At 40.6% G+C, this 55,158-nt stretch overlaps 1 protein-coding gene across 1 annotated transcript; it reads right to left on the bottom strand.

Annotated features, from left to right (window-relative positions):
- Positions 1-12,393: 12,393 nt before the first annotated feature.
- CLCN1 (chloride voltage-gated channel 1) lies at positions 12,394-54,923 on the bottom strand. Its single transcript, XM_062571969.1, has 24 exons — positions 54,823-54,923; positions 51,510-51,702; positions 43,482-43,635; positions 42,816-42,947; positions 41,925-42,053; positions 41,687-41,820; positions 41,247-41,324; positions 37,522-37,600; positions 36,991-37,116; positions 31,338-31,422; positions 27,979-28,080; positions 26,069-26,153; positions 25,509-25,658; positions 22,766-22,835; positions 21,161-21,271; positions 20,814-21,027; positions 20,002-20,135; positions 19,245-19,471; positions 19,020-19,125; positions 17,164-17,246; positions 16,377-16,415; positions 15,636-15,740; positions 13,290-13,376; positions 12,394-12,822 (listed from the first exon to the last, which is right to left on the bottom strand). Exons 1-24 carry the CDS (start codon positions 54,921-54,923, stop codon positions 12,430-12,432), a joined length of 3,117 nt encoding a protein of 1,038 aa, XP_062427953.1. The 3' UTR covers positions 12,394-12,429.
- Between the last annotated feature and the right edge of the window lie 235 nt (positions 54,924-55,158).

The raw sequence follows: 55,158 nt of genomic DNA, 5'->3' as shown, positions 1-55,158 counted from the left end.
ACAGGTGCCCTGTGAGCAAAATTTGGCCTGTAGTTCCTTTATTCTGGTGAGGATAGATGAGTTGGAGGGAGTCCAGCCAAGTACGCAGAGCCCAGACTGAATTTGTGAGGCTGGCAATAAGCAGGAAAGGTAAGCTGAATACGCTTGATCTGGAGTTATTAAGAAACTGAGCCCTGCTGTTCTTTTGTACATACCCTTTGTAGAACACAGTTATACTACATAAAAATTTGGGAAATTACTTCAGAGGTAGAAGATTCCCTTTTTGTTTTCTTCACAACTTAAAGCCTTTGTCTTCAACGGGAGCTGCTGCTGCTGTTACTGTGTTGAATATGAATGAGTGCTTGAACACAAGTGATCCTATTTGAAAAAGATTGCAGATTACACTGTAAGAAAATTCTCTCATATTCCTTTCCACTGGTTGCTTGTATCTGATCAGTTACACTACTGCATTTAAACCTGGAAAGTGAATTGAGGGAGGAATAGGAACACAGGTTTGGAAAAGTCTCAGCAGGATTATTATATTAAGAATTGGAGCCAGCACTTTCAATATATCCTAATAAAGCATGGGAAGTGACTACCTCAGAGCAAACAAAGCATAGGAGATAGGGTTCTTTCATTTCTAAGCTATGGCTTCCATGTTTTCCATATGTTGAGGAAAACTGAAAAAGTTAAGGAAGTGCTCAATGGTACATGGAGGATTTTATCCTAAAGACCTTGATAAAAGGTGGCTTGGGAACTGAGGCTCCCTCCTAGGTCGCTGGTTTAGGCCTCCACCTATGTAGTGGTAGCTGTAACACTTTCCTACATGACTGTAAATGTGATTTGATGAATCTGAAATTGATTAACTGACCCCCTCCCGCCCCTTTTTCCAGTGGTGGTGTGGGGAAGGAAGTAGAGTTAATGCTTTTATTCTTGTGGTTGTATAACTCAGGAGGAGGTCAAATCTCACTTTCTTTATCCAAATCTAGTGGAGTCTTCCATGTTCAAGCACCCCACATGAGGTCTACAGGCCCTGCTCCCTGCTCTCTTCAGGAGTCTGGGATTAAAATGACTTGTATAATCTTTGAAACTATCGAGCATTTTGCTTATTCATTCTAAAACTCAAAGTCAAGGGTTGTACAAGGGAAGCTTACATAAGCTTTTATTTATATAAATATAAAGCTTTCTTTACAAGCCTTGTGAGTTCTCTTCAACCCCATTACCTCAGGCTCTAGGATGGAGAAGTCAATCTGCTTCTTTCAGTTTCTGTGTCTCTAAATCAGCATCTTCTTCTAGGAGGCTGCTGACAAGCCTATCCCTTCATCTTTTTTTTCTTTACCACACCAAGACTTCAACATGATCTTTCATGGTACGCTTGCAGCGAAGAGAAGTGTTCAACTATACCTCTCAGCTGATCAGATGGCAAGCTGTTGTGAAAGAGGCAGCCTGCCCTGACTGTGCTCACTTCTCACAGTCCTTGTGCAGATGCTGATGCACAACTCACTTCATAGCAAGCCAATGCAGAAAGTCACAATGGTAGAAGTGAACCCTGCTGTAAAAGTGAAGAGGGAAGAGCTCTGATGCAGAGAGCGAGAGAGCGCGAGTGAGCAGTATTTTCAGCAGCAGGTGGCCTTTATATCAATTAGATAAATTGTGAAACTGCACTTTGAAATATCATCTTCATGATAAGTTTAAGCTGCTGAAAGGAGCTGTCCTTTCTCATCCCCTCCCTCACTATCAGCTGGATATTTCTGCTGCCTAAGTAGCACCAGTACTAACATTCATTTAACTATCCAGGAACTGGTCCCATTGAAAACTAACGCAGTCCTCTACCAAAAACAGAGATTTCAGTAGAATCAGCTCCTTGTGTTGGTTCACTTGGCTAGGCAAGCATCACTGAGGACAGGTGAAACATCATGTCAAAGGATACTTCTTCGATTGCAGATGCAACTTAAAATGGCTTAAACTAATCATGAAATTGGCTGAGAATAATAAACCCACGTGAGCTACCATGGAGAATGTATCCATTCCCTAGTACCTTCTTGTTTTCTTTATAATTTCTAGTATTCCCTTATTTGAATTACTTCTTGCTGTTACTTAACACCTGGTAATTTCCCTCATTGTTTCTTCCCCTTCCACAGGCTCCTCTGAGTTAACCCCTTGCAATCAGGCAGGAGGAGATGGGTAACTTGACATGCATTTGGAATTCATAAAATTAACATGCACAAGTCTGTCACGCACCCAGTGATTACACTCCACAGCAGATGAAGATACTGATGGATCTTTTTCTGCAATTACAAGAGGCAAAGCCTTATGAAGGAGTGGGAGACACAATGAGATTTTGGAGGAGGACAGCTCTTGGAGGTGAGGCTTATTCATATCTTTAAGCCAGTTCCGAGCTAGCATGAGATTCAGAATCTTCACACCTAGGCAGAGTCCAAGTGATCAACTGTGTCCAAAAAATAAAATTTAGTTGCAGGCTGATAAAAGATGACTGGAGAGAATAAAACTGCTCTCTTCATTTAACAGAAGTATGCTAATGGGGCAAGGCAGGGTGCAACAGGACAGACTTGTGGACAGCTATGTATGCTCCATGCAATAGTGAGGGGAAGTGAAGCCAGAGAGGGAGACATACTGAGGGAAAAGACCAAGAAAAGCTTGAAGCTGTATATTTGCACAGAAGTAGAAGGCTTCCTGGAAGAATCTAGGAAGAATGAGATCAGGCAGATAATTGCTATACAAGCTACAGCTCCATGAATGGCACAGCTCTTGGTACTCCTTAGTCCAAGACATACTTGTTTGTATAAGACAGAGTGATAGGACGGAGATCCATCTGAATTTGGGCAGCTATTGGCTTTAAAAAACAACTCACAGCTGTTTTGGGGGGATATTTCTTATATGAATCCCCTGAAGAAATATCCCCCTGAAATAACTCAGTCCTAGTCCAAATGAAGTTAATGTGAATTTTGTCTTCACTGGGAACCCCAGCTCTCTAAATTTAGCTCAGTTTGCCTTAACTATTACATTGGTAATTGCCTAGGAAGGGAAAGAAAAGGATAAGTAAAATAAAGCACCTCTAAACTCACAGAGTCAGAGCAAGGCTAGCATTAGTTGTTTGTAGCCTTGATCAGTGTCACATCAATCTATTCAGTTTGCCAAAGCTCCTGTTCTCTTGCAGTCTAAAACTCTTCCTCTTAATTACCCCCAGATTGAATTTCCCTTATTTCTTGTTCAGATGATTCAAAACAATCTGGCATTTCCCTTAAACTAACTTGTTAACCAAAAGAAAGGAAAAGAAAGGAAAGAAAAAAGAAAACCATTCCAATATAGAGATTATCGCCAGCTAGTGCCCTTACATCTAAAAAAGTATAAATAAGCAATAGTTTAGACTAGTGAATAGAAAAAGGGAATCCCCAGTCCTCTTTCGCAATCTGACAGGGAAAGACTGCTATACTGCGGCTCAGGGAAAGGAAAAATAAAGTGGGAAAATGTGAGGAAAACAGTGCCTATTAAAACTAAATGTATGTGGAACGTAGCCTACGGTCATTAAAACACAATCTCAAAAAAGAATGCAAGCTGCAAAGTCAACATCAGTTGCCTCTTTTATATCACAGGCTTTTCCCAGACTAAAAAGTAGTGAATCTGCATAGGAGCAGAAGAGACCAGTTCGACATCTGTGCCAGATCAGTGTCTCTCTTCATCTCAGAACATGTCACGGAGCCTGGACAAGAGTGTTGGGGACACTGTGCTCTCAGCAGCACAACCAACTTTATGAATTTACTAGATAGGGATAAAGACCAAATGGCTATTATTTTAGCAAATGGATATGGAAGAGCTGCACTTAGAACATTACAATCTATTTATGCCTTTGCACTGACATTTTTCCCAGCATAGGCATAACAAAGTGTAGTCCTTTTCTTGGAAATCAGAATCAGAAGAGGACCTATGATCCTCAGCATTGGTCTGTGCATGTGTAATATGGACCAGAAGAGACTATGCAATGTATTTTGCCAAAGCAGATACACGTTTTTGGAACAGTAAACATTACTGTCAGTCCAAGGCTTTCTGAGAAATAGTTTTTTTGCTAAAACTTGTAGGGACTCTTTTTTTAAAATTACGAAATCTATTTCAAGCAAGAACTTTTTTTTTGGTGCAGTCATAAAGGTACTTGCCTGATGATGAATGATAGCTGCTGTCTTCTAGGAAAAGAGGGATTGCTGTGTTCAATGAAAAAAAATATTAGTAAGCATCCTTCTGTCCTCTTTTGATCAGACCCATTTTAAATGCTCTCTGAAACCTAGTCCTGTTTCTGTTTTCCCCTAAGGAAACAAATGTCCATGCTAGTCAGAAAAAACTTCTAAAAACATTTTTCTCCATCATGAAGATCAGATCATGTGCCAAATATTACTTCTAGGGAGATAAAAGCATTTAGTCCAGGTTCACTTGCCTGCTGGAATGATTTTCGTTGAGCATGGAAATCCAGTTATGAATTGGAGGTCAAAAGCTCAAAACTCCTGTTCTAGGGTATGCTGAACTTTAATGAGGCAACTACAGATGGACTTCCCTTCTTTACAGGTACTGTATGTGTGAGCAATGTGGCAAGCCAAAAGCTCTTTTGAAAGTACATATTCTTGTTTGGCTTCAGTTTTTCTTCTCCAGTTTGTAGGTATTGTGCATGATTAGAGGTCTTCAAAAATCCCTAGTCTGTAGAGTTGAGACTCCAAAGTAATTTTACAGGGAACAGGATTTCTCTGTTTTAGCTCTTTCCACAGATGTGAGGGTACAAACTGAGAGCTTGGGAGGTACAATGGTGGTGGATGAGGGTTTCATGGGTGGAATAGGGAATGAATTCCTGAAGCATGTTGAAAAGTAACTAAAGCTTGGGGGCTTCAAATGCTTGAAACTACTTTAGCATTAGGGTATGGGACAATGGAGTTTGCAGCTGTGCAGTTTAAAGAGCTCTCTCATCTGTACACATTTTCTGTAGGGGGAGGCTCAGTGGTGATTCTTTCAAGCTAGTGTTTACAGAGGTGAATTAATGCTCGGGGAAAAAGTACTGAATGGAAGTAAAATACAAAGAGAAAGGAGCTCACTGTTGTAAGCTTTCATCCCTACCTTGTCCCATATGAGCCCTTAATAACTAAAATGAGTCTGATTTGCCTTTGGTCTTCCAGCTCCAAAACGTGTTTGCCTGAAAATTTTTTGTTGGATATTCTTCGCATGTTTTGATAATGTGACTTATGAAATAACACTTCTACGAAGATATATATAAATACACACACATACAAACACATACATACATGTACACACACTACATATAGACTTAGGAAACTATATGACACTATACACCTCCATGCCTGTATGTTGCAGCAACCACAGTAAAGAAGGGGAGGTAGTTCAAAATAGCATGTACAGTCCTTTATGGAGTTGTTATTAAACAGAATGTGGTCTTGCCATCCTGGCTGGTGGAAGTGTTTTATTTCTGTGGGACTGGTTCCAGGGGAGTTGCGTCTGAGGAATGAGGATCCTAAAAAGAGGGGTGGTTCTCAATGAGATAGGATCAAAGCCTGATGGAGGACCTTGAAAAGAATCTGTGATGGTCTGGAGAATCATCTCAGAGTAGGAAATATATGATGCAGTATTTCTCATTGAGAAGTTCGTGTTCATACATGGATAAAATCTTGTGAGTGCCTGGGACTACCATGCCACAGATCCCATGCCATTGTGATAGATTTGATGATAGGCAGTATCACATCAGTGGGATCTTCCATCTTAGGACAGAATGAGTTTTCCTGTTATGCTGGAACAGCATTTTGCAGATGATATATATAAGAGTTGTTCAGGTATTAGTGACATGCAGACACCTTTGATACAGGGTCTAACAGAAGTTTCACAACAGCAGGTTTGGACAGGACACCAGCAAGAAGCTAATGCTGTGGTGCCACAGGCACTGACCATAAGTAACAAGACTTTCACTTCACATTTCATTTTTAAATCAGCGCTTCTCAGCCTTCTATCCTCATAATAGGTTGGGAAGTTGGTTGATCCAGAGGAAAAGAGGTACTTCTGGCACTTCGAACATTTTTGTATCATCTGCTTGTTCCTAAAAGAACTGAGGACATTAGGCCAGATCCAGCAATGCTTTGTGTATCCTATGAGAATTTTAAACTCTAGGCATTAAAGATACCTATTTCCTTGTGAAGGTACTTACTTGCACTTTTCCATGCTAGTTCATACTACATGGGGCTAAGCTGTGTCACTTGTCCTGCTTAAGACATATTTCACAGTCAGGGATACTTAGCTGATCTGTACTCTCCATGTTGTATTGGAAGTTGATCTGATTCCTCCCAGTTTACATTCCTTTGCTACTGAATAGCCATCCCTTTCCCAGCCATCCCTTGATATGTATGTCTGCATAATTATGTTCATATAATTCAGTTGTGACTTACTTATTTAACTCCTTCAGGTATTTTTTTGTTTTTTCTTCAGTCCGACAAGTCCCCTAATAGTTACTCCTCTTTTTTCTCTGAACAGCTTCTAGTTTGTCACTGTTTTTCTTGAAATGTAGTGTCCTGAATGGAGCAAGTTTTTCCACATATATTTAAGACTTGAGCCTCTGGGAAAAGACCATGTCTCTGAGCCCTGAAGTAATAACTCAATATAGTAGAAAATGTCTTTTTTTCCTCACTTCACATTATGCTACAAAGATGCTGCTCAGCTGCTGAATGCTTCACCTACAGATCTCTTTTAATTTCATACTAGTTTAGATTTATCGCTTTGTTAAGTATGTCTCCTCTGGATATTTTTCCCTAGATTAATTAGCTGCACAGCTCCAATATGAACCTCATTCTGTGGTAACTTCCCCAGTCTCTGATCTACACTGCTTTCTTATTTTTCTGTTTAGACTGGATGGCAAGTCTACCAGATATTTCTCTTGTGTTGCTTTCCTATAAGCTCTCCTATGTTACCTTCTTTTTCAAATGATTAATGAAAACAGTAAATAGAAAGGGCTAAAGACAATTCTTGCTGACATCTCACTGGCTCCATACTTTTCTAGTTGCCAGGGTATTTTTTATACAATCCTTTAGGCAGCCTCTGTACCAGAGAAACTGCAAATCCAATTTGAGCATAAGATTCTCTGACAGGTTTGGTCATAATCCAACCATCTCACAACTCCCATTTTGTTCACAGCCCATTTTGATTTAGTGCACTGTAGAAGTTTGAGGGGGAAAAAACAGATTTTTTTTTTTTTTTTGCAAGTATATGAGTATATGCCTCATAAAGCTTCCATTACTGTATTTTGCACTTGTTTATGTGTGTGGGGGGGAAACCCTTCTAACCTGAGCTTGTATGACTTCAATTCTGAACAGCATCTTAGTAAGTCTTGTTTTTTGCCATTTGATCTTCAGACTAAATAAGTAGCTATTTAGTGATTAGCTAGATATTAGCAGCTTTTAGATGGCATCATATAAAATAGACAATTCTCTCTATATTCCACTTCCTTTATAAGTTTGTTATTGGAATTTGCTCGTGATATTTTGTCCTCCAAATCAGATGCAATCATCCAAGTTGGCTGGATATGTTTCAATAATTGGTTTTACTACAGTGCTCAGGATGTTGTACAACCAGCACACCAAAACTGCTGTGATATGAGCAAATGCTCACCTGAAAGCCCAGTCCTCAAACCAGTAGAAGATTTGGCTGCGGCTGGCTCCATGAGCTAGTGTACTTCCAGCAGTGTCTGCTATATTGTCTTTAGCACTGTGAGACTAGATCAGAGTTTACTGACTACTGAAAAGCTGAGATGGGAGATGTGGCTTAATCCAATTACAGAGCTATGTACTAAACACTTGATCTGTGATTTAACAAGGGTCCTGAGTTGTGTGTGTATTTGCATGTGTGTTTGTGTGTATGTGAGTGCACATGCCCGGGTTTATCTATCTGCCCTATTTGGGAGTGGGGCACAATGACAACCTGTGGTTTATGGTCAGGATCAGTTGCCTCCCACAAATAAAGCCACAAAAAGTTTTGCATGACATGGATTAAGATTAAAAATGTTTTTCTCTACTTGAGAATATTAATGCTCAGGTGTTGTTTTTAATCCAGAAATATTATTTATTGGTCTCCAGTTGGTCTCCAAAAATTGACAAAATAAGTTTTGAGAGCTGTGCCCAAATTTATGTGGCCATGGATGACTTAGTACATGTTGTGACAGTATTTTTAATAATATGTTCTTAATTATACCCATATTAATATTGGACTAATTTAACAAAGAGAGATCTTTACTAGCTCAGCTAATTATTGCCATGGCTTGTACTGTTTGGCCACAAAACACACAGTCCTATGTAATGTTTGTATATTTGGGCCAGTGGAGAGAAGGAAGATAATTTTTGTGAATGCTTGATCCAGTGTGTTTTTGTACTTCAAATCACTTGTATTAATTTGTTTTGTCCATAGGGTTGGCAGTCTGCAAATTTTTAGTCTGAAAGAATGTGCCAGCCAAAGAAAGTTACATTGTTTTTTTCAGGCATTCTTTTGTGGTTTTCCAGCAGTCTATCTCCAAATGTTTTATCCTCCCAGCCAAATCATGACTAAGCCTCTGAGCTGTATCATAGCCGGCCAAAAATCTATCCATAGTCTTGTCAATCTCAACTCTTCCTTATTTTTTTCCCTTTTTTAATTCACTAGTCTAAAAATGAGACTTCTGCTTTCACATTTAAATATCAAGTAAGAGGGAAAACTCATCATTTAGCTAGAGTAGAATTTTATACATAACTTCCTGCCTCCATTAACTAAATATCAGTAAACTGACAATTAGATGAGATTAAGATCAAGTTTCACTTGAAGATACAAGGTAAACGACTTTATTTTATTTTATTTTGTATCTTTTTGTGATGTGGTAATGGTGGTGGTGAGTCCCCAAAATTTTGTACCCTGATGGAGATTTTTAACTCCAGTGTCAAGTACCAAATGTTATTCAGCAGGTACTCAGAGTTGAGAATGCTGAGTAAAATGAGCTCTATATTACTGCTTTGAGTGGTAGCTGACAAGCCTGGTGTAACATGAATCTCTGCCCAAAACAAGTGATTCCAACCAGTGCAAAAGATAATTAGGAGGAAAGCAAGCCTCTGTGGTTCAAAACATCCTCAGAGCTTATTTTTCAAAGATATGTATTTGGGTTTTTGCAGGCAGATCTGATATTTGACTTTCTAGATGAATAAGAAGGTTTTAGTGATGATATAAATTCTGGGAAGTTTTTAGTTTGAGAAAAAAACATTTTTTTTGCCTATAAGGTGCAGTCTGTGCTACTTGGATAGTATGAGAGATGCACATTTTTAGAGCGGCAGTTCAACGTTGCCTTGTTTGCAGGACAAAGATTTCAAGTTTAAACTCTGAGAAGGCACCTTGAGATTGCCTGACAGGGTGCAGGCTTAGAGTTTTCTTGACAAAGGTTCAGTATCTTCATTATTGTACAATTCTCACCTACTAAAGTATGTGGGCATCAGCTCAATGCAGATTTTATTAATAAAAATGGAAGCAGAAACATCATTAGCCATCCCAAACCATCTTTGCAGTATATTTGTTGTCTCCTTCTGGCTTCCAACACACATTTATGTATGCATGCTTTTTTACAGGTGAGAAACTGATGCAGATGAATGCCGTTTCTACTCCAAGGGTGGGGCACACATGGAATGGATCTGGAGTAACCCTTCCAAAGAGCAGGGGGTTTACTCAACATCCCAATTTTCTGCTTCACCACAGAGAGCAGTCCAGTTCTTTATGATAACTCTGGGGCAGATACAGGCACATGTGTGTGCATGTGTGTGGGCTTGCATATGTGTGCCCTGCAGGTGACCAACCTCATGAAATTTTCTGGTGTATCTTGTATCTTACTCTGAGCTTCCCCAGTCCCTCTGTGGGCCTCATATAATTTCCCTCAGCTCACAATCTGTCTGTCATGATTCACATGCTCTCTGGCTTTGATTTAGACTCCATCTGCTTTCTCATCTAATTTTTCTGTAACACACCGTAGGAGAGATACAGTACTTGAGCAGAGCATGCTTCCATATTCAGGTAGAGATGGCGGATGTGTATTGACTCCAGCCTCAGAGTTTCTCCCTGTCTCAGTGTAACCATTTGGCTAAGCTGAAAAATGTGGTGAAATTAAATCTATACATGCTAAGGTAGGAGCAGAGACACTTGGAAAAACCTGGCCCTCTATGAAGCTGTGTGGCCAGATCAGTTTGGTTGCCACTGACTGGAATACACTACGCATTAATGTATGTTTAAAAAGAACATGCTTTCTCCCCGTCTTACACAAAGGCATATCATAGTTAACTTGAGAAAAAATAGCAGTGCTTCTATCTCTTTTCCACGAGCAGAGGGGAGGCAACACAAAAGTAACAGAGCCTGTTTGTGTCCTACTACCTGGCAGGCAGAAATGTAACATAGCCCTCTGGTAGCAGGAGGCACCTGGTATGAATGAGGAGATACTTGCCTCCAGACTGCTGCTATCTTCTCACAAGGACAGGGTGACCCTCAAATGAGTGAAGGTCACTTTGAAAAACAGGGAAATATTGTCCCCTGTTAGCTTAAACAGAGGGATCATGTGTCAAAGAGAACATAGAATAAGTCAATGCAATTCAGGAAACAAAAGTAAATATCATCCTCTCCAAGAAAATAGCTGGGGAGATTTCCCCCTACCACCCGCTTATCACAGACCCCCCCCCCCCATCAATAAAAATCACCAAAGAGGATTTGGTACAAAGTCAATCATTGGAATTAAAGTCTGGACAGAATTTTCCTAGCAAACCAGGTTAGAGGCAAACATATTTTCAACTTGATTCTAAGAGAGCTTATGGAAAAACACCTGTAAAGATGAAACTGGCCAATCTAATTAAGATAATGTTTTACAAGTACCAGCAAAGGCATGTGGTCCAACAGCCAGGGGAATATTAAGAAGATAGTCTTTGTCCCTGAATTGCTTTCCTGATGCTTATAAGTAGAAGCACACCCAACAAACTGCTTGGGATTGCACTTAAGCATCTAGACACACAAAAACTATGATAGAAAGAGATGTAGAATAGTGGAAAGCTGCAGAATACACAGAATTTGATTTTGCCTATTTACTGAAAAACCCACAAGGACAATGTTTTTAACAAAACAACATCTTATCTTTGGATGCCAAGGTTTCATATACATGACATGAACTGATGAGACATATTCTGTCAAGATAATGATCAAGATACTCTCCAGATCTGGAACTGGAATAGAGATGCTACAGTCAAGAGTGGAGGTTTCTGCTCTTAGTTACAACTGAAACAAGCTGGCAAAAATCAGAGCTGGATTTCTCAGATCAGAGGCACACAAAAACGTGGAAAGTAGGCAGTATAGAATTATCGGGAAAGAGAGCAGGAGTTTTAGAGAGAAACCTGTTACAAAAGTGTGGAGAATGTGGCTTCTCTGCTGTATTATTTGGTGGCTTGTTAACACTCCCTAATTCATTTTTTGTAGTTATTTTAAGACTGTAAGTTTGTAAAAATTACGAACAGTGATTCAGAGAGACAAACATAGATATCTGAAATATAGATACATACATGCAGTTTTACTCCTCTCCTTTAAACACTGAGGATCTCCCTGCTTAAGCTTTTCCCATTCTGTTTAAAAATACCATAGATAATGGGAAAACAAAAAGGCTTTCCTCACTTCCAGTGCTTTTCTTAAAGCCCTGGCTGTATTCAAGACATAAGACATGGACCAAATACTTTTTCTTCTACCTATTTTTAAGGGACAGGTCAGCTAAAGCATAGAGGACAAGCTTCTAATTGCCCCCCTCTACCCAAGAAAATCCCAGAGTAAAACTGAGAAAGAGTCAAAATATTCCACATGGGAATGTTTCTGGGGGTGCAAGATAAGAGCTAGTCAAAAGGATCTGCAGCGACAAGGGTGGGATTGCCAGCAGAAGCAGCAATATGCTTCTAGGCTGAAGGTCTAGCTGTGCTTGTACAAGTGTGTGTAGGTCAGGAGAGTCTGGAAGGATGATAGCAATGCAGAATGAGAAGAGCTGCTCTCCTACTTTCTATGTGGCAGATAGACCCAGAGCGTCCTGCTTGTGTCCAGTAGCATCCACGTCTTGGTACAGTTCCTTCTGCCACATTATGTATACATTGGCTCACTACAAATGAAAACAGAGGCCTTAATCATTATGAACTTGCTCTTAGGCACTTTACAGTCCACATCTCACTCCTGCACATACTCATATAGTCCACACAGCCCAACAGTCTTGGCACAGAAAGCAGCAGAAAGAAGGGTCAATGTTATGCCCCTTCTCTCAGCTGAATCAATCCTCTATGGGATTTAAAGACAGAATCCACACACTTCTCTTTGAAGAGTGTGCTCAACAAGACTGGCTCAGCTGAAGAGTCCAGGAGACTGGTCCCCTCACACCAGCTATAAGGGGACATCCTCATCCTCATCCTCATCTAGGTCAGTGGAGCGTAGGCTTAGGTCCTTGAGGATGTCTGTGATGTTTTCAGCAACTGGCCCTGTCAACTCCATCTCTTCCAGGTCAGTATCAGTGGCAGAGGTAGAGCACAGGCCTTCCTCCTCATCGCACATATGTGAGGGCTGGGGGGAATGGGAATAGGGAGGCAGTGGGCTCTCTGCCCCCAAGTCTGCTGCTTGCTGTGATGCCACCATGCAGTTGTTCTGCTGGTTCCACACCTGAGTGGCCTGGCTGATCTTCTCATTGCTGACTGAAGATCGGTTAGTATCACGGAAACTGGCAAGGGGTGGGCGGAGGCGAACACCAGAGCGTGTGGAGCCCTCTATTGCCTTCTGGAGCTATTGGAAGAGAAAAAGAGAGAAAAAAAATGGATAAAAGGGAAGCTGACCCAGCCATACCCAGCAGCAGCTCAGCTACAGTTCAGGGTAAAGGGCTCACAGAGAGAATCACAGCTCTACCTCCCAGGCCTAAGGAGTTCATATTTTACACTGGTAATTTTTCTTTCCACAGTAAATGACAAATGCCATGGCACTTCCAGAGACTTAGTTAAGAGTCCTACTTTCACTAAAAGGACCAACCATCTAACATCTATGTAAACAACATCTGCTGCCCCTTCTAAAATACATTGATCTAGTTCTTCTACATGGATCCCAAAGGGTTGACTCAGAATTCAAGACTGGATTGAAAATACAGCAATCACAATCGTTTATATTCCAAGCTGGATCCCCAGCAGGTGTAAATTTTTTGCAGTGATTCACAGAATGTTTGCAGCTGAGTAGGAGGTAATGGAAGGATCGTTACTTACCTCTTCCAAAGCCAACACTCCCCTCAGCTTCCCCATACTGGTTATATAGGCATGGCTGAGGCCCAGTAATGAGAACAATGTATGTGTCTATGAGCAAAAATACAAAAGACTGTTTCAGGAATTGGGGGCTCATAGTGTGATACTTTGCAGTAGACCTAGGACACAGGGTTTAGGAACAGGATTCCCAAAGGCATACAGCTCTGCAGTCATTCTAGTAAAAAACTACTTCCATTCCTTCTTCATGACTAGCAAATACTTGTCCTTCTGTTTTATAACCACAGTTGTGAGTGTGTTGATGATATAGGGAACATTCTCAAGGTCATTCCCATCCTCCATGTAGCAACCGAGATTAACATACAACTAGCTGTGCATTTGGGGACTTGTATAGATCCTATTTCATTTTGGTGCTGGAAATAGTAAGTAATAATATATATATCAATATACATATCTATTTTCTAGATATAATGATCACAGAATCAGAAAAAAAGGAGTCTGAAGGAAACTTCTGGAGGTCTTCCCACTCATCCCAGGAACTTCCATCCATCTGCTCAGCCAAGGTAATATTAATAATGCCTACATTATTCTTGGCATTTTTGGACTATTGCACTGTCTACTGGACTATTTTGGACAATCTGTTCTTGATGCCAGAACCTTCTTAAGCTATTTATTCTAATGCTTTCCTTACCACTAGAAGACTTTTTTTTCTGTTCCAGAATGTTTCCTATTAAAATTTAAGCCTATTACTCCTTATCCAGTGCAGTGGGAACACTGAGGACAAGTTATTCCCTTTCTCTTAGAAAACCTTCTTAAAAAGACAGATTATTATGCTGCTCATCAGTCTTTGTTTCTTCAGCCTAAATATACCCTATTCTTTTACTCTTTCTTCATAGATCAGGCTTTCAAAAACTTTCAGCATTCTCAGTGCTCACCTGTGGATCATTTCCAGCTGGTTTTTATCTTTGAAGCTGCAGAGAAGCTGGACTCTACCTGTGGCCTTACATGAAATAATTCTTTCAGAGCTAATGCTTGCCATTCTTTTTAACCTCACATGAGATGTTAAATCTCATGTTCAAATGTAAACCAGGGACAATCTCAGTACTCAGGCACAAGACATTTTACCCTTACATAGAAGAAAATCAGACTGGTTAGATACAATTTGATCTTGATAAGCTGGGCTACTCTTACCATTGTCAGTACTATCACACTTAGCTCAAGCTATGTAAGGCTCAAATAGTTTGATTATTTATTTATTTATTTATTCCAGTATTTTTGTACATACAAGTTAGGCTGATTTGTCTGTTGTTTCAGAGCTTCTAATATTCTCTTTTTAGAGAGAAGTATGAACTTTCCCGACTTGTGATCTTCACATATCATTTCTTATCACCCTATATTCTCAAAGATAACTGTTAGCTCATTTTCAGATTACAGCCAGTCCTTTAGAAAACTCCAAACTCATCTTACTTAAATACTAACTTGTTCTTTTCTTGCCAATGCTAAGATGTGACACTCTTGGTAACAGTAATTAATTTATCTGTGGAAGGCCTGTTGATGGAAAAAAAAAAAAAAAAAAAAAAAGCACTGGACTGTTTTGCTTCAGTGGGCAGCTTTCCCTCTCCATTGAGTAAATGCCCAATCATTTCTTATTTCTGATGTACTTAAATATTCCTGATGTACTTTTTCCAGGTACATCCTTCTGATGTACAGGTTGTCCCCTCCTATCTGCAAGTTATTTTGTACTCTGGTTCTTCCAATTTTGTTCCTGCCTGCTGTGCTTGTCTTTTAGAGTCATCGTGAGTGGACTCTAAGAGTCATATGACCTAGCTTTCTCTTTGCCTATGCTTCATATCAATGAAGAGCCTATGATTCAGGCTAGTTTCATGCAACTCTTTTCACAGACTGAAGCAGACTAAACCCTGACAGAAACACTCTGAAAAATTGAGGAGTATACTCATTCCAGTGCTGCACACTGACAAACCAGAGTGTAAATCACAGTGTAATGCCCCAGAAGCAGGGCATATAACTCTTCTGAAAAAACCTATGTGTTGTCCAAAAACTACTTTAATAAAAGAACTCAAGCTTCTCGTCAACAATCCTTTTATTTTCCAGGAGACTGGAGGTATATGCGGAAGGTTACAGGCACAAAATGATTTCTGTAGCTGGATGTTGAAGTTGCTGATGAAAAATATATCTGGATATGGACAAGGTGAGCCAGTGGAAGGTGAAGAAAAGAAGAAGAAATAATTTATAGGCTAGACTTGCCTATAAATTGACAGGCATCATGTGTCTGTGATCACATGACAGACAATGAAAAAAAAACCTGTGGCTGAGAGGGATTTCTACACCCACCTTGTGCAGGGAAGTTCTCTCCACCAGTTGGAAAGGGGAAGGATCTATGTGGCAGCTGTCAAAGCATACATCCTTGTCCAGCTCCTCCTGTTCCCAAGCATCTATCTGACACAGAAAAGAGAGGAATCACTCTTAGAGTAATCAGCAGTCTTCCTAGCTTGTACACCCAAACCAGATACCTAGCATTCTCTTGTTAATGCTGCTTCTCTCCTAGGTAGTTCATCCATCTACCCTGCCTGTTATATCAGCCTCCTCAGATTTCACATTCTTTCTTTGCCAGATACCAAATTCCTATGAGAACACAGCAATTCCAGTACCTCAGCAGCAAGAAAATCATCTGGGAAGGTGAAGCTTTGCTCTTTCCTGCTTAAAGGGGGAGTGAACATCTTAACTTTCCTTTCTGAGTGCACCTTTTCCTTGTGACTGCAGGATAATAGTCCCCTTATGCAAAGAATGAAGGCACAACATTGACCTATTGAAAGATTCAAGTGAGGAAGGACCTGTGGAGGTCTCTAGCCCGACATCCTGCTCACAGCCAGCCTAACTTCAAAGCTAGATCAGGTTACTCATAGCCTTGCTCAGCCCATCCAGCAGAAAAATCTCTTCTCTTGCCTGGTGAAGCTTGCCCACACTTTCTAAACATAAAATTGTCTGATGTGTGACAGGAAGAATTACAAATGATAGGGAATGAGCAAAGGAAGCAGCCACTTGCCCTCACTCCTTTTATGCAACCAGTCTTACCTCTTCTGGACTCATTGTATCAACGGCTTCTGCGAGCTCCTGCAGGAGAAAATGCTGTTCAGGACAGAGACAGAGCCCACAATTTCACAGAGTACAGAAAGGAAAGATGCACACTGTCTCCTCAATCCTTCTGGTCCACTTGTTGTTCCAAACAGTGTATTAGTGAATGATTAGATTTTGTTTATATTTAAATGTTATATGGTGTACTTTATACTTGCAGTCTTTTCCTTGTCAAAGATGGACTATGGAACACTTGTGGAGCCATTCAGGTATCTAAATATAGGCATCTAGTGTTGCTCTAGATTCTCTGGACCAACCCACATGGGGATTCAAGCACTGTTCTAGACTGGATGAGTCTCCCATAGGCTTGGTATGATATCCACCAACCCTGTGCAGATAACTCAGATACACAAGGGCATCTAACATGGCACAAGGCAAAGGTATCTTTCCATTTTTAATCTGTCCAAAACTATTTGCCAAATGGGCAAGAACTTCACTTTTTTCAGGTTAGCCAAAATGACATTAAAATTTCTGCTGGGAAAGAGATTCCCAAACTCAGTCATGATGGCAGCCTTGACACTTGAGAACAGATGGTTTTCTTAAGGAGGTTACATACTTCATGTTAATCACACCCTTTTTCCTTGGAGGGAGTTCTCCACTAAACTTGACAGAGTTTAGGACTATAAGCATGTCCACCCTTTGGCCAGATGTTGAGTGGCTATGTGTACAGGTTCTATTTCCATCCCTTCCCTCTTCAAGGAACTGCTAGGCTTTCTGGATCACTGACCTGGACAGTCCTCTCCATTTCAGGTGGACGGCTGTAATAGCACAAGAGTTGCTGGATCACTTTTCTCAAACTCCAGAAATTACCTGAAGGATGAAACCAAACAAATAGATCGGAACAAGTAGGAGACAGAAATACAAAGCCACATGTCCATCTCCTTGCCTACGGCAGTCTGACAAATTATATGAAGGATATATTAGATGGTATATGACAGGGTTCAGCCAGTCAAAATACATCATTTGATTTGTGAAATGGTGGCTGGGATATACCAGAATATTCCCATGCAAGATATGATCCTCAAGAAGAGGAAATAAAACATTACAAAATAGCCCTTGTAGATGGTATTTGGAGATCAGGGACCCTGGGGAAAACAACAACAACAACTACAACTACAACGAAAACAGAAATAAGGCTACTGGCAAAACAAAAGATTAAACACAAAGGAGGGGAATTAATATTTGAAAGGAGGTAACAAAGTCAAAATAATGGATGAGAAAAATTATTTTGCTTATACACAGATTAAGTGACAGGAAAACAGACAGAAACTGCTGTGACTAGAGGGTTCTGCAGTCCACAAATGGATTGTGGTTTGGGAAATGAGGATGGAGAGGATTTGGAAATGATTTCAAAGACTAAACATATCAACAGTGAGAATATGAGAGGTACAAAAGGGTGATGAGTCCACGGGTTGTGCCAACAGCACAATGCTAGGAATGAAAAGGACTGCAGAATTATTGTCTCGGACAGTGCAGACAGGACTTCACAAAAGGGAGGAAATAGGGTTTGATGCTTTTGTGAAGTGAATAAGGCTGTAGAGAAAGATAGGTCAGAAACAATGACAGCTGTGAATCCAATTAAGGCAGGGAAAGCCCTGTGAAGTCCTCTCTGCTCCATCTGCTCTTGTACTTCTGGATCACTCAGTGCTAGCTTTGCTCAAAATATCTCACACAATGTCCTTGTTTTGATGTGATTATTTGTCGGATTTTGTGAGGAAAGTAGATGGCTGTCCCACCTACTGCTATGACTAGCACTGAGTGAGTTTTCCTATGCCTTAAAAGCTTAGTGAAACATGAGTGGTGTTAAGGAACAAAACTGTGTTACATGCTATAGTACATGTCCTCTTTATCTTAGGGTGGCTAAAAGCACTAGCCAGAGCCCTGTTTTCCATACTCACACTCAAAATCGTGCTACACCATTGTGCCCACTTCCTCTCTGCATAGTTCAAGACACATCAAGGAAAAAAGTCCTCCATGAAATGTACATGATACAGGAATCAGAAATGAGATATGAGTACAGTCTTGGAAGCAAAACTCATATAGGCTGTGGTAGCACACGGAGAACAGCAGAATCCAATATTTGTTCATCCTATTTATGCAGCTGAGTCAGACAAATGTGTGTCCAAGGGAGGAGTTGTTTAGGTTTGGAAGATAGCTGAGAAACAGCCTAAGTTACTCATAGAAAAATATGGCTGGTTGGCTATCAGGTTACTTTTCCTAGGGAAATTCATTCAGCAGGTAAGAGAGGCAAGAGATAGGATGCAGAATCTCTAGAACATGTCTGAGGCAATATTATTGCAAAGGATGGAGTGAGGAGTACTGGCAGAGGGAGGGCAGCTTGGATGAGCCTATTTTTGCTATGCTGTTCAAGGGATCACAATCTGAAAATAATTCCAGATTGATGTTGAGGTACATTAATACCTTTAATACCAGAACAGCAGAGAAAGCTGACAGTGACCAATCTCTTTTTTTCAGTCTCTGGGATATCAGTGCCTCACACAGGCATGTATGCACAGTAAGAGTTAAAAGCTTCTACAAGCTGGCTAGTGTGACAAGGCTGGTGCATGCCAGAGGTCATCATACCTGGGGGTTGCTCTGGCCCCAGTTGTTCTGGAACTTGTTTAAGAGGACTCGTTGGGCCATTGGGTTCCTCTGGGTGACTGGGAGTGGGACTGGGGGGTTGAGGTAACTGTTATGGAAAGGAAACAAAATAAGGTTTATCCTGAGTTGTTTCTTTTTCAACCTTTCCCAATGTCTTACTGCTTTTTGAGCAATCTCTGTGTTGCAGTCTATTCTGTTCTCCCTCACCTCTGCCTTCTCATTGTCATCCTCATCCTCATCAACATAAGCAAAAGATTCGTGTTTCAGCTTAGGCAGGGCTGACCATGGTCCCTTGCTGTGTCCATCGTAGGGTGCCTCAGCCAGCTTCTGCTGCATCTCTCTGTGGAGGTGTCGTCGCCGTTCTGGGCTGATATGTCTCTGAAGGAGAGCCTGCAGTTCAGATCGCTCCACAGACCCCAGAAGGATCATGGACTCTGGAAGGCATATAGCAGAGAAGCCATTAAGCACCCTGTCGATAATATCAGCCCTCAAGGTTTTGAAAATCCCCTTTAACACTCTGTCCCTTTCGCCCTCCAACCCCTTCAATGGTGCTCACTCATACTGTCTCAAGCTATGCAAGAGGCATTGACTAGCCCTGCTAACTACTGGTAGTATACTGTGGGGCTGTGGATAGCTAACCATTCCTGAGCTCCACCACTCCTCAGCACCACATCAAAAGCAAGCTCTTTACTTACACAAGACTCCTCCCTGTTGCCAAAGTTAGGACTACAAACTTCTCACATACCTCTCTTACCATCTGTATCTGCTTCATTCTCTATGCACTATCCTACCTGTCTGAGCATCTGAAACACCCTTTTGTTATACATGACCATAGGTGAGATTTTTAGGATGATTTTTTTTTAACTTGTAGTCACACTGCCTCCTTCAAAGTAAGCAATTAGAGAACTAGTTTCTTTGTCTCTTTAAGTCTTCAGGAATGACTGTCTCTCTACACACAGCTTACCTGGTGAGTCCACCAAAGGCAAAGTCTTAACAGTGGTGCTTTGGAGTAGCGTTTGCAAGTCTCGGTATTTACAGTTGGAGGAGATGAATTTCACATCTTGGACCATAATATCCTCAACAAAGATATTATACTTGCTGTGAATTTATGGAGAAGAGTTAGCATATTAAAAGTGTCCAGTAGATAAATTCCCTAAAGAAACATATAAAATGACCATTTATTTAAAAAATATTTTCTATAGGGTTGATAAAAAATCTTCTGTGAGAGTATGCAAAAAAGACTACTCAATGTGATCAACACAGAATAACTGGATTTTCATTACAGTTACATTCCATTCCACTGACCCTCACAAAAAAATTGCACATGCATAGATTTACATTTTATATATATATATATATATATATATATATATGTATATGAATGACTGAAATTTCTTCTAAGCCAACTATCCAAATAATAAAATACTTAAACATTTTTTTGGAAAAAAAATCCACAAAACAAATTCAGAAAACAATGGAAATGAGACATTTGATTTTTTTAACTGGAGCAGTTTGATAATTACACAAAGTCAATAAAGTTGCAGATGGTTCAGACCTGTCCTTTCAGTGAAAAAAGAAAAAGAATTTTCTCCATTTCTGTGTCTGAAACCTTGTTCTACTCCACCTCTTGTTTTTTTTCTCATTTTAGTCCTATTCTGCCTTTTTATTTTATTTTTAGTCCTAGTCCTTTTTTATGACCTTTCATTCTCCCATGGTATAATCCTCTTCTGTTTTATTTCTCCTCCACTCCCCACCTCTACCTTTGTTGTACTGCACCTTATGTGAGTCCAGCCCAGGTCTGGCAGGTAGGGCAATTTCTTCACCTGGATGATGCTGTCATAGAGGCTGGGCTGCAAACTCTGGGCCACCATGTTGGCAAGAATGACAGCCACCATCATGGGGAGGATGTGAGAGATCTGACCTGTCAGCTCAAAGCAGATTACAGCAGTGGAGACGGTGTGGCTTACTGCTCCTGTCAGAGCTGCTGCACCTTTCCCAGGTATAGTGGAGGAGGAATGAGGAGAGAAGAGGAAAGAGTGTCATATAGAAACAGAATGTCATGTCAACCAGGAAAGTCACAGGAGCAAAAACAGATGAAGAAGGAGAAAGATGCAGAGACTCACCAATTACAGCATACCCTCCAGGTAAGATTCTATAAACAATACCATCAAAGAGAATCCCATTGGGAAAGAGTGATGCCATGATCTCCCCAATAAGACGGCCAAATGCAGCACCTGGAAAGCATCATGAGTGATTATGGAATTAGCATCTAAGGAATATGGTGTCTGTGCTGAGCATCTATGCTGGACAATCACTAGCATATTTTCTAACACAAACAAAACCAAACTTATGTTAAAATGACACTGGAGGCTAAAGAGTAGTGCTCAGTTACTAGAGAAGCTACACTCTAAAAGGACAAAAAGAGGTAAAAATATATTTGTAAACTCCTTTTTCCTCCACTTAGGCTCAGAAATATTTGTAATCCCAGGGAGGAGGAAGTATCTTTTAAAGACATTAGCATTTTTGGAATATTGTGTGTAATGTCAATCCATATCACAGTTAAGGCTCTTCATACACTCAGTCTCTGAATGTCCAGACATTAAAATCACTGACTCAAAGAATGCATTAGGTGGAAAGGGACCTCTGGAGGTCTCTGGTCTGACCCCCTGAGATCAGGCCACTCCAATCTTTATCAGGCAAGCTTTGAAAGTCTCCAAGGATGGAGATGCCCCAACATTTCTGGACACCTTAGCCAGAGAAAGAATTTTTTTTCTTATGTCCCATCAGAATTTCCCACCTTGCAACTTATGCCTGCTTCCTCTTGTCTATTTACTGTGCACCTCTGAGAGAAATCTGTATATCTTCCCTATTTGCCCCCATATTAGGTGGTGAAAGACTGCAGCTAGATCCCCTCTTGAAGTGGCACTTCACTATTCCTGCACTTGATCAGCACCTCTTGTATTGAAGGAACCGGGATGGCACAGTATTCCAGAATGATATCCCAAGGGCTGAACAGAGGGGTGTAACCACTTCCTTTGCCTTGCTGGCTATGCTTTTTGTAATACAGCCTACTTCATAGTTAGCTTTCCAGCAAGGACAAACTACTGACTCATGTTCAGTAGTGCCTAGCAGAATCCACAGGTCATTAACACACTTGATTTCATTTGAGTTATGGATACTTAATAATGAATTTAATTAGCTTATACTTTAATCTAAAGTAGCCTTTTTTTCTTAACTGCAGCATCAGTATCTTTTTTTGATCTTGAAATTAAAAATAATTAAAAATCAATAAGCTGCTGTATATCTAGATATTACAGTTAGAAGTAATGAATAAGTGGTGGGTTACATTGCTGATACTAGTTTTGAGCTTCTAGCTCCTATCCTTCTCGCTGGTCTTCAGGGGGGAAAGGAACAACTCTTACTAATCATAGTTATGAGAATTCCTTTGCAGGTGAGGAGGCAGGGAGATGAGAAGGCCATGATTCAGCATGCTTCCCACAGCTTGGATTTCAGTATGTAAAAGGATAGGGATTTCCTCCTCAGCATTTGAACCTGGGAGGCCAAGAAAAGGACAGAAGCAGAGGCTCAGAGACTAGCATCTGGGCTTTTAAGAGAGATTGGCATAGACATCTCATCCTTTTGAAGAGTCCTATTGTGTACATAGGCACTGCCTCTCTAAACCGCTCCATCTGTTAGACACATACCCTGTAACATAAATTCAAACTCACCCAGAACAAAAACGGGCATGAAACCTCCACAGGGGATTGGCATGGTGGTGGCAATGACAGACATCCAGAACTAGAACAGAGGTAGAGGGTGTGATTGTTAGTGAGCAGCAATAGTATTTCCTGCAGTCCCACTCTACTGTCCAGCCTGTGAACCTATAAAGAGATACATTCTAAGGGATCTGGCAGCCTAAGAAGAAAATGAAGGGCAAAAGGACCGTGGGGATTGAAGGGGAGCTAGAAGAACTCCAGCAACACACCAGCACAGTGGCGAAGGACTTCTGGGTAACTACTATGATGGTAGTAAGGCTGAGTCACAAAGGAGATAAATCAACATGGAGAATTCCTTTGCCTAAGAATTTGGAAGATGGGATTTCCCACTGCTCCCAATAGCTATGTTTTTTTTTTAAAACAATGTTGTCAAAATTTCATAGACTTACAGAAAGATTTAGTTGGCAAGGGACCTCTGGAGGTCCTCTCCTCCACCTCCCTGCTCCCAGCAGGGCTAATTCAAAACTTATATCAAGTTGCTCGGGGCCTTGTCCAAGTGACTTATGAATATCTCTAAGGGTGGGGATTCCCCAGCCTTTTTGGCACTTAAGCCACAACTGAACCACCTTCAGGGGAGAATCTTTTTCCTGATGTCCAACTGTGATAACTCTCATTTACTACAGCTTGTATACATTGCCTCTTGTCCTCTTACTATGTTGTGGACAATGATAAAAATCTGGCCTGACAGCACTGAGGCCCTGCTAAATCCTGCCTTAGCCCAGCATAAGTAGTTTTCTTCTGGAGGCAACAGCCTAACCTCACATGCACTGCAAAGGCAATAAGCTCAGCCATTTCAGACAATATAGCAAGCAGTTTCCACAGTCAAGGAATCGAGAGGGAATGTTGTTATTTCAATAGCTTGTACAAGGGAGTGTACTGGTAAGATCTCCCTTGCTATAGCAGTATTGTCGGTAGGAAAGGCAACCATGGCCCAGCACATCAAGAACAATATTCTCAGGTTTCCCTTATGGAACTAGAAAGCTATATTCTCTTCAGAAAGATGTGTTTTCTTCAGATGGGGCAATGCCTTCCTGCTGTTCAAGGTCCACTTTTGAAGAGGTGATTCCTCTGCAGACACTTCTGTAGCTGTAGACAGATGAGATGCTTATCTCATTAGATAGTCACTTTGGTGACAGGAAATACAGCCAAGAGAGCTTTTCCGGTGTAATTCTAATAGAATAGTTGACATAAATGGGAAAAGGAAGCCAGGAGATAGCTTGCCCTTTAGGAAAGCTCGCTGTACAAAGGTAACAAAGAGCAAGGAGAACATCTCTCACAGCACCTGATCAAGGGACATGCTGGGACAATGGGCTAGACCATCTACTTGATATTGGCTGTTGCTCTTCTATCCAAAAGCCATCTGAATTTTCTAGTGGATAAGCTCCTGGCTGGCTACAAAGTCCAGGAAACTGTAAAAGGGGAGTACTGCTAATTCAGTTCCCTCCTCTTGTGCCAAACCTAGGCCAGATGAAGCTGAGGACTGGGACTATAGTGCAGTGGAGAATCATGCGAAATCTTTGCCCAGAGTCAAAACAGCTGGTTCTTTTTTTGTATGATCTATCCCAGCTCAAATATATTCAGGAAAAAAAAAAAAGGCTTGAAGCAGTTATCTGGTCATTTGACTGACAAGGCCAACAAACCTAGATTTTCAGAATACAGATCTTCTAATGGAGAACGGATGGACTCAGGATAGATAGAGCTTGTAGTGCATTCTCCTTTCATTTAAACAAATATGACCATGTCTACGTGGTACACTATAATCAGAGTTATCATAGAAGCAGAACTCTGAACTACCTGTCAGAAATCTGATACAGTGTTTTACTTTAGGTAGAATCATCTGTGTCAATAAAACATTAATTTCTGATCTACCAAAATATTGGATTGATATTGCCAGGCTGTCTCTACTCTTTCACTTCTTCATAAAAAAAAAATCATCAATTCTATGATATTCTCCCCCTTTTCTCTTTATTTTTTTACTCTTAGGAAAACCTTTCCTGCTACTTGTATTTTGAACACTGGAATATATTTTCTTCTTTCAAATCTCTTATTTTTCTCTGTCATGCATTTATTACACAGCTGATCCTTTCGAAGCCTGAACAGTTGCAGTTTTCTAAAACTATGTCAGCTCAGAACATTTAATTTGTTGTTGCTTTCCCACAAGTGAGCAAAACTGGTCTCAGCTGAATTTCTCCTTCTAGTTTCAGTGTGATTAGCAAATCCTGCAGCCTAATGCACATATAAAATGTGCTTGCATGGGCTTATTAGTCTCCTGTCTGTAGCCGGGAATATGAAGCACGCAGTGCAGACTTAGACCAAATATAAATTATTGGAAAACTTTTTACTTGGTAACTTATTTTCCTGGACCTTAAGAAATCTCTCCTGCCCTCTGCATCCTCACTGTCAGCTACTACACAGTGAACCATGAAAGTCATTCAGAAGGAGGCATGAGGAACTAGGGAGGAGGGAAAGAGGTCAGTAAATTAAGGCCAGGAAACTGTTCCCTAATAATGTTGATCATTTTGCATTCATAGTGGGCAAACATCCCATCAAAAGATGTGAGATCCCGCTCCAGTTGTAGCGCTTCCTTCAATACCCAACAGCTCATCACTGGCAGTGCACAAACTATTCTAAAAAGGATTGAGAATTTTCACCCTGAGTGCAGAAAGGTTATGGTATGGTGGTCTGTGTTTCCTACCTTCATGAGAAAGAAAAGGAGGATGATGACAAAGACACTGACTTTGGGATGGATCCAGGCAGCAGATTTCCCTAGAATCTGGGAGTCCCCTGTGTATTTTGCCCAGGTATAGTTATCAAAGAGAGAGCTGATGGCTTCCCGTGGCATCAACTAAACAGCAAGAAAACAGTGATGAGACATGACATTAGATGGAGTAATGTTCTATCTCTGTTCCTACAAAGTGGAGGAGATTTTTACTTCTAGGCTTATCATGATTATGAGACTTCACTGACATTTTTAATCTTCAGGAAGAGAGATAGGACTTTACCGGAACTCTTGAAAGAGTATATCACCTTTAATATACATGAGGTAACATCTTCTTTATTAATTTGCTTAGGAGAACACACATTTTACAAAATTTATATGAAGGGGATAGCAGAGATCACAAGTCTCAGAAAACAGTATCTTTCCAGTCTTAACTGCTCTCAAATCTTCCCTCCCCTTTCCATTTTGGGGCTTAGGAGAAGGGGAAACTGTTCCCCAGAATTACATGGAATTGCAAATGCACTTCCCGCTCTCACCTCTCCTGCCATGAACTGCCCAAATCCTGGAGGAAACGTCACTGTTGCTATAAGGAAGGTTATAACCCCTGGATATATGAGGCGGCTGAAAAGAAAGAAGAGAAGTTTATTAAAACATAACCTCACATCCTTATAGCACTATCACTTCAGGACTATTACTGCTATTTCTATGAATGATATCTGCAACATCTGCTCTGGAGTTCTTTTGCTGACAATTTAATGCCCTGCTCCACTGATCATCATCAGTCATGAAGAGTTTAACTGCCAGCAAAGCAATTTTTTTCAAGTCACAAATAGTGTAATGGGAAGGAGGGAGAGATGGATACATGCAGGGATGTATGAAATGCACAGAAATTAAATATACAAGGATAATGTGCATTTACAATGGTATGCTGACCCATTCCTAAAAGCCAGCTCTTCCTCCAATTGTCTTGCTTATTCCATTTTTGTCTCTTCATCCCCCATGCTATCTATCATGTTTTACTGGGTAAACATAGTTACTAAATGTGGATGTTTAAACATGAGTATTTGATAGCCTTCTTCATGCATTCCCATTGCATTAATTCTTATGGGAAAAATTTGCTTTACTTTCTCTTGAATTGCTGACTACCACGACTTCGGGTGTCTGGTAGTACTGGGCCATGCGGGACATGGCTGGACAGCAGGCTGAAGCCATCCACATTTTGCCACCAGTGTGTCCAATCCCAGGCTGCATTTCTGCAAGGGTATGCTGCGAGCCCTCAGAACCTAGGCTGCCTCCACATGCTCGGTTGTCATTGCTAGGCCTCCCTCAATAAATCACTGAGTCCATTACAGGGGTTTCTGGCTGAAAAGCCATGTTATTCAAGAAGACATATCATATAATCTTTAACTCATTGCAGTCTAAGAACCTATAATTATTAAAATTTTAGAGCAAATTCCTTGCTTCTCAGGCTTCACTCCACTTCTGTATTTCCTCTGTTACAATTTTGATGGCTCTACAGATAATCCTATAAAATAACAAAAGACATTTTTTCTTCCACATCATAAATGAAGCTATTTTGAACTTTCTTTTAACTACAGATTTTTTTCTGCTCAAATGTGCAAGTTTCTAACAAATGTAGGTCCTTCACACCTCTCAACTACAAAAATTCTCATAGCATCACATTTCTTTTGTAAAGAGACTCAAAATATTTAAAATTAGATACATTTTCTTCTTCAAATTATTAACAGTAACTTTGGATTTATTAGAGAGGACAAAAATATTTAAGTGCTTTGTAAAACCTTTATTGCTAAGCTCTTTATTTTGGTTCACATTTTTCTTCCATGCAGCAATTCATATCATTTGGTTACTCTCAGTTACAGGTTTTGGTTCTTAAGTATGCAGTAATCGGAATGCTGCAGCAGGTTTTTTACATTTTTTTATACATTTTGATTTAAAAAATAACTTTTCTTTTAGATTTTTAAGATGCAGCTGCATTTCAGTTGTATTGAATTTTCTTAAAATATAAACAATGTTGAACTCCTAGGTCAAAATTTGGATATAAAGTATATATCTTTAATATATACTAAAAATTAAGCAGTGCCTCTTAAAAAACATTATAATTGATTTTCTAATTAAGAACATTTGCTGTTCAGTCAACTGTCTGCCCTGTCCTCTTAATATATATTGCGGTAGACTCTCCTTCTGAATTTAAGAAGCTATTTGAAACTATTGGAGCTGGTCAAGAGGAAAATCCAGTTTACAACAGATTTATGTTTGCAGATGAGGGTAACAGATATGTTACCCTCAAATAAACTTGGATTCTCATACTTTTACTGTCTCACACCTCAGATAGTTCTACCAGTTTCCAGAAAGCATTTGTTACTATCCGGTATGAGTAGGGTATCAAAGCTGGTCCCTAAAAGAGAGTATCCTCGAATGTACTCACTATTTGGTGAGAAACTGACTTAGAGCTGTATGACGCCGGATGCATAGGACCACTTGGCGATTGAGATAAACGAAAAGTGCTCCAAGGAATCCAGAGCATATCCTAAAGTGAAGGAAATGAAATAAAATAGTACAAAACAGAACACAACATGCAAATTATCAACCAAAAAAATGAGTTGTAGTATATTTCCTCTTCAGCTGTTCGTGAAGCCTTTCAAATGTTACCTACAGGGGTGTTCCTATAGCAACTCTCTTGAAGACACTAGCTTCCTGATGAAAAGGGAGAGACCACTTTGGACTTCCTTGATGCACACAATCCCATTTTACTGCTTAAACTTTTGCTTGTTTAAATGGGGAAAATCCCATGTCAGGAGCTGATGACCAGTTCCAGGACACAATAAGGCTGCTTCTGAATTCTACCTGTTCCTCTCCTTTTCTTTGCAATGCTCTGTCTTACAAATGCCTCCTATAAATGCACCCCCCCACCCCCACCCCAACAACCACGTGCAATCAGTGGAGAAATAAAGTACGATTTTGTTGGCAAGACAGATATCATATGATGACTTTTCTATCTCAGCTACACCTTGGTTGAATATAGGGTTTGTCAATAGTTCCGCTCAGAATTAATGTACTGAAAATTAGCTAGAGCATGCTTTTCTGTGGCTATTTTTAATTTGAACTGGTCAAATGCTTGGATGATGTGAACAGTATCAGAACCTATAAATAAAGACTGATAGATCGCAGAGGAGACTGGAGAAGGGCAACTGGACAAAGATCTGTCCCATCAGAACTTAGACATCAAATTAGAGGAGGGGATAGTAAAAAAAGAAGGAAGGAATCTGGTTCTGATTCAGCAAAATTATTTTTCTATATTGTGTATAAAAAGTGATAGTAACTTTTCTTATACTTAAACCCAATTATGTCAGGTATTTGTTCCTAACTACTCTATGTTTTTAATCCTAATCAGTCCAAGAAAGTATAGCTGGCTGTAAGAAATGTCCTTCATTCTTATATTCTCTGTCTTAACAAGACCTGGATAAATAGGGGCTAATACTCAAACATGAAATTAAAAAAAGAGTTCCCTTTAAAATTGTTAAGAGGAATTATTATTTTATGCAGCATATAATTAAGCCACAGAACACTGAGGATAAATAAACAATTTATTCATTCTATTATTTTAAAAAATAATATATTTTTTCCTTTTTTCGTATGTTTTGCAGGTTTTTGCTTTTAAAAATCTCATTCAAAGACAATTTTACCTTACTGAAAAAGAAAGCCAAATCCATATTTTGAAAAATTCTTGCCATGGGCTTGGCTGTTTGAAAGTGACATAGAAACAAATTACATCTAATATAATACTATTCATAGAAAGCAAAATGTGTCTGATGAACTTCTCTTAAATAATTTAAACTAGCACTATTCAGTAGTACTGCTGAACTAGACCAGTCCCTTGGGCAATATAAGCATTCGATAGCTGCACAGTGAACTGAATCTCTTTTATAATACTTTGCATCAGTAAAGCAGATCCCTCCATTCCTGCTTATCAATTTGCCAAGAAAATAGAAGTGCTTCTCCTATACAAGTTTTGCAAATTATCAACTTTTGCTGGCACAGGAGGACAAGATCTACCTGTCTGTACCACTTGGACTGGCTCAGCTTTTCATACTACGTGAAAGTAAAGAAGTAAGCTAGATAGAAAGAGAGTTCAGCTTTGAGAAGAGACTAAACTTTAAGAGAATTTGTAGCATTCTAAATCTCTAACTCTCCCCCCCCCCACCGCACTGGTCCTCCTGGCCTTTGAAAGTATTTCACATCCATCATACGCTACACACTTTCCCTAGCCTATGTGCAACACCACAGAAAAACACATCTGCCAATTCAGTTCGAAAACCAATGACAACAAGTTTTGCATTTTATCAGTTGTAAATCAGAAGGATTGTCTTTTTTCTTACCTATCTAAACAAACAGATTCCCTCATGTTCAGCAAGCAAGTGAAAGCATGCAATTTATTTAAGGGCAAGGAGAACAAAGTGGATAAATATGATTAGCAAAAGCTCCTTGATATTGATAGATTTTAAATGTATTTGAGGTCTTTAAAAATCCCCCTTGAGTTTTACAAGTCAAGTAAATGAATATGTGAGCAGCCTCCCAAAAGGAGCTGGAAAACCTGAGCTATATTTCTCATCTTGGACCCAGGCCCCCACAGAATACATTCATCATGCCAGCACAAGTATTTTTTCCTACAATGTATTGCCCTCACTACTGTTCTGCAGTGATTTCCCTGGAGCCTTTTCACTCTAACCCAAGACTTTCCCTAGCAGCAATTCCAAACTCAGATTTTTCTCCAGTATTTCCCAATTCTGTTCCCATTTTTTCTCAAATTTACTCTTTCACTTCCTAAAATTTTCTACACAATTGAAACTAACTCAGATATCTCAATAAACACTGACTGGCACAGAACTTAACAATCCAACCATTGTCCCTACTGGCTCCAATTATTATTCAGCTATTTTTACTAGTGCTTCTATGGAACATACCTCTTTTGGAAAGGATAATCATTCTGTCCTTGTAAAAGTCAAACTTCATGGTTAACTCTTTTGTCCCACCCCCCTAGATCCTCTGAAGTTTGTTTTCTCTAATTTTCATTTCTTACTATGGGAGCATCAGGTTGGAATGTACTGATTGCCCAGATCTTAATAAATTGTGTATAACTTCCTAGATATCCAAGCTAGAAAAGACTTGGCCTTAGTTTCTAATGCAGAACTGCTCCAAAATGGTAGAAAATAAACATGCAAATCAGTCTTAACTTATTCTAACCCATTCCTCCCATTCTCCAACCCAGGATGACAGAGCATTTTTGCCTGGAGATGGCCTTGCAGAAGATAGCAGAAGTCTCAGAAATACCACTTTCTCTTCACCAATAGCCCTCATGTCCTCAAGATCTGGGCAAATAAACTCATGATAAAGAAAAGGAACTACTGCCAAGCAAAAAGGCCTTACTGGCTTATTCAGGTCATCTGAGAATGTCATCAAGATGGTTAAAGGACTGTTGAGTAAATCTATACCTAGAACATAGCCTGAGCTAGTTTTTTCTCTCCATAACTTAATATCTGAAAAAGATATAGGGAAAGGAAATGACATACGCCTACGTACTGCCCTTGTTTCCTTCTTTACCTATTTGTTTACATGAGGTAAACAAATGGTTTACCATTTGTTAAGGCAGAATCCCAACAAGCAGAGGACTTACTGGTGATGATCAAAATGCCGCAAGGAGCTGTAACTCTGTTTTGCAAAGGAAATCCTAACAGTGCTCACTGGATATCCTTCATAGTGCAAGGAGTTGAGTCCCTGTGGACTTACCCTATTACAGCAAATGCTGGTAGCTCTTGCAGATCAAAGGGGAAATCCATGCGAAAGTTAGTTCTGAACAGGGCTGTGATGGTGACTGTGTAAGAGAGGAAAAAGGTAGAAAAGGAAAGGGAAGAATGAGGTGAGATGCTAAATGCCATAAAGCTGGGGGTAGGGAGAGGGGAAATAGTTATACACGTGTGTGGTTGTATGATATTATATACAATGTTACAGATGTGCAAACCGCTCTGATTTTAGTATTGACTATTTTTGAGCACTTGTGATCCCAATAGTCTAGATGATACAGGTTTGTGTTCAGAGAATGTATGTATTTTTAGCTGCAATCCCAGATTTTTACAGGATTTTCTTTTTTTTTTTTTTCTTTTAGCTTTTCTTTATAATATAAAAGGTCTTCCCATTTTGCTCACTGACTCTACAAAAACCCTTTTTGCAGAGGCAGGCAGTGCTCACATCCCTGGAGAACCCTTGTCACATACAGTTGTGATTACCATCTGGAAACACAGCTCAGATCCTCTCTGAAGTTACATCTATGCAATTTTTATGAGTGGTACCAAAAGAATAAAATAGTGTTAGAAACCAGAGATGGAAAAGATCAGCTAAGACTCATCTTCTCCAGCTCACCTCTCCTGGTAGTATTGCACAGCAAAAATGACTCAGATGGTGAAACCTCCCCTGCTTTTACATGTAGGTGCCTAATTATGTGGAAATGGTAAAAACCTGTATGCCAGCTGGTGAAGTCAAAAACACCGAGCCAATACAAGGTGGAAACGTAACAGAATGGGTATAGATATAAATTCCAACCAAATTTTACAGACTTCTGGATCAAGGAATTATATACATAATGAGAAAAGAAAAGAAGCAGTGAAGATCAAGCATAATATGATAGCGATGGGAGACTTTAATTACTTATTAACTGGTCACACAGGACCAGGTTAAGAACAATGATTTAATCAGTTTGCTATGCTCTACGTTACCTAAGATAGACGATCCTGTATAACAGCATGTTACTCTCCAAAATGGGAATCTCTTATTCCCTCTCTCTTCGTCCTCCTCTTCTCCTTCTGCTCCTTCCCTCCTTTGACACATTACAGAGTGTTCATGGAGTTCTTTCACCTCATTAATACATCAGAAAACCTATCTTCTTACTTCCTGAATTAGTCTTTTTCCAGGATAATGAGTTGAATGGAAGGGTCAACTGAACAGTAGAAATGGCACAAGTGAGGGCAGAAAACTGAGTCAGGACAAGGGAGGGTAGAAGATGGTGAAAAGAAGGACATCCTCTTTTCTGTAGAAGAGCCCAAGAAAGGGATAATTTTAATTTAGTTGTAGGAAACAGACAGTCTAAGTCACCAATTGACAGTGACGAAAGTATAATAACCTCAATTTCCAACGGTCTGACAAGGTGGCAAAAGTGACCAGAGTGAAGGTAAACAGGTCACAGCACTTAGTCTAGGTTCCCTCTATGTTCCAAAGAGATAGCAAGAGACATCCATAGAAGGATTTAGTGCATCTACCCTCAGCTTATGTCCTGAAGCTGAATGATTAAGCTGATTTCTAGAGGCACTCCACTTGCTACAGATGTAGCCAGTTAAGTAGTTTAGAGTAGCCGCCAAACTCTAATGTGGTGAATGTTAAGAGAAAAATGTTCCATCACAAAAAAAGACTGTTGTGAAATGGGAAGTTCTACTTAAAAAATCTGTGGATATTAAAATAACAATAAGACATGTGTAGAAGTGACCAGAAAGGGTAGAAGGAAGGCAAGGCATAAAGCACTGTGACACATAAGACAAAGGCTCAAGATGTGGCCAAGTAGAAATCCTGACAATTGCAGAACTTTATTCTTCCATGATTAACTAACAGGGGCAGAAGTTGCAGCAGCCAAGCAGAATGGGCCAGATGTTTTGGAGGATGTGACACAAAGCCAGCTAACAAAGACAACAGTATCCAGAAGCCTGGAGTTTGTGGGTATAAGAAAAAAAAGAACTTTCTTCAGAAACTACACAACTTATTTGCAGCTGCCTCCTCTAAAGATATTGCTTCCTTACTTTCTACTTCTTGGGAGCAATGATGCAGCTTGGAGGTTAAAAAAATAACAATTAAAGAGGCATTAGAACAAGGTGATGACTTAGAAGGCAATAAAATTCTGGAGATTATGCTTTTGAGAAGTGTTTGGAGGCAGATGATGAAATACAAATGTGCGTTGTTTAACAAAAGAGTCACCTTGTGGGATGAGCACTACAGGTTGCTGTGACTGAGGGAAGCATCTGTTTTTAAGAAGATTCTAGAACAATGTGGTGAAATGCTAACAGAATCTTGTGTTAGTATCTGGCAAACTGGTAAAATATATATAGATTTTAAAAAACAAGTAAAAGCCTGGAAATTTTTCTCTTGAACCTCAAAGCCAAGTCAAAAAAAAAAAAAAAAAAAAAAAAAAAAAAAAAAAAAAAAAAAGAAAAAGAAAAAAGAAAAGTTCAAATGAATAGGAAGTTTGTTTGTCATCTGCAGTCTTTTGAATAAGGCTGTAAAACAAGATTAAAGGGAATGTTATCTACTTAGATTATTGAAAGTTCCCACATGAGGCTGTGGAGCTATATGCTGAGGTCCACTGATCAAATGGAAAAAAGGAAAATGTTACTAGGGATCAGAAGCTAATCCAAAGAGAGAAAAAAGTGGGTTTGTCACAACAGACATATAATAGGAGCTGCAAATTATTTTCTTGGGACTCTGGTGTTGAATGAATTTTCTCAAGGGTCAGTATTGGAGCCGATTCTGTTTAACATTTTCATCAATGTCCTGGATGATAAGGTAGAAAGTATGATTAGTGAATTTACTGATAAAACCAAATGGGAGGAGAGAGGTGGCATGGTGAATAAGTTGGAGGGCTGGGCAGCCATCAATATAGAGCAGCCTCAGTAAACTCAGGACTGGACTGGTAGGAACCTCTAAGTTCAACAAAGACAAATGTTTGGGCCTGCTCTGGAATGGCAGGTGCATTGTACAATCTAGGGAACTAGTGAATGGAAAGAGTTCTTCAGAAAAGGCTGGGAGGCCTGGTTCAGTTTTCACCCTTGTGGCCACATTAGCAAGAGCACAATTAGCAGGCTGAGGAAGGAATTATTTCCCTCCATACGGCAGTGATAAGGCCATATCTAGCATACCGCAACCATTTTGGATTCCCCAGTATAAAAGAAATATAACAAAATTGGTGAGAGCCTAGGGAAGGGTCTCAAGATGGTCAGGGCATGCAGTACATGATGTACATGAAAAGGATAACTAGCTCTATTCAGCTTGAAAGTGAGAAGGCCAAGGAGAGTTCCTGTACCTAACAGGAAAGTTATAGAAACACACCGACAGGACAAGAGTCAAAGTGCACAGCTTGCAGCAAGGAAATTTTAACAATATATAATGAAAAACTGCTTCTTTTGAGAGTGGTTCAGCACTGAAACAGATGACCAGAGAAGCAGTGGAAAGTTGGCCCGGCTGTAAGCAGCAGTTTGAACTAAAGACCTCCAGGGGTCTCTTTCAGCCTAAATCTTTCTATGAGTCTATGATTAATAATTTTCTGTGGAAGGTAGTAGAATGTGTACTTGTTACTAAATTGGTTTAGCCTGACTGGGAGCAGAGAAGAGCGTGTAAGAAAGGCAATGTTCCGTGCTGATGAATGCAAAGTGATGCATTCAGTGGGGAAGATTATTGATACATGATAAAGAAATCTAATGATATCATCTCAAGAAAGAGATTTGATCAGTGTAGACAGCTCTAATAGAAATGTCTTTTTTCCTTTTTTTTAACTGCAGCTGCTAGAAATGTGTAAATGTTGCAAAAGGAATGGGTTCATAATGCAAAAAATATTGTAATACCTTCAAATAAATCAGTACTCATCTCATCTGCTTGCAGTTCTGATCGTTTTATCCCAAAATTTTTTTGGGAAGAAGATGAAAAATGCTTGTCTAAGCAGAAAAATTACTTCACGAATTATGTAAGAATTTGCAGTAGTTTAGATATTCTGCATGAACATTACAAGCAGATGTGCATTGCGCACACTAAGGTAAGCAATTTCTTCCATGTTCAAGTACATTTACTTATCTCATACAAAGGTATTCTTACTAACTGATAACAGTGTTCACACAGGAAACTAGCATAAAATCATCAGCTTATCTACAGAGTGCTTAATTTCTGAGAGTAGACAAGACTTAAGAAATTGTGAAGGCATCAGAGAGTGGGCTTAAGAAAAATCCTTGCATGAACAAAGACTGAATAGACTGGGCTTGTAACTTTTGAAGGAAAGTGAGCAAGGAAAGACAGGAGAGATAGAACAGGCATGATAAAAGATCATAAGATAATAAATGATTAGTCTAGGCAAAAGTTTCTAGTTCCTTAATACAAGGACAAGGAGACTGGTGACACAGACAAAGCAAATTCATAACTATGAAAAGGAAGTATTTTTTATAGACAGTGGGATCATGGAACTTGTTAACCCAGAGAGTCACTGAGGCAGAATGTAAGGAGCCATTAATATGGATATTAAGGCCATCCAGATGATTTTGAAGAAGTGATAGTAGGTCTGATGTTTCAAGATTAAGCTAATTTCTAATGATTTGAGAGATCAGAGAAGGAACTAGAGTAGATAAAATGAAGGAAGGAGATTATCTCTTATCATTTGTCTTAAAATTCCTTTTATCTATCTCTGGAAAGAACAGAACACATATTTTTGTGCTTGGTATGATGGCTGAATATCCCTCAATAGAAGGCAGTGTTTCCACAGGCAAAGATGTAGTCATTTTCTATATCTGGATTTAAAAGCACATTCAAGTAAAATAGAGATATTTTTGCATAGAGAAATCCAACCCTGTGAAGTCAATACAGACATAAATTATAGTAGTTTTTAAGTAAAAGAAGGGCCACCTTTAGTTCAGATCAATAAAACAGATAAAAGTAGAAGAATAAATGATAAAGGCATAGTAAACAAGAAGTTTGCAAAGAAATGGCAGCCTCTTGCATCAGCTGGAACTCCATTCCTACAGTATTTGAAATGCTTTCCTGAACAGGTTTGCTCTGCTATTTCTGTCTGCACAGAAGTTGAACTTACCTTTTTCAGTTACTTGAGGACAGTTATTTTTTTTTCCTTCAGAGCTGCCATGGAGTACCATGGAGTACATTTGGACCTTTCAGTCTTCTTTTTCTTCAGATCCCACTAATCTTGTGGCCTCCTAATCATCTTACCACCTCAATTCCCTAAACTATTTCTTATTTTTTATGCTTCTGGTCAAGAGATGACCAAACCTAACCATGGCAATTGTAGTGCTCTAGAGCAACATACACTGTAGTATCTTCTCTATGATGGGATACCTCTAGGTTGGCAGCCTTGACATTTTGTTGACTAGAGACAAAAATCTCACCTTAAGGGCCCTCTTAATTGATGAGGAGTCATATTCAGTCATTTTTTTGGTCATTTGCCCCATATACCTAGGAATAGATAAGCTAGACAAGTGGTGATATAAGATGCTTCTCTTTCTGTTTCCTTCCCTACTGCTGGAAGTCATATGGGATGGCAGAAGTTTCAAGCTTTGGCTTTGAGAAAGACGGAAAATAATAAATTAACAGAGCAACTTTGGCACAGAGTGAAAAATGGTTCTTAGCTTACCTGCATCCTTGTTCCAGACAGCAAGGACTCGGAAAATGAAGGCACTAAATGTAGCTGCAAAGAAACCTCTCCAATAATTGCGCACAGCAAAGTAAGTGGAAGTAACCTCAATGCTGAAAAGGACCCCTGGAAAAAACAAAGATGTAGTCACTTGTAAGTAAACCCAGAACTCTTCACACTCTCTTGACACTGCTGTCATCTTCCTGCTATGGTCATAGTGTCTGCACCATAGAGTTTGCAAAGGGGGCAAAGTAAAATCCTATCAGAAGTGTAATGTCAGAAACATGAGAAAGGCTCCTAGATAGGCTTCTAAAGAGCCTTCTGCCCTTGCTTGCAGAAGGCTGACAATACATGGAGAAAAGACTGTGTCAGAGAAGCTGAGGATACTGGAAATATTAAAGGCAAATTTTCTTGTTTAAGGTATGTGACAGACCAAGAACAGAGTGCAGGAAAGGGGAAAAGGAAAACAAGACTAGAAGAAGAGGATTTAAGTACCTGAGAAAAACAAAAGCAAAATGAACAGCCACTTGCCTCCAAGTGGTGTCCCAAAGCAGCAGCCGACCCCAACAGCACAACCCACAGTCAGGACATCTGTATAATAATATGGCTGCTACTGGTGGAAGAGGCAAAGAGAGACAAACAAACAGAAGAAAAAAGGAAAGAAACAAAAGAGTGAGTAACAGAATAAAAGGTACAGCCAATGGTGTCCTCTAGCTCTGTCACCAATCTTAGAGTTATATCTATGCTTATCTTGCTTCTCCCTCCTGGATGGCTTCAAAATATTCAAAAGACTTGGCTCAAGATAGGTATACGCCTGGAACCACATCTTCAAGACACATGGAGAAGGCAGCATCCTATCATTGAAACATTTACGTTTCTGTCACTATCGAAGAAATGTCTCATGGAAAATCCTTGGGAAGCTGGAGGCCCACATGTTTGTTTTACTCCATCTCTTTTACTTTAGCAGGGAATCTCAGGATGCACATGCACCAGAGAGCGCCTCGAAGAAAATAACTCTGAGTCTGGATGCACAAGGCACATGCATATCCAGAACTGAACTCAGACAGCTGCTGTATGTTCTGTCATCCTGAGTAGGTAAGTGGGTAACCAATCATGCAGTAAAATTTCTTACTCTCTTTGTGAAAGCAATCAAGATACTAAAGTGAAATAGATGTTATAAAAGATAGAGTCTCTCTTGAGACTGTTCTGGAGGACATAGAGCTGCTGAAAGGGAGAAAATCCCCTTTTACTCTTTCTCCAAGATTTGGAAGAGCACCTGAGGACCCCAAAGTGCCTGAGAATGGTGAAGAGCCTTAGGAAAGGGGAGAAGACAGGTTTTATTTTGTGTTGTCTATATCTCAGGTGGTTTCTAATATAAAGAACACTAGGGTTAAAGTCTATGTGTTTGGTACTTCCTGCTATCACACATCCCTAAAGCAGTGTATTAAATCTCCCACAGGAGTGGAGTTTTGAGAAAGAGCGGTTTTGTGTTACTGTGGGAATAGAAATGACCAAGGTGACTTCTAAAGGCAAAGGCTATGAAGTCCCACTTACCTGAGCAAGTGCTTGATGGAGCTTCAGCTAAGAGATGTGTCCAGGCCATGTCTGCACAGCCCAACAAAAAAGGGCCAGGGACCATCCCCTGACCCAAAACAGTCTGGCCAAATCCACATCTTTGTCCTGGGTCTCCTCTGGGCACTGTGTATTGCCCCTGTGATACAATAATTTGTGGAAGGTGGGAAGGAAGACATGACAGGGGCTTCCGCTCTAAGTGTCTGGAGTAGTGTGAGGGTTGTGCTGTAGCCCACCAGCACAGTGATTCACAGCTTGAAACTGAGGATATATGTTACATGGCTTGAAGAGTGGCAATACATATACAGAGTAGAGGGATGGGATAGTGTAAGAACAATGTAAGATTGAAAGACTCAAGCATGGTATGCTCTTATCTGTGTTGGCCACTGAGAATGGTCACTGGCACATGGCATCCCTCAGACCATAACCTGGCACTGTATCAGACTGCTGAATGGCACAGATCAAAACCAGGCCAGGAATCATGCTAATGCTTAAGCAGTATGGAGGATGATCTTGGCTTGTTCTCTGATGCTTCTAGCAGCATGGAAACATCCAGAGAGACTGAAACAAAAAAACTGAAGAGTACTAGAGGACTCTCAGAAAATGCAGGCCTGTGCATCTTTTGCTTGCCAAGGACTAAACTGGCTTTTCCAACACGAATTGAGGTCTGCTTGTAAATACACAGGCTGGTGTTCATCAGCAATAATATCAAAAAAACATACACCATGGGTGATATCGTATAAATTTGCAAGCTGTATCCAGGACTAAGGTAAACTAAAGATTATGTCTCCCAGGTAATGGAAATCACATTTGAGAAGCTCATGGGAATCCATAAGAGGAATACAATTAGGGCTAGGGAAACTACGATAACTTCTAATTCCTCTACTATGATGTAATCACAGACTCACACAGTAAGTCTTAGACTTCAGACTCTGGAGGTCTCTCCTCCAACTCTTCGCTCAGAGGTTGACTAACTCCAGGGCTATATCAGGTTGCTCAAGATCCTGCCCAGCTGAGTCCTGAACATCTCCAAGGTGCCCATCCTCTCTGGGCATCTGTGCCAATACTGAACCAGCCACAGGGGACGGGGGCATTTTTTCTTTATAAATAGTCCAAATTTCCCATTTGCAAATCGTGTCCATTGCCTTTTGCACTATTTGCCTCTGAGAAGGGTCTGATCCATCTTCTTTAGAATTCCCCTTTAAGTGGTTGAAGATAGCAAATAAACTATCTTCCTTTAGCCTTTTCTCCTCCAAGCTGATCTAACTCAGCTCCCTCAGCCTCTCTCTATATATTATTACTCCAGCCTCCCAAGCATCTTATTAGCCCTCTGCATTTCTCTCACACAAGACAGCCCAAAACTTTGCATACAGATTTTTCTGTTCTCCAGTCCACTGATAAAAATATAGGTAGTCGTTCACTGTTGATGCTATCACTTCCTGTCATAACTGCTGTCATCTCCTGCCCTTAAATTATGTCACTCCTTATGTGAAGTGATTTTTAGCTTCTATTCTCTACTAAATCTGTATTATTCTGTGAATAGACCGAGTTGAACAATGTCCCTGGAAGGTAGGCAGAGAATTGAACAAGCTATGTCATTAGAAATCAGCACCTTAAAAGGTCTTGATTTTCCTATGGCCTTTGCAGGATAAAGCTCTCCCTTTCTTCCATTGCCACCAGTTACATGAGGAAAGAAATAGGTCCTGATGCTACAGAGCTGGAGAGACATTTGTGGAGAACCTGCCCAAGAGCAGATCTCATAGCAAAAAGCAAGATGAGATGTATGTTAAATGTCACATATAGGAAGACACTTGCCTCCAAGAGGAGCCCCGAAGCAACATCCAACTCCAACTGCGCAAGCCGCCACCAGGAGATCGAGCTGCCTGTGCACATTCTGGAACAGAGAGTGCAGGCAGAGAAGGGCATGCTGGGGTTAGAGGGAGCAAAGCCGAGGGGTTAGTACTCATAACATTGAAATAAAGCAACAGCCAGCAGCAGATTCAACCATTGCTTTTCTAAATAGCAGCCTCTACACGCTTTAGTACAGTCTTTAGTGTAGTCAGCTTGTCTCCAGCAGTGAGAACTGGTCACTATGCGCAGACAGGATCTACTCAAGTACAACAGCACCTCCTACTGTTGTACTGCATAGCCAGTTTCTGCTAGGAGCCTGTATGTAAAGCAATTATTACATATAGGTATATATACAGTTAATAGATTTTTTGTACGACTAGTCGGTACAGTGACCTCCCCACACAGGCTGTTCTATGACAGCAAAAGCCTGGAGACTGTATCTATAATTAGCAATGCACTACATATTCTGGTTTAAAGACAAATTGATCTTTGTTTACAGCTACTTAAGAATTTGTTTTACACAGACATTGACTGCAGTGCAAAGGTTTCCGCATCAAGAGACAGAAAACTTGCCAAACTCATATTCCTAACCAGCCACTATGTAATGTAGTAGGTAATATACCTGGCTGGTGCTACACAGTTACTGGGCTGTATATCTGGCCTCCCACATTTTCCTTGGTAATTTACTGCTCTGTGGCAGTATGATGAACTTTGATCAGTATGATCCCTCTGTATCTTGGACCTACACATATTATCCTTCCTCCACAGGAGGAATCAGCTAGTATCTTAGGAGTCTGATGTGTAGAAGAGCTGTATGCAGAGACGTGTCTTACCTCATACACACCACAGAAGATCGACATGAACTTGCTGAGTACAGCAGCACAGATACTGGCAATATGCACAAAAGGACCCTGCAAGAGAAGAAAAGGAGAAAATCAGAGAGGGTTGCCCTCTATGACCATATGACCTCTATGACCTAAATGACCATTTAGTCATTGCAGATCTCACAACTACTTTGACTATCCTAACCTGTCCTTCATTCTTCTTCCTCTCAAAGACTACGTGACTTGAGTCTCTGACCTTTTGTATATCAAGCCTTTCATAGAGAAAGGAAAATAGCCAATGGGAGATAAAAGTTGGTAGAAAGCAAAGAGGTTTGAGAAGAGGAATGGTGACAAAGGAAAGAAAATATTTATAGACTCTTCTTCCATAGACAATACCTCCCACCTCTCAGACCCTGGCAACCATGGCATATGAAGATAGCAACATTCACCTCTTTCCCCACGGGCATGCCACTTCCAAGTCCAGCTGTAAGGCCCACAACTTTGGCCACAAAAGCTTTGAGGGTGAGGTATTCCTTGAGGACCACTCCCCTCATAATTGTCTTCAGCTCTGGAATCCCAGACCCTGAAAACAACAACAGAACAGGAGATGAAGAAACAGTCAACAGCCAAATTGAACAAGAAAAAGAGACAGACAGAAACAGATCTTTCCATGCCTTCTGCCCTCACCAACAGCCTGTGGGGAGACGAGGTGGCAGAAAATGGCCGCAAACAGAATGAGAACAAGCGGGTATGTGACCCATGCCAAATACTGCATAGTGACATTCGGGTGCAGCTCTCTGTACATCCACTTGTAGGCTGTTGACAGACAAGCAAAGAAGTTGTCAGTAACCACAGGTGCTCCAAACAGTTTGGTAAACATCAAGGAATCACACATTTGCTAAACTTGCCCATACTAAATCTCCCTGAGAAATGCTATCCTAAGGTCCTAGTTTTCTAAGGGAAGCAGGACAATGCCTTGGAGTACAGCTTTCTGGACAAAACAGGCATTCTGCTGGAATGGATAGAAACAGCCTTCTGTATACAGTCAATATTAATACCTGTATCCTAATGTGGCATTAGCAAAGTTACATTGCATGTAGTTGTGGGGATGAATTATTGAATGAGGGATCTTCATTTGGCGACATTAGCCCTGGATCACAATAGTGGTCCATCAACTGCTAGTACCCTTCCCTCTATCTGAATCATTTAAAAATAAAGACACAAACCTGGGGTGGATGGGAACCAGTATAATAGGAAGGACCAGATTACCACTTCCTTGTGGTCCTATAATTACTAGGGAGCAGGAGGGAAAGGAAGCCAAAATAATGGTTTGTCTTTGATTCACACACATATCCTTTGCTCCATGCCCACTTCCTTCCACATTATTCCCTACCATCCCCTTAAAGAGCTGTGTCCTACTCAGCTTCCTTTCTACTATACTACAAGTATTTCAAACTTCCCTGGCAGCAAGGAAGGGTGGGACACTGACATTAAAGGAGGAGGAACATTGATCACTGGGCTTTGTAAAACATTAATTTGATTTACAATGTGCGTTTGCAGTATTTGAATGGGACCCACCCTGTAGGCTCTTTGCGCTGGCATAATCCATTCCCCAGCTCACCAGCGCCATAACCAGACCCAGCAGAATCAAGAAAATCCAGTCCTCTCCAAGCTTCTTTGTAACATACTTCTGGATGCATCTAGCACAGTCTGTTGAGGAGACAGTAAACCAGAAACAGTGAAGGGACACAAATGAAGCCTGTGTCTGTCTCTCCTTTCCTGTGCTGAGAACTGACAAGAGTAAGGATTTATTTGGAAGAATTCTGGGCATAGCATTGAAGGACTGGAACTCATGCCCACCAAACACAGTTCTGCAAAGTCTTATATGATTAAAAAAAAAAAAAAAAAAAAAAAAAGGAAAGAAAAAAAAAAGGATTTAAGGATTTTAACCTCTTGGACATGAGCAGTAAAAATCTGACACAAGAAAGTTCTTCTCATCATGTTACAGGGATCTGTTGTAGAAGCAGAGATTACCTGTGACTTCTTGCTAAACAAATCTGGGATATTTCTAGTATGAAAGGGGACATGGAAATGTCTTTTCAATCCACTGTGATTCATTTTCTTTCCTTTTTCACTTCTCCCCTGTCAAAGCTTCCTTGTCTTTTTGCCCTGTTTAAGTTCCATCTCTCTGGCTGGCCTGCCCAATGTTTGGTCTCAGTGTAAGCAGAGATGAATTGTCCCTACCTTGATATTTGGAATAGTGTTCTTCTTTGATCTCTTTTTGACTCTCATGTTTCAGGGGTCTTCCATTGTTCTTTTGGACTTGTTTCTTATTCAGTAGTTTTGCTTCTTCCTTCTCTGCAAAGTCAGTTATCTGGTCTGTGTATTGGCCATAAAGCTAGAGGAGCAGAAAGCAAGAGAGATCAAGATGAAAAGTTAAGGCCAATTGCTTCACAGACAGCATGAAACGTGAAAAGGTAGATCTACTAACAGTTAGATGTGCAGATACATGGGTATCCAGTCAGGGAAACAAGAACACAGAAAATTTAGGACAGAGATAACCCATCTTTTTTTCTTTTTCCATTCTGGTTCTAATACAGTGAAAGGAGACAGTCTTGTTCATATTAACAGCAGCTGCTTTGCTGCTCTGCATGCATACTGTACATAGCACAAACACTGATGGCTGGAGAAGATCCTTAGGCTCTCTTATATACAATTGCAGGTCTGGGACAGACCATTTGACTGAGCTTCCCAACCTTTTGTCATGTACAACTAACATGTTAATTTCCAGAAAGAACCTGGATATTTATTTGGGGCAGCAAAAGTCTTTAGCAATGTGCCCTCCCTTTCCTCTATATCAAGGTACCAGTACTAATCCAAACTTCTCTGTATCCTAACTTTAACAATGGCTTTAAAGCTGCGTTCTGTCTTGGAACAGAATTGTGCTCTGTTCTGAAAGCTCTGTCTGTAAAAAAAACCACGTAGATCTCTCTGGGTCAGATTGCCAAAGGATCTTAGGCAGAACTTAATCATACAATTAAAAGAAAAAGGAGAGGAGGGTGAAAAAGCCAGGTAGGTTTAATTACAGAGGCTAAGATGAGGTATCTTCTTGCAATAATGAAACTCTTCATCCTCCTCCTCCTCAATAGCATTCATATGAGATTCAAACACTAAGTATATTTGCTTCTGAGGGATCCAATGCAATCCTGCTTTGAGCATGCCTGTCCCACTCAAGTGTCACTGTGATGAGCATGACCAGCCAGTACCTTACCCACACAGAGACATGATTTCTGTACAAGTCATCAGCTACTCTAGTTTGCTCCAGCTGACAGGGCAAGGTGGGAGCTCTAAAAGAACGTCAGATACTACGTAGTGAGGAAAAAGGAAATAGGTGAATTTGAAATATCAGATATACTAAAGGCAGATAAAATTTCTCATGGTTAAATGTATGTACCCTTTCAAAAGATGCAGATGTGCACTGATATTTATGTGATACTGAGTATGCTACTCCATAACTGATGCCGTAAGGTTTTACAAAGTAATGAAGGGACACAGGATTTTTTCTCCTAAAAGAATACTGCAGGAATTACAACTGTGTGTAAAACTTCTGACATTATCTTACGACTTGATTTTTTCTACAAGTACTAAGCTCAAAGACTCATTAATGGACCAATATCCATTGGCAGCTGGTCTAGAAATTTGGGGGTGACCTTGGCCACTGTAAGTACCTACAGTCTATTTGTGAATGTGTCTGGCTAACTCCTAGTTTTTGAAAAATTACCTAAGATGGAGGTTTGTTAGATTTTCCTCTATTTGCCCTGCTCCCCATCTCTCCTAAATCTTTTCAGTTCCTTTTTGGGGGTACAAGATATGATCACAGAATGCTAATCACTTTCTAATATCCTCAGAAAGAGTCAGAACAGGCTCAGGTCTGAAGGAAAGAGATTAAATATGCTTTCTAGAGATACAAAAGAATAGAGATACACAAGAGGCTGCCACCCTCAGGGCTTTCTCATACACTGTGGCAACACTGTCAAACATCTTTGAAGGTTTAGTGAGGTATCATGCTACCAAACAGGCTGCAGTAATGGCCTGCAAATGTTCATCCTGCTGCCAATAAAAGCTTAATGAGGCATGCAGCCATGGATGGTGTACACAGTGGAAAAGAAGCAGCATCAGTGCAGAGTTATCACAGGGTACCGTGCGCTACCTCCCATTATTTATCCAAACCACCCTCCTAAGTGCCCAACTCCTCTGACATTACTAACTACCAAATCTAGTCATTGTCACCAGATACTGATCTTGAAATGCAGTTTGGTTACATGCAACTCACAAGTAGCTACATGAGCTTACTGAGGAACATGTATGACATTTTTGCACATGAATCTGCAGTAAATGTGGCAGCTGCACCTTCTCTTCAGCAAAGAGATGACTATGCCCACTTGTTCATTTATTAGATTCCCTTGGGAGCAGCCATCCTACCTTCTTCCTTCAGGGAATAGGTGGAGGTGTTTAAGAAACACAGAATAAGCCTCTCCTCTCCACATGCCCTTCAGTGAAATACATTTGAGTTTGAAGTTCCCATCTGATGCATGGCCTGCGGTCTTGGCACTTCACAGCTAACAGATCGTGACCCTTTGCTTCCTCCTCAGCACAAATTTGCTTCTCTAAGATTTTCTGAGTGGTTGTAGAAGGAGAGCAGCTGATGCTCAGGTGAGCAAAACTAGAGACTTCATCTGGACAATCACAAGACATTTGAGACATATCAAGTATAACTACATGTGTTTAGGTGATGCTTATATTTTACAGCTTTGCTTGATCTCTTTTCTAAGTGACAGGAGGTGTTGCTCATGTTCCCTTGGGACTTCCAGGATCTCAGACATCAACTGTTGAAAGGGGATAATGCAGCTGGTCTGAGAGAATTTGTGATCAAGTAGATTCAGAGGCTCACAGAAAGACTTAGGCTGGAAGGCACCTCTGGTGAGATCTAGTCCAGTTCCAGGCTCAAGTGTCCCAGCATGCCCATTAGAGCATGCTAACTCTAAAACTAGATCAGGCAGCTCGGGATCTTGTGCAGGCATGCTCTGAACATCTCCAAGGGTGGAGATTCCCCAGCTTCTCTGAGCACCTGTTCCAGTGCTGAACAATTCATATCTCCAGATAGCAAATATGACTGAAAGTCCTAAGCATTTTTTTTTTTTTTTTGCATATGTTAATCAACTTACATGCACAACAGTTCGTTCCCAGAATACACCTCTAGGTGGCTTTCCTACTGTCGCTTAAACAGATTCATCCTATCTGGACATCTATCTGAAAGTATTCTTCCACTTATCACTGTACTGGAAACTGAAAGATTTTAATGTATTTATTAACTCCATCATTTTTATGTCAACAAGCCCCAAATTAAGCAATGCAGACTCCCAGCAGTGAGGGATCTCTGATCCCCATAATACAGAACAAGACAGCGAAACATTAAGTTGAAGGTTCTGACAGATTTCACATACGAGGTAGGCTGTCAGAAACAAAATCCAGTCCTAAACAGAAGACTGTGCAAATTGTTTCCCTCACCATGCCTATTTTAGCCAGCAATGCCAAGCAGTAACAGATTTTGGATAAATCATCTTTACACTAACAATAATCTCAACTAATGTTTAATTTGCTATCACAGACTCATGAGGGATGAGTTCCTATCAAATACAACTTAATTCAAACTATAAACTCATGCCAAATATGAAGTTCAAATGGTAAAAGTTCTGGTACAGCATCCTAATTCACTCATTCAATCTGTCTGGAAAATGATTGACTCAGGACATGGAAGAAAATGAGTTGGTCTCAGGATACAAGGAAGGTCTTAAATGAAGTGAAGATTTTGTTCTGGGAGTACAAGTTAGTCTCAACTAAAAGAGTATTTCATACATATACTTTGCTTCTTCTGGATTCTGGCACTATCTCAAATTGTAGGAGATTGTGGGACAGAGTAAGAATCTGGAAATCATGAGATGACCTTTTAGCAATATCAGTTTAGGTCAGAAACACTCTTTCCATCAGAAGACATATAGAACTAAAAATACAATAAGGCTTACTCTGTTCTGGTCTTCTGACACTACCTCTCTAACACATGGAACACGGAGTTTCTGAGCATCAGAAAAATGGGAGAGAATTTTAGTAGATACCAATTATCATCTAGAGAGATAAGCCAGAAAGGTAATATTATGTCTAGCTTGGCCAAATGGTGAGTAAGTGGGAACATGATAATGTTATACAAGCAGCTGAAGGTATAAATACTGCTAAGGCGTGGGGAGGAAACAATTCAAGGAGAAAGCACAACTTGGGTAAAATTCATTTTCAGGAAGGAAACATTTATTAATGTTGACCTGTAAACCAGCAGGGTTTGTTTTCCCCAAAAGACTGGTAAGTTCTGTTGCCCGAGTTACTGGAGAAACAGCTGTGCAGAATCTCCGGGCAAAAACATATATACTACAATGATCTCAAGACTTTTTTAAGAGCTATTGTGATACTCGATACCTGCATAAAACTTCTCTCCCCCGCTAAGCCCAAAGCCCTTGCTATTTCTCATGCCATTTAGACTAAACAATATATTCTATATAGCATAATCTAGTGCTGAATTCTCTTCCTCCAGCACTGCTAGTGCACACTTCTTTCTAATCTTCTCCTCCTGGACCTTGTGGCAACCTTGGGCTCTATAAAATGCTCATTCCTCTCACTCCTGCCTTACAGCCATGCTGCTATTCCTGAAATGATTTTTTTTTTTTTTTTTTAGTTCTTTATTGGCAGGTAGCAAAAGAGTAGCTATATCTGATCTCAAGGTTAAGACTTCCAAAACCCATGCTTCATAAGTAGATCTAAATCTCTGTACAAAGTCTAGGTTCAACTGCTTAGATGTAGTCCCAAGGAAGCATATGTGAGGAGCTAGGATGGGATGTGACAGCAAGTAAATAATGATTTTCCCTGGAGAAGAGAAGGTGAAGGGAGAGAATCTAATATCAGCTCCCTCTACTTAAAGGCAGGGTTGGAAAGGCAACAGAACCAGACTTCTCAGAGGAGCACAGTGAAGGACAAGAGGAAACAGGCACAGCTTACAACAAAAGAAAAGTCTGATTGCATGTAAGGAAAACATATCCCCATCTGCCGCTTCCCAAAGGTGGTTCGACACTGGCACAGGTGCCCAGAGATGCTGGGGAATTGCCACTCTTGGAGATGTTCAAGACTTGCCTGGATGAGCCCCTGAGCAACCTGATCTTGCTTTGGAGTTAGCCCTGCTGCGAGCAAGTGTTAGAGCTAAAGGCCTCCAGAGGTTTTTAGTCACCTAAATCTTTCTGTGAATTTGTTGTTCTATAATACTGCACTGCTTAATGACCCATTACATGTCCCTTGCGTTAAACTTGTGCATTTCTAAGGGAGCTCTCTTCCATAAACAACCTTTCTTCAGTCACGAATAACATAACCTCTAAATACTTCACCACTTGGAGTTGCTTGAGAAAAGGCTCTTATTTCTAATGCAGAAAGAAAAAAATCCCAAATCTTATCATGTACCGGTTTGTATATTTTTATCAATGTATATTTTACCTTCTATTGTATGCCTGGTATCTACTATCTTAATTGTCAGTAATTATGTATATATTATTATCTACTATTATTATTAATTTATTATTTATTAACTGCTAGATCTATTAGAAGACAAAGATTCCACTGTGCTGAGTCCTGCCTAAACCCAGTCAAATCACAGATTCAACTTACATAATAAAACACAAGACAATAGCTAGCACAAGAAAATGACAGAATAGCTATCAGAACAACAGGCAGTGGTCTGAGAACTCCATGCATTCTAAAACCTCTCTTCTGCCAGGTATTTTGACACATCACAAGAGGGAAAGAAATATTAAGAGTTACTCTGCATGGAAATAGAGGAAAATGTGCAGCAGGTTGTTTTCCATGTAAATAGCACAAGCATGCGTGTTTGTACAAGATGTATACATTAGTATGCATATTTGTACTTCAACTGTCTGTTCACAAATGCATGAGAAAATATATATATGCACAGCAAGCCATTTTTTTCAGGAATGTGTCTTCATACAAGGCCGTATACATAAACATAATTGTTTATATATGTGTATCTGAGTGTTTACACAAATATATTTCTAAGGTATGTTTTCAGTAAATCTATGTATGTCTCAGTTCAAGATTACAAAGCATATTTGCATATGCATGCTTGTTTGGGGACATTACTGGTTCAAGGTATGCATGAGGAATGCATCTGATGGCCTGCTGTTTTGTGCAGGAGATTGTCAACATTCACATGACCAGCATGCCTCTGTAGCTGAATGCAAAGACACTCCAGTGCCAGGAAGCAAGAACATGGAGGTAGGTTGTACTGCTTCACTGTGTCATCTGTGCCTGCTTGTGAGAGTGGTATTAGGCATTTAGGAATATCATGTGGGGTGGATATATGTAAATTGGGATATTTTGTACATGGATGTGCTTTACCGGAGAAACAATTTGTACTTCACAGGCCCCTTTCATATAAGTCACTAATGGTCCCTGTAACACAAGGTGTATCTTGCCTCAACTGTCTGGCCCTAGACATTGTTCCACTTGTATTCCACATGCCAGGCATGTAGCATCCTCCCAGCAGAGCTGTGACACTACCTAGAGTCAGCTCTAGAGTCAGGCACAGCTGATGGAGATGGGACACTTCCTCTTGAAGTGAGCAGCCACTCACTTGGACCCCTTCTGCCTGAGAGCTTCATCTCCCAGCGTGGGTGCCCCACCTGTGGCAGTAGGTAATGAGGGCCACTACTGCTAGCTTTAGCCATTGGGGTGACTATGGTGCTCTTAAAGGAGCTAGGTGACAGTGGCTGTCCCTGCTCTGCTCACTCCAAATGCTTTTTCCTTAAGCATTGAATTCTGACATACCCCATTTGCTGGCAGGACCTCAGCACCCCTCCATCACATCACTTACCTATGCTCATCCTGCAGCACTCATCCACTTAGTGTGGCTGCTACAGCCAAATTGTTGCCTTACATCATTGTAAACATAACATAAATTACTGAAGTCAGTTGTCTTTCCAGACACCTTCCAGTTTTTGCTGCTTCTTCCATATCAGCCAGTGAATGGTTTTGGAACAGTTTAGTGCAGAAGACATTTGCAAATTCTTAGTCATTTTAGCTAGTTTCAGAAGAGAAATTCCCGAATATGGCCATAAGATTGGTTCCCCAATCCATGCAATGTGGCACTTCATCCCCACTGGGATGCTTATCTACTAGAAGAGATTTTCTTTATGGCAGATATGTTTTTTTTCCTATCACTGAATCACAAAACTCCTTCAGAGATTATACATCTTCCTACCTCCAATAATTCACCTAAATATTTGTGGAAGGGGATTCAAGAAAACTCCCCTCATGTTTTTCCTGTATGAATTTCATATTCACATATTCTCTCTCTGTGTCATCACTAGACTAGTTCCTTCATTGTTACGATGTCCTTTTATGTCAGTTTAGTCTGAGCAGAGTGGTCAGAAACATGACACCAAGTCTCTGATGCAAATTCACCCTCCCACCCCTGAACTTAGCAGGAGGCTGTCCCAGAGGAGAGGTAGAGGAGATACAGAGGACATGGGAAAAAGATCCATAGCCAGAGTCCATTTATGACTCAAGCACTTTTTTCTGCAACTACTGCTTGTATGAGTCAGAGCAAGAGTCAGGTCAGGTGTAAGGGTTAGAAAATCCCTCACTTACACCTCCCAAAAGAGCTACCAGAACTATCAATATACAAGTATGGGTCTACAAGCACGAATTGCTCTTCGGTCAGGGAAAAGTCAGAATGGAGCTCTGTAAGACTTTGTCTATACAGCTGTGCCAATGAATACCCATCTATACAACTCTGTTCACTCAGTTTTTATTCACTCTTCTTTTTCTCTACTTAATATCACAATGCAGCTGAAGGCAGCTTTAGCCTTCAATGCCAGAAATACATTAATGGGTTGATTCCTCATCCCAGTTTGCCCATTATAACTCTCTTGCTGGCCATGGCAGAATTAACTCCTAATTTGAAATGCCAGTAGTATTCCTGGGTGTAAGTATGACTGCGAAAGTCAATGCCTGACCTGAGAGTCAAGAAGAGAAGGAGAGAGTTGGTAGGACTAGGAATGGACAGGGTTGTGCACTCTATAGCACCATCCTAGGATCCACAAGAATTTATGTGTTCCCAATGAGACCTGTGCTGCCATAAAGGTCCCCATTATCCAGCCCTACCTGTGAGTGGCTGAGAGAGTTCTCCAGATAGTGCAGGTCGTCCCCTGTCCCCCTGGCCTCGCGTTCTGCCTCCAAAGGTATCCCGTAACGGGTGCATCTCTCAAAGTGGACATAGTTGTACTGCGATGTGCCCCCCCACAAAGCTGATTTCGGTCTAGATTCCTGTTTCTTGTGCTCTGAGCTCTCCATGCCTCTATTGTTTCCTCATGCTCAGTTGTAACTGTCTAGAGCTGCTACTCTAGACCTTACTTAGAACCAACTCATGGTCTGGCCTTGAGCATGGCCTCTACACTCTTTCTTCTTCTGTTCCCTCTTTCCTTTCTTTCTCTTCTCACACCACTCCGACTTGCCCTGTTTCTGCACACCCTTTCTCTCTAGCCCTCCTCCTCCTTGTGTCTCTCACTTTCTCCTCTTAGCGCCCAAAGGCAGTGATTGCAGGGCTTAACTATATTTATAGCAACCTTCCTCTGTCACATGATTCCTCAATGCCACATCTGATCTGAGCAAAAGGCACTAACTCCACCAGGATTGAATATCAGGTGTATGCCACAGGGAACTCCTGAAGGAGAGGGAAGGGGGAGGGGGAGAAAAGACAGCAGTAAGAAAGAGAGAGTTAGAAATACAGAGTCACAAAGCAGACAGGAGGAGGCAAGATTACTTCTACAGAAGATCTCTTCCTGCACATCTCCCTTGTCCTGAGCAAGCCATATTTGCAATGGGAACAAAATTCAGGGGGATTCCTTTTTTTCTCCTCAGATACCAGCCTCTGAAAGAGTGAGAAACATCATAAAGATGACCATGCCAGCTTCTGTGGTGAAATAGAACAAGATGGGTGCATATCTACTGTCCTAAGACACCTTTACTAAGTCTCAAGTCCAGAGTACACAACAGGAGCTCTTCCGAAGCACCTCTGCAAATTTTTTGGCATTACTACTAAATCCCAGCATTTCTGCTTCTCCTTATGTTGAACACTTTTAGAGAATGTAACCAGATCACAGAATCACAGAATCACAGAATGAGTAACATTGGAAGGGACCTCTGGAGATCATCTAGTCCAACCTCTCTGCTCAGCAGGGTCACCTAGAGCATGTTAGACAGAGTTGCATCCAGGCGGGCCTTGAATGTCTCCACAGCCTCTCCAGGCAACCAGTTCCAGGGCTCTGTCACTCTCACAGCAAAGAAGTTCTTCCTCATATTCAGGTGGAACTTCCTGTGTTTCAGTTTGTGCCTGTTGCCTCTTGTCCTGTTGCATGACACTACTGAAAAGATTTTGGCCCCATCCTCTTGACATCCTCCCTTGATGTGTTAATAGACATTGATAAGATCCCCCCCTCAGTCTTCTCTAGGCTCAACAGACCCAACTCTCACAGCCTTTCCTCATAGGAGAGATGCTCCAGCCCTCTGATCATCCTTGTAGCCCTTTGCTGGACTCTCTCCAGTACCTCCATGTCTCTCTTGCACTGGGGAGCCCAGAACTGGACGCAGCACTCGAGATGAGGCCTCACCAGGGCTGAGTAGAGGGGCAGGATCACCTCCCTTGACCTGCTGGCAACACCCTTCCTAATGCACCCAAGGATACCATTGGCCTTCCTGACCACAAGGCCACATTGCTGTCATAGTCAACTTGTCATCCACCAGCACTCCCAGGTCCTTCTCTGCAGAGTTGCTTTCCAGTAGGTCAGCCCCCAGCTTGTACTGGTGCCTAGGGTTATTGCTCCCCAGGTGCAGGACTCTGCACTTGCCCTTGTTGAACCTCGTTAGGTTTCTCTCCACCCAACTCTCCAGTCTGTTCAGGTCTCTCTGAAGGTCAGATCAGACCAGATCAGATCAGATCCAGATCACTCTGTGGGTATTCAATTACACACAGAAATTTCTTCTTGATGCTCACTTTTCCACAGATCAGAGCATTCAGTAGTTTCCCCTCTCTATCTGACACTTGTTTCTCAGCCAAGTGAAAAGCAATGAGCTCAACCAAGGCCATTGAACTACAAAACAGTAACAGGAATGAGAAGCGTTTTCCAACAAACATGGCCTAGAGACACCTCCCACACTGTCAGTGGTCTAACTGTGATTTCACGGCTTTTGATGGCTATTAATCAACAAAGAGAAGTGGGCTGAAGATCCTAGGAATTGTTTGCAAAAAAAGTAAGACTCCCGCATGCCTCAGGCACAAACACAAAAGAGCTACTGCTAACTCCTTCTTCTTTCTCCTGCATAAACTATCATCTCTCCAGAATTATGGATCCCCAGATTTCGCATTGCAAGCTAAAAGATTCAGAGGCAGGATGGAAGAAAGAGGCAAAAGATCCTCTCATTGGTTCAGCACATCAGCCTCACAGCACGTAGTGTCTCCAAAGCGTTCCATTTTGCAGACCCCTGCAACAGCTTTCCTGGAGATGTATCTTGCTTTCTCTCACTCTGCCTGATCTTCCAGAGCAGGTTACAAAGTCTTCAAGATGAAGATGTACTCAATTTCCTCCATAAACCACCTCTTCACGTCCCCACCAATACATATATGATCACTAAGGATATTGTTAGTCTGTCCACTAACAGCCCACACCACATGGCATGTCAGGCAAGCTCTGAAAACTTATAAAAGCCAGATCAATGCTGGCCCTGAACATGTAGGCTCATTTGTTTCATTCTTACCAGAACCCTCTTTACTTTCAATAAGCAATATTTCCAGGAAGACTGTGGCCTGTCAGTAGGCAAAACTTGACATGAATCACTTTACAGAAGAGTTTCTAAGTAACTGTGTCTAGGATACATAGATATTGTCTTTATTATCTTCACAGAAATTCCAGACACCTTCACTGATTTCCATCACAATTTCATTTACCATTCCCAGCCTATCAAGATGCTTTTGGAAGACTAATGTCACTTATGTAGGAACTGTGGCTTACATGAAAAATGGTGTGTAGCATACATTGTATAATATATATAATGTACAAAAAAGTGTATAGAATACAGATCTATACCGTACACGGAAAACCTAAAGACCAACAGCTCTAAACCCCAGCAAACGTCAAAGCTGTAATACAGCATCAGATCCTCAGTCATTATCATATTTATTGGAAGAAAACACTAATTATACCCACCTCGGTAAACTAAAGAGAACCTTTACTCAGAAGGGCACTCTTCTAGCTCTCATTTTTCAAGAGGTGCATGAATAGCACATAAAAAATTGCTTCAGCAGAAAAAGACCCTCCTATTGACAGCTAACCAAACACTACTGCCTGTCACACATGATCCTATTGTGGAATTCCCAAGGAAAATCATTATATAATTATAGCATAAAATAAGATGATCCTACCTTGAAAGATATTTTCCAGTACTGTCCCTCTCAGCCTCCAAATGGGTCTCAGCTTCACTCAACTCATCACTAAGAGCATGAAGGACCCCAAGGCCCCGCATTCACTGAATGGCTCTAGGTGTTACTCAAACAAGAAACCTTTACTATCATCATGAGAAAGACAATCCACAAAACCTGTGTATCCTCACTTGTCCTTTCTGTAGTGTAATACACCTCATTCAGTACACCAAATGGTAGACAGATAATTATGCAGATTAAATTGAACAATCATTATGCACAGATTGTCTTACAAGGATAAGACTGAGAAATGAAATTCACAGTTCCAGCGAATTTCAA

This window comes from Rhea pennata, chromosome 1, assembly GCF_028389875.1.
Source record: "Rhea pennata isolate bPtePen1 chromosome 1, bPtePen1.pri, whole genome shotgun sequence".
Taxonomy (NCBI): domain Eukaryota; kingdom Metazoa; phylum Chordata; class Aves; order Rheiformes; family Rheidae; genus Rhea; species Rhea pennata.
Note: the sequence above shows the minus strand (reverse complement) of the source record. Positions and strands in the feature narration are given on the sequence as shown.

Bases quoted from the DNA above. Each gene is read 5' to 3' on its own strand.
- CLCN1 (XM_062571969.1), bottom strand. From the start codon at position 54,923: ATGCGGGGCCTTGGGGTCCTTCATGCTCTTAGTGATGAGTTGAGTGAA. The intron at 17,247-19,019 runs GTATGATGACCT...TTCATCCTTCAG, and splicing joins GGGGCCAGAGCAACCCCCAG to GTAATTTCTGGAGTTTGAGA. The intron at 13,377-15,635 runs GTGGGTGTAGAA...TTTTGCTCATAG, and splicing joins AGAGAACTTCCCTGCACAAG to ACACATACATTGTTCTCATT.